The 72089-nt window shown below is 39.3% G+C and overlaps 1 protein-coding gene across 1 annotated transcript; it reads right to left on the bottom strand.

Annotated features, from left to right (window-relative positions):
* Positions 1 to 14307: 14307 nt before the first annotated feature.
* On the bottom strand, positions 14308 to 65438 carry DAP (death associated protein). The gene is made up of 4 exons (XM_017824144.1): positions 65267 to 65438; positions 58763 to 58859; positions 18213 to 18255; positions 14308 to 17151 (listed from the first exon to the last, which is right to left on the bottom strand). The coding sequence occupies exons 1-4, from the start codon at positions 65319 to 65321 to the stop codon at positions 17032 to 17034; spliced, it is 315 nt and encodes a 104-aa protein (XP_017679633.1). The 5' UTR covers positions 65322 to 65438; the 3' UTR covers positions 14308 to 17031.
* Positions 65439 to 72089: the final 6651 nt, after the last annotated feature.

The following is a 72089-nucleotide window of genomic DNA, read 5'->3' as shown; positions in this document are numbered from 1 at the left end:
TCAATTGGAGCTGTAAAGGTTGTCTGATGATCCTGGAGACACTTTCTCTAGAATCTACCCCCAACCCATATGAAAAAAAAACAAAACAAAAGAAACCCTGCTACACATCCCCAGGTATCATGTCCCCCAACCACCTTTTCTGCTTGCAGAAGGTCAAGGTAGGGGTTACTTCCAGGGAAAGACTGTTTGGAAAGTCCACCAAGGAACAATACAGGAAAACTGTATTCCGAAATGTAGTGTTTGAAGTGTTTCTGACCACAGCTCTCAAGTCATCCAAGTAAGAAAAGAAAAAGTATTCATAGACACCTCTAGGAGTATTACAGGCCATCCCAGTATTACAAGGAAGCCTGGAGAATGCCACATGGCAAATGAGAAGGTTCAACTCATCTTGCTTTGGAGAACAGGAATTTTCTTCTTTCTGGAGAATTCCTATGTACAGCTAAATATAGCATTTATGGAAAACTTCATAAACTCTAGACCCTTTTTGCATTGGCTGTGGAGCTGATGATCACTGGGAAGCATAAATGACATCAGCCAGATTCATACTTAGACCAACACGTGTTTTAAAATGCTAAATGCACTAAATAAAGATATCCCAAAGTTGGTAAACTGGATGCTCCAAATCAGATCCTTACCTATAAAATACCTATATAATTAAATGATTTAATGATATTAAATTAAACCTTATCTATAAAACTACCTATTGGCAACATAGTCACACACATTTTTCCTTCATATATAAAGTAATTGTTTTATATATAAGTTTACAAATTTATAAAATATATACATATAAAAATCCTCTTACTTCCCAGTGATAATATGGAGCACTCAAATATGTTAATGATGACCACCTCTAAAAAAGCTAGTATTAAATAATTTTTCTGTGAAAGGAACAAATTCAGGGTACAATATGAAGGCTACAAAGGGAAAACAGACCAGCTGCCTTTTCACTGAACACTGGAGCACTTGCATGTGAAGAGGAAGGGGATTATGTGAAAAATTGTACTTCATCGGATAATTAAAGTTATTATGCATAATCATTTTGCCTAGTCAGGTTTAAATTTGCCACTTGTCTTGGTACATTTGAATTTACAATGGTCATAGGATGCTTTTGTGTCTATAAAACTGTGCACAGGTTTGTGGATAATTAGTGGGCCAAATGCTGCTGTTTCAGTCTGCTCCCAGGAAAACAGGAGGTTGGGAAAATGGGTTCAGGTGGTTCATTTTCCCTTTCCCATTGTAGCAGCTTCCCACTACTTTGCCTAAGCCCTTCCTCCCAAACAGATGAAAAATAAACAGAAACCCTCAAGAGGCAGATGTGCAGAATCCATGCTCACAAGTGCCACCCTGGATGCATTCAGTGATTTCTCATAAGGCCCTGGTCATGCAGTGAGCTCCTTTAAACGTGGATCAAGAAAGGGGCACAGGAATTGCTTCAACATCTCTGCTCCGTGTGTGTGCACGTGCATGTGTGTGCCCATGGTATTTTTACTCCTGGTGCCATAGTAACTGAAGTCAGCTCAGTGCAGCTTTAACTACCAAAGCTGCTTTCTGAATCTCTACACACAGCTTTCTGCTGACAGAGGCGATAAAATATTTACTTTCCAACCACATCCAGCAGCAGGAGTTAAGGTTTACTTGTGTTTGCTGCCATTATACTGAAGCTTCTTGCAGAAGCCAGTAGTGTAGGGATGTTCTGTATTACTAGGACACAAATCAATAAGAAAGTGGGGAATTTAAGTAATGGCCCCACTAAAAGTTCTGTTCCAAAACAAGGTGAAGAAGTGTTTCAAAAGAATATACAAACATAGTTGTACTGAAAGCAGACATGCTGTATGATCAGCTTGGCTGCTTTCCCAGGGAAATGTAGTCGAATAGTTGTCATGCAGCATTTACCCAGCTTCTGTGCAAGGGAAATGTGGCCTTTGACCACCTGGTATCCTTTTCCAAAAGCTGCAGTCACAGCCTCCTGAAGTGTATCCATGTGAGTGAAATAAAACATTTGTTTGGTGAGCAATAGAACCAAACAGACCAGCCATATTACACTAATTTTTCTTTGTTTTCCTCTCAAAAATTTGTTTGGCAAACTCAATTGCAACTAAGGTGCTCAGCTAAAAACATTCTTTGTGGATGTTTTGCATGATCAATTTTTCACTTGTGATTTTTGAAAAACAAGAGTTTTATTCTTTGCATGATTGACTACATTATCCCTTGTTTTTGTTCATAGGCACAGTGAGTGGTGTTTGCCTGTGGTCTCCCAGCCAGTACAAGGCGACCTCCAGCAAGAGCCTATCTAGGCTTATATAGGGTTTCCTATATCTGCCCTGTTCTTTGCTAGAAGAAACTGTCAGCTGCTGAGTGGCTGATCCTCAAAAACCAGTCTTTGCTGTGTGACAGCAGCTGTTTCGGTCATGGTAACTGATGGGCACTAGTTTTGGTTGTATGCTCAAACCGGGCTCTCCACATCCTTGGATAAGCACTTGCCCAACAATTTGCCTGCTTATGAGCCTTAAATATCCTGAACTGTCTTAGAGTTTCCCTGACTGACTAAGCTACTGTGCTTAGTGAGAAAGTCGAGAGAAAAGTGCTGTGTGTCACCTGTCCAAAGAGGAAATAGCCACGTATCATGAAAAGATATATATATTTATATATATATTTATATTTATATTTATATTTATATTTAAAAACAAAACCAAAAAAAACAGTTGAGCTGGTTTAACTGAAAATTAAGCTGAACAAACTGTGCACAAACTCTCTTGGGTTGGTTTTAATCAGGCTAATATTCACTTGACTTAATCAATCAGAACCAGTTTGAGGTTAAAGCAATATAAATTATTTACCCTGAAATCAGCTTCCACACAGTAAGCTGTGTCAGCTTAACTAAATTGTTTCCAGTGAAGAGGGCTGCCTTTCCATATCCTCAACCTGGGGGAAGGCTTTGACCCGGGCTTTCTTCTGACCTGTGCTGGTTTCCTTGCAGCTTTTGTTTTTTCCAATAAGATACTTGTTTCTCTCTACAGCAGGTTACTGATGAGCTCTCTCACAGACAGCAGAGACAGTGGCGTCTCCTGGAGCACTTTAGTGCCTCTTGCTCACCTTTGGCTAATTACCAGTCTCACAACTGCCACGGACCCTTCCCTTCATGCCAGCTCTAGCACCACGCTGCAGCTTTGCTCTGACACTGGGATTTGGGAAGCTCTAAATGCCTGCATGCAGTGTTGGGTAAGAGCTGCATTGTCACCGTCCTCTGCAGAGAACTGCTCTTTCCATCAAGTAAAACACTAGCTTAATCTTTAATTCAAGGCTGTCTTTTGAGGATCACAGCCCAAGCTCAGGAACAAAGTGAGCCTGACAACAGTCACAGGCAGAAGATGAAATATTAATCCATGCTTTCGTGACATCCAGACTGGATTATAGTAATTCCCTGTCTGCAGGTCTCCCAAGGCCGCCTCCTACAAAACACAACTTGTACAGAAGCCAGCCATGGGATTTAACCATGTACTGCAGACAAACAGCTCACCTGCCAGGCTCTAAACTTGGGTCTTGTCTGGAGACCTCTGTTCCTTCTTTATCTCCAGGTATGTTCTTCAAATGCCAGGTTTAGATCCCATTCATAACTGTAGCCATTTTTAGTCATTAAAAAGAAATCCCAGCTTCAGGATGTGTGAAAGAAAAAAAGTGCATAAAATCTATAAATATGGTAGGAAAGTTCTACAAATATGGTAGGCAAACTCCGGCTCTTTCCCTCCTAAGCCCATTATCCCAGGACACAGAACATATGTTATATTGGTCACTCTTCCTCTATTAGAGGATTGAATCACATTTCCTCGGGGCAAGAATTAGTTAACTTGAAAAAGCAACAAAATGAGGCCATGTGAAGAGCTGTGTTGTACACCAGTCAACTCACATATGACTAAAGTAAAGAGAATGTGAGGTTGAATGAGAGAAAGAAAACCACCATCACCACCGGAGGATATGGCTACAGAAAACTCTGAGGGAAGAAAACAAGTTAAATCCATCTGAGTATTTCCAGAAGTATCAAAGCTGCAGCTGTTCCTGTGTTGAATCAAGTGCAGGGCTTGTTCCAGCCAGACTTGCTTACTTCCTGTGTGCCTCAGTTTCGCCCTGAATTAAAGAAAAATATTTTTCTAAATCCCAAGTTAATTCATAAGGTCAGCTCTTTGTTATCACGTAATGAGGGAAAAGGACGGATTGGAAAATCCACAGAAACAAAACCACATAATGAAAACTATGTCAGTCAAGCAAACAGAGCACATGACATCTATTGGCTTTGGAAAACCATGTAAAGCTCTTTACAGATGGCAGAGGCAATTTGGACAGCAGGAGCCAGAGTGGAGCCTGAGGTGGTCCCAGTGGCAGCCTTTAGATGTCAAATGATGGTTAGGCCAGACACACTCAGAAAGTAGATCATGTGCTGCTGCTCATGGCTGGAGAGTGGTTGAACCCATAAAGTTTCTGGAGACAAAGAAGAGCAGGAATGCTCATGCATTCTCTACAGTACAGATATATAACATCAAAGGTATCCTTCTTCAAAAGCCACTGGGAATAAAACTGTATACTTCTCTCTGAATAATAGGAAACTGATAGTATCTTTGGTCTGTTTTTCCCACTAAGTGGGAAAGTGAATATTTTAATAAAATGAATAGGTAAATGAATATTTGCTCTATAGCAAAAAGTACACTGAAAGCTTTGCCTAGAAATGCAAGACTAAAAAAGTTTTGCATTATATACCACCATCATGCCCTACTTTTCTGAAGAGTTAAGAGTTCCAGCCTTTGAAGATTCCAGTGGGCTATTTAACAGATTTATGAAGTTATGAAAGCAAAAGTCAGGTCTGTGCTGTATAAATGCCATTAAATCCCAGTGTTGCCATTTCCCATTAGCTGGGCTCTTCTGAAAGCCTTGTGCCAGCTGAGAAGACACATCAGAGGATGACACTTAAAAGGAATTAAATGAACTCAGGGCAGGGAAAAAGAGGAGGGAGAGGCAGCAGCAGTAACCCAGAAGCACCAGTAAGTCAAACAAAGTCAAGATCTAATTTAACAGTGATCATCCTCCACCAGTTATTTAAAAATCACATTAATGTATGGACATGAGTCTTCTTATAGAATTGTGGACTTAAAATAGTCTTTGGATTCCTAGACCCAGGGAAGAGTGAAGACACCCTTGGGGCCTGAAGGTCTCTCCCCTGTGCCAGAGCAGACATGCTGGTCATGCCACAATTACCAAAACCAACCCAATCCTGTGATAATAAAGCTTATGAAATGAGTGCAAGGTTGCTTAAGTATGCATTAATAAATGTTTCAAGAGAATAGCAGGTATTCTAGTTGGGGCGAGGTTGCTTTTTAAATAGGCTGTGCAGTTTTCAAGCATCAGCTTTTTCTCAGTTCCTTTGTACTTGTCCAGAAATGTAGTTGAGAATGCTGATGTTTGGATGGGATTGTAAAACCTTTCTAGGCACCAAGAGAGAGTCATGAGTGAGCATGAAGCAGGTGGTGATAAACTAGGCACTGGGGATGACCCAGTCAGCTACACCCAAGCACTGTCACAGGCTGGAGGAAACACAGCACTTTCTCATCTGATTTATACAAAGTTATTGAAGTAAATAGAAAAATTAATACTATGGTCAGTACAGGAGTCAGTCATCTTATTTTAATATGAACTTGAATGTGTTTTACCCTGCTTTCAGCTTCAGTTTTAATGATGTTGTCATTTGCTAACCCTGAGTTTCGGAGCCAACAATGCTATTAAGATGCGTGAAGAGTACTTTTTTTTTTTTTAAAGCTAGCTTTAGGCAGTCAGAAAACCTGTACATCACTGCACTGGTTACACTGCAGGAGTTTAAATAGGAATTCTTGAGCATCATACTACATCCACACCTCTACAGCAAGGTCTACATCTGTGAAATTCTTTGGGAGCCACTCATACCTTTCCCAGGATTCCTTGCTAAGTGTTTCTGCTAATTTCAATTATGTGCACATCTTTCCTTTGAGAAAATATCTACTGAGTTGGACAGTGAATGCTGGGATGCTGGTAGAGCGTGTAGCTATTTAAGGGCTTTTTCACATCTGTTTTCACAGGCAAACCCTATTAAATTGTAACAATAAACCACATGGATTTTACTGGTAAGCAATCAATTTCCATGAAACATAACAAAAGCTTTCACTGAAAGGGGCTAGAAATCCAAATCCCTTAAAATCTGAGTCCATATTCTAAACACTATGCTCTAGGCATTGCTGTAAACACTGCTTATTGAGGGACTTAGTGTGTGCTTTTCTTAGGTTACTCATAAGCATCACCAGAAGACGCAGTCACATGCAGTGTGTAACCCCATGTTTTCTGTCTGATACAAACTCAAAACATATCCTGTGGTCCAGAAGAAAACACATTTTTTGGCCCCTCTCCCACCAGCTGCTCATCAGCAAAAGCCTTCCCAGACTCTCCTAAAGAGTAGTGTCTGACAGCTGGATGCCGCTGGTCACCACAAATACCTCATGTGCTGGGGCTCCCTGAGCTGCCTGACCCCCAAAGACTGTGCAAGGCAGTGTCCTGAGAAGTGGCCCTGGCAGTGGCCCTCCGAATTCCTACATCAGTAACACTGGGGTGTGAACCTCAGAGACCCTCACCAAGGAAAGGTACAGAGATCATATTCTGGTCTTCCATGTTCATCATCATCATCATCATCATGGCCAGTCTTCGTGAATGAAGATTTGGGAAAGGTCTTTACCCTTCGAGCCTGCGCAGTGGATTTTTTTTTTTTTTAGGTGAGACACAGTGTGCACTGAACTGAGCCCACCCTTTAATCCTGAGGTTCATCTGCCGGGGCCGAGCAAGCTTGGACAGTGGCAGTGAGGTCCCCAGGACGTAGGTTTGTTTAGAGTGACCTTCTCTTAGATGGATTGCCTTACAGGGCTAACGAGCTCCATCTGCCCGGGGAAGTCCCCTGACCGGGAATCAAACCCAGACCGCGGCGGTGAGAGCGCCGCATCCTAACCACTAGACCACCAGGGCTCCCTGGTCTTCCATGTAGGTCTCTGGCTAAGAGCCAAGGCTGTGCACTGCATCATCCATAGAACTGACTGGGAGAGAACAACACCAGAAGACTCACCTCTAATACAAAAGGATCTTGAGAACACTCAAAACCACTGCTACTTTATAACATCTTTTAGGCTTTGTTGTTGCTCCAAGGCAGCCTTGAAAAGCCTTGTCTTTGAGTAACTAATTGTTTTTTTCCCTGATGTACGATGTCTGTCATGCCTAGACTCTCCCAACTTAGCTGACTCCAGGGGAAATTTCTGAGCAAAGCCGCTTTGGTGTTACGGTTTCTCCCCTTGCCGAGAGGTTCCCATCTGGGATGTCAGCAACAGCAAATGCACAGCTCGGTGCTCATGCGTGTATTTCTCATGCACGTCCCAGTTGTTGTGTCCAAAACATACATGCTCATGATTTGCTTACTCTGAGTGCCTTAGACAAAGTAATCATCCATAATTATGTGAGCTGCATTCATTCCTTTTAAGAATTGCACCTTCCTTAAGAGATCTCATTTCTGCTCCTTCCAGCCCCAGGTTCAACACTTCTAAGGCATTTCTAAGAAGCAGAAATGTAGCATTTCCCTCTCAAAATATCAAGGCTAGAACAGCCCAGCTGCCGCTGCACCACAACATTATTTTTTTGTTAATATCTTCCCCAAATTCTGCTTGTCTTCCAAACCAACACTCAGTGAATCTCCACTGCCTGCCCGACTCTCACATTCAGTGGCAGTTTTAGGGAGTGAAAAGATGCGAGTTCAGCTTGAGGTCTCTCCTCAGGATGCTCTCCCAGCCACTGCTTTGAGTCACCTCCTCACACCTGGATGAGTTTTTACCGCTAAGCAGTCTAGCCTACCACAAAACAGTACCAGTTGCTACACCAAATTTAATCTGTGGCTTTGCGAGGCACATGCAGGAGCCAGGCATGATAGGCTGTCCTTGACAGTGGCAGCACTGGAAAAGTGAGATGCCAATAGATGACACAGGCCTATGTGTTAGATATTGCTGCCTCAGAGTGACTCCAGGTCCAACAAACTTTGCTTACAAGTGAAGTCCCTCCTCCTCCCCCTTAGATGGTGTTTTTGCAGAATCTTTCTCCGTCTCTCTTTCTTTCCTCCCTTGTTGTGGCTGATGGGAAGGGCTGTGAAGCCAGAAAAAGTCTCACCCAAATCTGCATTATGTTGAGTAATGCTCCAGCCAACTCCAGCAGATGCTGTCAGCAAGCTGTAAAGGGATTGAAGATTCCTTCTTAAGAAGCATTTCTGTTAAGTTTGCAGAATAAAAACAAGTTCACCTCTTCCTTTACATTGAAGAGTTTCTGCTGCACAGCTGATGAAAGGCAAAAAGTCTTCAATTCTATTGTTATTAATGTCAGCAAATATGTCTGAAAATACACGGGGCTCATATTCATTTCTTGTAGCTTATACTAGCTATTAGAACTATAATGCTATCAAAGTAATGTTCTCCATTTACATCAGCTCTAGCATTTTACCTTGAGTACAAATGCTAAGCTATCAAAATGCAGTGCTCATAATGAACACAAAGGTGCCATCTTTATTTAGACACCTTTCAGAGTAGTAGTGCTGGGTCACTAATGCTGTTTAGAATTGCTTCTCAGGGTAATTGGTGTATCTCTTCTCCCTGAAGAGCTGTGCTTTAATCTTTTCACTCAATAATCTTAGCCACAGAAATTTTTGTATTTTCAGAACATAAAGGACTATAAATCAAGAGTGAAGTTCCTGCTTGAATCTGACTATTCAAAGCATTTCAATAGCACCTGCAGGCTGAGCAGACATCTTACCAATTGCTTTGCAGTCTTGCTTTATTATAGGCAAAGCAACACATAAGTAAAGGAGAAACTGCAGACCAGTAACCCTGGGACCGCTTTTGTAAATAAATAAAATAGATATATATTTTTAAAAATATATGTTTATTTATAATGTTTATATCATACCTCAAGAAAGGGCTGTCATAGGGCTTATGTTTGTTTCTGCTGAATAAGGAGCACTTGTTTATTAGGAACGGCAAAATTAGCATATATTTCCCCTAGTTATTAAAATCAAGTTTACAATTATACAACATGTACATGTACACCTGTATGTTACAATAGTTATTTCCCTCCCCCTTCCTATCTAGTAAGCTAATTTACTCTGAAGAATTTTTTTCTACTGTTTTCAAAAGAACTCAAGTTTTCACTCATATCATCTTTTCTTCTAAACTTGCTGTTCCAGAAAGGAGCACTGCACAGACAGATGCTCCATTTTTCAAGGAGCGTTGTTGAATTCCAGTCTCCTATTTTGGAAATCATGGGACCTACACAACAACAGGCTGGGGTCATATTTTGCATGACAAATTTCATTTCACTCTCTGAAGCCAGGGCTTTATAAGCCATTTGTCAGCAAAAAGCCCATAAATCAATGGTAAAAAAAGTGACTTAGCAGCAACCAAGCTGCATAACTGAAGATGGGACACAACTATCTAACACCAGCATTTCTCTGCAAAGCTCCACAAACACAACTCACATAAAGGAAAGGATTTGCCTGCAAGTGTACTCCTCCACCACTTTTCAGGTTGACAGGCTTTACAGTGTTTGAGAAGAGAGACATCTGGAGGTCCCTACCTATCTCATGGTTTGACACCCCAATCCTGCAAAATAAATCTGAATTTACCTCAATTCCTTGGAGAGTATCATTGAAGTTAATAGGACTCTAAACACAAAGTAGCAATCATTTGAAAGATTGGTGGCCTGCAGGGGATGGAAAATAAGCTGCCTTGAAGGAACCTACAGTTGTAGGAATCCTAAATCTCCCAGAAAAGATCTGCTTAGATGATACTGGTAAAATTTTCCATACTATTTAATGTATAGATTTTGCCTTTTAAGATTCTGTCTTTTAATCTGCACCCACTGAACAAAGTCATTCCTGTTGTGAAGGACCATCCATTACAGAGTGACACAGCCTGCACACCATGACAGCCAGGTACCAAACTGGGTGTGTAAACAAACTAAAGGTGTGACCCTGGGGGGAAGGGATAAGTCATTATAACAGTCCAATCACACTCTATACTTTCTATAAATATTTACCTTAGCAACAACTGGCTGAGGGTGAACCAACTATCAGAATGCAAAGCAGAGCTCCTGTACTATGAAGTTTCCAGAGTGTATGTTGTAGGAGCTCTTTGGTGCAGTGGAAAGCGAGGCCGAGCGTTTAAGCAACATCCTCATAATAAGCTCAGTTGAAACACTTACTTAAGGCTTCAGCCTTTCATTCCAAAACCCTCCAGCTGTCACAACTGTCACATCAGCAGCGGGCTAATATTTATTATGTTCTGGGTAATAAATCAGACCCTAAAAGAGAATTCTTGAATTTGCTATTCATTATCTTTTATCCAGAGGGAAGGAATTAGGTAAGGAATTAGCTTCTAATGTGAGCCTTTTTATTAGCAACTCAGATGTAACACAGTGAAAAGGTAGCTGCAAAAAGGATAAGTGTTCACCCAAACTCTGTGTTCCAAAGTATCTGATCTGCCATTGCTTAGAATCTCTGGAGTAAATAAAATCTTACATCTTAGTTTTTGAAATTGACTGTTCTCTCTCTTTGTAGGTATTCATGCACATGAATAATAATTAGGCCTCAGTTCCACTAGAATATGTCTCAGTTCCACATCCTACACACACATATACCTAGGGCTGCCTTTTGCAGCAAAGAGAGATAATACATATTTCTTTTTGCTAACCCTTGTAGGTTAGAAGAACCAGAAGTTTATTAAAGTTTGCATTTGCAGAGTTTACTCATTCAAAGGCCTCTCCCAAGCAAAAAGATTCAAAGACATGCAGATTTACAAATGGTTGTCCTTTCAGTGTGTAATTAGGCAGTGGAAATTGAGGTCACTGAGCAGCATAAGAAATGGTCAGTATACAGTTCTAAAATGATATGATAGCTCTGTTTCTTTGCTCTCATCATGTTCTAACAAGTTTTACAGAGCACAACTAAATCTACTTCTATGCTGGTCCATTTACTATTCTATTTTTAATACTTAAGGGTTACTGCTCTAGTCACAGCTCCTGTTCACTACAGATTTAAATAGATCAAAAATTAAAACAAAGTGTGCAACATTCCACCAGCATGTGCCCCCACTGCAGAGTGAGATACATCACTTGAAAAATTAAATAAAGCTTAAGACGAGGTGGACATGACTTTGGAAATAAGGCTGTTTTCATTACTTCTTTAAATACCAAGCAAAGTTTTCAGTTAAATACAGTAGGCTCATAAGTAAGAATAAAACAAGGAGAAAGGTGATGCCTCTCTTCCTTCTGACCCAGACACTGGCTTGATGCTGCAATTTTACTCAGAAAGGCATTGAACATACCCATGGTTTCAGTCATGACTGAAACATAGCAAGGTATTTGTTATTTCAGCTGCTACAAGCATGCAGAGATGCAGAGATTAGTAGCTAGCTTTTGCTTTTCATTTTAACTAAATCCACTGTTCTGTATTCCAAGAGCCCCTTCTGCTTTAAGAGGGAAGCCAAGTTAGTTGTTGAGCTCCCCAGTGAACTCACTCCACTGTGCAAGAAAGCAATGTCATTATCCATCTTAACGAGGTATCAGATACCTACTGACACCTGACACAGCCTACTACAAGCGGCTTGTAAGAAGTCATTTTGCACACCTTCATAACCTGATGCTTATTTCTGAGCCAGAAAGGATAAAAAAATTTTTGCTGAACCAGCTTTAGTCATGTCAGTGTGAGAATACACCAAAGATAATGTGACGTGTCCTTGCTGACGCTGACAGCGACCAATAAACTGCTGATCAATTTTTATAATCCTTAAAATCACTGTGGATTACTAATGTTTTTCTTTTTCTAAAGCTACGAGTGACCTACGGAATGCCAGACACTCAAGTTTTCTAAAAATACCTCCAATGTAAGCTGGACAGCAGAGATTATATTACAGGGCTTCTTTCAAGGTCACTTGCAAGATCTATGCTTACCATGGCTTTCGTAACTGCATTTCAGCTTTGTCGCTGGCAGCATTGGCAGTGTGTTTTACAAAAAATCAACAGCATCCATGCATGCCCATCAGCTCCAAATAGTAATAAATTACATTCTCAGAAAAATGTATCATATTCTCACCTCGGATCAGCATTCTGAAGCAAAGGGAAACAGTCGTTGCAACAGAAATTACTTTGTTCATGGGGAGTTTTGTCAAATAAAATGCATTCCACCTCTCCTCTTAGGCTTTCTATCTAAATACTAGTGCTTCCATTTTATGAAAAGATTCAAAAAATGGTATACAATAGATGCAATCTCTTTTCTGATGGGAGATGAGGAAAATCAATAAATGCACGTCTTGAAGGAGACCCAAGAATGCAGCAACAAGCAAAATACAAACCTCCACCTTCCTAAGAAATCACCTTTACTATTTTATATAATACAATCTTGTACAGCACTTACCAAGGGTTACAGCTACAATGCAGATTTACTTTACCCATCTGTTGAAGAAATCTGAAGATTTACTGCTGTAGACTTGACTCAGTTTCTTCTCATCGAGGCTCCTCCAGTCACTATGATCTACATCCCTCTGCATCCTTACAGAGCAGATGTTAGCTGTAACCAACTATATTTGCATCTTTATCTTATGAGGGAAGTGTGCAAAGAATTTAAACTAAAACAGAGATTTGTCTTAATTCTTTACATCATCGCAGCATTTGACCAGCAACATCTCGTTCTGTTGTAAAAGTAACTGTACCCATTCTGACATACCCCATTTTCTAAAATGCAATTATGTGTATTAATCCAATATATAAGGTATTAGCCTAGACTTAAATCTCTTTTTAAACTTAATATACCCAAATCTGAAGGGGACATAAGAAATAGCTTATAAAGCCCACACCTCCCTCCTCCATGAAAATAGAGAGTATTCAAAATAAAGTTATTCCAAAGGGATAAAAATGTATGTCCACTCATTCCCTTCAGCTTTGAATGAAAGACTGCTGTGAGTATTTTCATTAAACAGCCAAGAGCATATAACGATCACGATACCGCAGATAAAAGTACAAGACTTCTGCTTCAAGAGACCTGGTGACAAAAGAGTAAACCATACCACTGACATTACAAGTAAATTCAATTTCTAATTACTAATAACATTTGTAACACAGCTGAAAGCAAGGTCATGGAATTTCAAATAACTACGGACAACTCAATCAACAGCATGCCAGACACCATGCACATGTATTTTCCCAAAATTTTAATCAAAGAAGACGTCTTTTGAAAAATCTAGAATGAAAAGGAGGCTCAGAGGAGACCCTATTGCTCTCTACAACTACCTGAAAGGAGGTTGTAGCCAGGTGGGAGTCGGTCTCTTCTCCTTAAGTAACAAGTGACAGGATAAGAAGAAATGGCCTCAAGTTGTGCCAGGGGAGGTTTAGATTGGATATGAAGAAAAATTTCTTCACCAAAAGGGTTGTCAAGCATTGAAACAGGCTGCCCAGGGAAGTGGTGGGATCACCAACCCTGGAAATATTTAAAAGACATATGGATGTGACACTTGGGGACATGGTTTAGTGGTGGACTTTGTAGTACTGGGTTAATGGTTAGACTCGATTACCTTAAGGGTCTTTTCCAACCCAAACAATTCTATGATTATGTGATTGCAGTCTAAGGATGTAACATTGCAATAGTCCTGAAACAGTAAATCTATCATATCTCCACTGTATCAATAAATTTGTTGTATTATATACAACTACGCATACACTAAATACAGGATGCCCAAAGTATCAGAAAGCTTCCAGACACACTGCAGCACTTTCTCTGAATTCTTCTGTGAATCACTTGTGTCATGGCATGCGTTAAGTAATGTTGAGTGCAGCCTTATGAAAAGCTTGCCACCTCTTCTGATTACAATACCTTCTTTTTCTGAAAGAAGATTAGGTCTTGAAAAAGCAATGGAAAATGTTAGATTTCCTTTACCATACTGATTTATTACCAGGCTTAGATTCTATACTTCGCAAAGACTGAGCTACCATCTCCAATTTCATAGTGGAAAACATCTCTCATTCTAGCTGGTGGCATCTACTTTTTATTTTACATGAAACTGGACTATTCAAAACAGCTCATCCACTGTGCCATAAAATTTCATAATAAATTTCACTATCTATAAAATGTTATTAGTCATGCAGCAGTCTGTAATAAAAACTCATAAATCCCCAAAAGCTGTACCCTGCTGATTTACATTGTACTTAGAGGAAAAAAAGAGCTCAATACACAACTTCATGCTTTATTGTTGCATTATTGCCACATTGACAATTACAGAAAATTTATTTTGCAGTCATTTCAAGATAACATCTGAACATCTCCTGTGCTTATCTGTCATTGTAACATATTTTAAAAGCATCAATAATCATCAGTAGGAAATCCAGTTCACCAGTTATGATTCTTTATTTCGAGCAAGGTAATGCTTTGGTAAAGACACTGATGTATAAACATGGAAACCTCCCAACAATATATAAAAGGCTTTCATACAGATACATTTTCTAACCATATAGGAATTCCTGCACTCTAAAAGCCACTAAAGCTATCTTAAGAGCCATACTCCACTGTACAAACTTACTTATCTATCTAAGTAATCAAAGACAAAATTCATGTATTGTCTATGTATACTGTATATATTGCATTAACAACCAGGAGCAGTAGTTTGTAATTCAAACACGTCCATGTTCCCAACTTTTAGTATTGCAACGGAAATGTGTTGTTGCTCTTAGAAGCAATTCTACCACTCATTACAAGACATGAAGCAGAGGTACCCAGTCCCACCTAATCCTGTGCTTCTACACCTGGGTTTAGTTTTCCACTGCAGTCAGTGGAGCCAAGAGTGATCCAGCTCAACTTAAAAGACGCTTCCCTTTGGTCAACAATGCCATACCTAAACTCTAGTGACTGTTTGATTGCATCACCACTGACTACAGCTGAGGTCTAGACACTACTGCAGATGTAGGCACAACACAAAGGAGAGCTGAACCCCATCCAGCTCCCTCCCAAGGCAGCAGGTACCAGCATCAAGTGACTGCGATGATCAGCTTCACTGCTGATGCAGGTCACTGACAGCTCCTGGTTGCACCATCAACCACTTCCTGTCCTGAATCTGCAAATATTCCTGCCAGCAAATTATCTCGTGTAGATATTCCACGAGGCTTAACAAATGCTACCCTTATGAATGAGTTACTCATGTGTGAATCACTTGTACACTCATAAGCAGCTACAACCAAGGCCTCTGCTGCACCAACATCAGAAACAGAAAGCATATTTTAAAAATTATGCATATTTTAATACAGAATTATTCTTATAAACTACATTCGTTCCTTAAGGCAAGTACGGTTATCTAATTAAAATGAAATTCAGGACTGCATATACAGATTGTACATCCTTCCTCGGGTGTCGAATAAATATATCCACACATAGGATTTGCAAAACATCATTTCCATTTCAAGCTTATGAAGAGATGGGAATGTCAGGTCCCTCTCACCCACATAAGTGAGTTATTCCACTTGTGAAATGGGTCATATTTCCCATTATTTCACTGCTGTTGTTTTAAATCAGCTTCTCGGGAAATAATGATTTAATCTGCAGAAATTCTTAAAAATAATGTTTTTTTAAAACTCTCCTCATTGCTTTTATACACTATTTGATTTTAAACATAAATGAATTAGTAAAGCCCAAAGTGATGCCAAACTTTCACTGATTTGCCAGGTCAATGGTTGCAGTGCTAGCTCCCATGTTTTTAACATCATTAGAAATTTCATAAACCTGAGAGGTACCAAAGACCGTATGGTATTTGTAGTCAACTAAAAACAGAAGGACACTTTAAAAACATAGGCAGGATGTAAAAAAATAATTTTCCTGTTTTTTACAGAGATAAGTTACAGAAGGAAAATGATGGACCTAAGTGATTTTGAGCTGAGCAATCAAGAGATTTAATTATGTGGCCAAAACTAAAACAATTGCTCTATTTGAAAAATAGCTTTTTTTTAATCCCTCATATCACAACTGTCCTTCATAATAAGACAATTAGGAAAAAATACAATGTGCAACAGAGATTGTGTCATAAACATATTTGCTAATGGTACCTCTTAATTTCATATGGTTATACCAAATTCTAACTTAAAAAAGTAAACAGATATTTCACCAATTTACTTTTAAGTTCAACTCCAGAGGGTCCTGAGCTCCTTCAACTTGTTACTGGGATTGAGAAATCATCACCTCAAAAATACAGCCCCTTAGTGAAACCCATGAGATCAGAGATTGGTTGCCTACAGCAGCAGTGTTCTTGTAACTCTGGTTTCTCTCTCCTCTTCATACCCACAGACCTCCAAAGGGAAAAACCTCAGCCAGACTGTGCAAGTGCAAAGGGGTGTAAAAAAGATTCAGCTGGATCTCTGTCCACTTGAGAAGGTTTTGGGGCCCTTTTATCATCTTTCTAGTTGAATTCAGAGGGCACAGTCACTGGGGTGTAACACTGTAGGATACTGAACACTACAACAGTCCTACATAATCCAGACAACCACCGATTTCTGTCTCAACACACACAACAAATGGTACAGGTACCAGCACCAAAGGGCCATTCTTCCCTACTGGCTTAGAATAAAACTACATTAACTATCTGCTATTGCGATGCCACAACTAAAAGTAAAAGTTATAAGCTCATTAATCATATTATTCATACTAAAGTTTTTATCTTGACAATAAGAAAATATTATTAAAAAGCACCCCTGATCATCAAATATTTAATAGAGAATTTTCCATCTGGGATAACAACTGAACAATGTCTTCATTCTTATTAACCCTTGGCAATTAAAGAAAAAGAAACAGCATGTTATTTTAGAGGTCAATTTTACTGATTTGACAGTGTGAATCCTAAAGGGTTTTTGTCTTCTCTTGAAAACTTATTCACTGACAGTAGTTTGGCTGAGATCTTGATGGACAGATCATTTGCGGGGCTGATGGATGTGCTGTTTGACATGTTGAGGGTGAGGAAGCTTTTCCACAGAAGGATGTGGTTTCTGATGAGCCACCTGAGCTGCAGCTGGAGGGAAGTCCTTATCACCCTGTTCAAAGAACAACCAGGAAAAATTTAAGAAATCATAAAAGTGTGCTTTCCAGTTCAAATGGATCTAAGATTTTAAAAATGTGAAAAGCAGATGGAAAACAGTCCTGCATGTTACTCTGAAGTCCCCCGTACACATCCTACTACTCCAATCTTTTAGTCAATCTCAAAATTTCTCTTTCACAAGTCTCACTTGTTCCAGTTACGCACACCATCCAAGAATATAGTATCTTGATGTGACCTAAAGGAAAAAAACCCCAAGCACTCCTCTCTTCAGACCTGTTTGGTTTTCACAAAGCCACTAAAAAGAGGAGACTATTTTAAAAATAAGTTAAGGCAGCATGAAAAACTACCTGCACAAGAAAACCTACTATAGGAATCACAGAATCATAGAATGGCCTGGGTTGGAAGGGACTTTAAAGATCATCTAGTTCCAACCCCCTTGCCATGGGCAGGGACATCTTCCACTAGACTAGGTTGCTCCAATCTGGCCTCGAACATTTACAGAAATGGGGCATCCACATGATCATATGATTAATGGCTACTTAATATTTATTTATTTATTTATTTATTTATTTATTTATTTATCTTATGGATTTCTAGGTCTAGCCTAGTGTTAAAATCTAGGGAATAACACCTTGAATCCCCAAGTACCTCAAGACACAAAGGGCAGCTGAAACACATCTTCAAACATGTATCCTTACAGAGAGCAGTGTTGCTCCTCATCACAGATCAAGCTATAGCAGCACATTTAACATGCAACTGCTTCCAAAGGAAATGAATGCAGTAATAACTAGCTTAGATATAAAAAGATGATCCAATAAACTTAAAGTGCTAAAATTCAAAGTAAAATGGTGGAAGTAATTTCAATAAATAATTTCAATTTCACACAAACCCAGAAAGAATGCTTAAAGGGCCTTAAACGAATATAAAAAACATAAAGCCTCTTCACACAGAAGAGGAAGGGGTATGAAAAAGATCAATTTTGCTCTGATCAGTGATAATTCTCAAAAGCCTACAGTAGTTTTTCTATGACTGAGAGAAATGTAATGATAATCTTACCCTAGCAATGACACCAGAGATGAACACCGCTGGTTTAGGTGGGCTGAAAAAAATAAGAGGGATTATTTTTACCAGTTATTTAGAACATAAAAATGAAAAGTACATCACACATGTAATGAGAAAAAAAGTGGCATTTCTGGCAACTAAGGAATGTTTCAAATAGACAAGACAAATTGCCTCTTCAAATGACTACTGCCTTACTAGTACTTACTCCAATCAAAAACAAACCTGTAGATTTTGGCTGCTATTACTTCACATTGGTTGTGACAGCAGTAAAAGGCTAGTCCAACAACACTGTTTCTTACTTAAAGCTGAGAGTCTTTGTTTGCATTGGTTTCTTAATGCTCAAATTTTTTATATACGCTGCCAGCAGTACTTTAGGCTTAGCGTATTTGTATTGCACAATGGAAACTGTAGCTGGACTAAACTCACTGCTGTGTTAGAGAATGAAATAAATTTCAAGTTTACATCTGTCAATCAAATGAATTAGGAACCTGAGTCTCAGAAAAAACAACACTCAGTACTTCAAATCACAGATTTTCAAGCAGATAGTTATCTACTCTGTTACAAGAAGAAGAATCGTGCCTGCAATAAAACAAATATTAAAAAACATACAGCAAAGTATATCCTGCTTTTTCATTTGCAGACCCTCCATCCATGCCAATAGGAACAGACTTTTCATAGGTAGAACTTGACTCTGAAGCTTGGTCAGCATGAGCGATTGGTTTCCCTGGGTCACTGATCTACTGAAGTGCCCACCTCTACCTGGAGGCCACAGCACAGCCACCAGCTGTTCACCCTGGTGGCATTGCCAGCACGTGAATTACAGATACTCTGCAACTTAGTGGTCTCCAGGACAAGTAAAACCATACATCTGCACAGTCTACAGAAGGAGTGAGACCTGGAGCTCCAGAAAATCTCCACAATACAGGTAATTCTTCTTTAAGAAAACCATGTAACCTGAGGCATTGCAAAGGGAAGGAGAGTGAGGAGGTAAAGGCATCCCTCCCTCTGAGCATGTCTGTCACTGAGGACTCACAGCAGGTGGTTCATTAACCTGGACCATGAGAAGGGTTTCTGCCCTGTGATGTTATGTCTCACAAGGTTGGAACAACACAAAGCAAACACAAAGCAAATGATTTATTAGAGGAATGATAGTGATTACTATGATGGACTTTACAAGTACACAGCTTGTAAAAATTTATTAATGTGAAGTTAAGATAACAAGCAGCACAGTATTACACCTTGATATAATGAACTCATAAATACTGCCTGAGCCTCATTTAAGTCATGGTATTGCTACACAGTCTCTGAGCACTCTGGTTATTTAACAAGGTTCAGAATCCCTTCTAGAAATTTTTAAAAAGTCAGAAAGGCAGGATTAGGAAAAAGGAAGGGAGTTCTGCTCTAAAATACTTCCATTAAAGAGCAACACTGATATTTCCTGCAATAAGAAATAATATTTTGATAGCTGTATTAGACTTTTTCAATCTAATTTTCCGTCAGTACAAATTAATAACAAGCAAAGACAGCAAACACCTTCATTTCATCCTAATTGTACTGAGCCAATTAGTATGTTACAGTCTGCATGAGACTTCCTGGATGCTGAGTAACAAAGAAATAACTCACTGAGAAAACACAGATGTACATACAGCAGTGGCTCAAGGTACAGTTCACAAACTAACACCATGACATTATAAAGAAAATGCACAATAAATGGGGAAAAAAAAATGTGGCGAGTTATTCTTCAACTATACATGGAATCTGGCTTTAGTCACTCAGAGACACAATTTTTTGCTTGACATTGCATTATTAACAATATTGGATAGTGAGAAAGTCAAGTCAGATGGATTTTTTTCTTATATTCTTACCATGACCTTTCAGTGTTCATTATGCTTGGATGATGCATGAAATTCAAATCAACATTTCCCCAAAAGTGCCTGTATTTGCTGAATGCACCATGATTTGTTTGCTGACTACCACACTGTATCTGCTGTGTGTTTCATACTTCTTGCTTTAAAAACAAGTGCAATGCTCCATGGCTCTGGCCAACAGTGACGACCAGAAGTAATCTCTTGCATAATGGCTATTACAAACAGAGCTTTCACCACTTCAAATTGCAAAAATACTCTCAGAAACCCTGGTCTCCTGTTGAAATGTCATGCATTCAAAGGACCCAAGCTTGCCAGTGTTCCCTGAGTACATAATAGAGATGGACACAGTTAGAATATTTGGTACATTTCTGTACTTATTTTAAGTTACTTGTATGTTCTTTTGTCTCAAGAACTAGGCTGAAGATCCTACAAAGATCATTTTCAATTAATCTAAAAGCCAATTTGATTATGTTTCAGATAGTATTACAGAAGCACCTATGTACATCTTTATAAAGAAGACAAAAATCAGCAATACTATTTTCCTGGTAAAGACAATATTCTTCAGATATAAAGCACTTATCTTAAACTCTATCATGAAATAACATATTTAGCCTTGCTTGTATGCAATTGGTTCTGTGACCATCTTTAGTTACACTGCCTTACAAACAGGCTACTGATTAGGGCTATCCCATGGGTGTGTGGTAGGCACCAAAACACCTCACACTGACTCACCTAGCGTTTGTGTGGGACATTTTAGGATAGTGCTGATACACAGTGAACAAACTAATAGGAAATCAGAGTTGCAAAAACGTGTCTCCTCCCAGATGCAGCTGGAACAGATTTCTCCTTGACTTTCCCCCTATTTTGTCCTCTTCGTGGATTTTTGACTGTATTCTTCTTGCTTTATGCTAGATTTACAGCTTTTAAAAGGAAGAACTAATGGGAAGGCTGTCCTGACCTCCAGCTCAAGTGCCTCTACCCTCCATCTACAAAGATGGATTTCTACAGAAATCCTGGCACTTGTTTCTGGCTGACTTGAGTTTCCACAATCGGCTGTGGGTACACACTTTAATGACACTTCTTCACCTCTGTACTTAAGTCATTACACATGCAAAATGCTTCACTCCTATGGAAGACACAGCAGTCTAATAGGAAGCTCATTTCCATGCATTAATTATTCTCTAGCAGGGAAAAAGACAGAAAGCTGGCCAAAAATGCAAATGATTGAGTGTGTCAGTATTTATGTTCTATGTCAAAGCCACTGCCTTTCCTCCCATTTTTACCAGATTACATTGTTCCATAAAAAAAATCTTTAAAAATTTAATATTATTCATTATCTTTGATGATCTATAGAACCAGAATCAGGCCAGAGCATATATAATTGCACATCTATACTAATGAAGAATTCAACGGATCAGAGAAAGGCCTGGATAATCAGTCACTGATTCATGCTTTAATTTCATTCTTAATGAGAGAAATCTTTCCACAGATGAACTTCGTCACAATAAATTCAATCTCTACTGCCAGACACCCAAACCACTGGCTTTTGTGGACCCAGATAAGCTGCCAGGACCATAACTCCGCAATTGCACTCTGGGACATCTACTGGGACCGCAGTTTTGCAACATCACTCGTTATCTTCCCAAGAACCTCCTGAAAATAGAAGCAAATATGGAGAACAGGCACAGCCTATCATTGCTATATTTGTAAAACACTTTCAGGTGCTTTAAATTCTATTGGTGTTTTATGCAAAGCACAACCTACATTTCCAGTATTTTGTAAGCTGTGATGGTTGCTCTGAGGATATACTTAATCTGATGAAAATCAGTTTGACAGATGTTGCTTTGAAGATGCAGCATTCCTTTGTCTAGGCATCAGTAAACAAGAAAGCAAAAAAACCATTATTACTTTCTGACAAAAACTGATTTTGTTTATACATATATGTGCTTTACAGCTACTTAATGCACACATTTATTTAAAGTTAATTAATAGCCACAGCTGATACTGTGTAAGGAACAAAACAGCATGTTTGCCAAGACTGGTTAGTGTTTGTGTCAATACTTTCAGAGCAAATCCTTATTTTATTGTAACATATGGAGAAAAAGAACACATCTGTTAAGATCTGAGCATTCAGAGAACTTACCCTGATTTTACATGTGCAGTGCTGCACCTGCCTAACATCAGATCCTCTACTGGATTCATTTATCCAGACTGTATTCAAATAAAATAAAGACTTTTATTATTTCATAATACTTAGCTTAAACAAGATCTTTATCTGACATGGCAACTAAATCATAAAGAAGATGAAATATTTGAAAATATCATTAACTAGATGAAATGAAGCATTAATAATATTAAAATCTTATTCCTTCACCTTAAGGGGATTAGTTGAACAGACATACTGTAAAGACAAACACAGTGGCATTGGAATTACTGTGAAATCTCCTACAGGCCACAGAACGTACATAGGGCAGCTGAGTATTCATCCAACTCCATTGAAATAGAGCAACTGAATAAATTAGTTTTCTAATTTAACAGGGAATTTTATAGTTAACTGTATCTATCTCTAAATGCAGTGAATGTGCACACAACATGTGCAGAGGCTGTGCATGTATACGTACACAGATTCACTGCTATGTCAGAGTGGTCCCAAATGCAGAACAAAGCGGAGCATATTCCCATAGCCATGGGGGGATGAACACCTGCAGCCACTCTGCCACTTGCAGCACCTAAATTGCCTACTGCATCATTACTGGATGGGACGGATCAGATCTGATGCTAGTTTCCAGCAGCAGTTGGAACAGCAGATCCAGTCTGGAGGAAGGACTATGAGCATTGTTCACAGTGCAATCCAGAATAAAAGACTACGTTTAGAGTTGACAAACCAGGCAACAGACCCATGCATATGCACAGTTTCTTTCCACATGAACTATAAGAGCTTCTGAAATGGGAAATGGGTCTTACTGCAGCCAGACAGTGTAGAAGGCAAATGTTCCATGTACACTGGTGATCAGAAAAATCACAATAACATGGCAGGACAAATAAAGAATGAGAAAAAGCAATGAGGTATACTTCACAGTATACCTCAATCACAATACTTCGTTCAGGCCAGGAACATTCTAAGTGAAGAACTAGAGCAGAAATAAAGACAGAAAAAATAGCTGAGAGCATGGAGAACCTTCTACATAAGGAGAGAGCTAGAACTATTTACATACAGTATACAAAGGAGTGGATAATACTGCTCTCATTTATCTTCTTTACCATATAAGTAGAGTGACACTTGTAGAAGACATACATTTAAAACTAGTAATTGCAGATATCTTTAAATACCATAGAATTAAGTGCAGAACCCCCTGCAAATAAGGCATCGATACCAAAATTTCCATTACGTCAACACTGAAAACATGTTAACCTACTCTAAAAAGGACAGAACTGTACAGATGCAAGGCTTTTGTTAAGCTAGAAGACTTTTTTGTCAAAGTAGGTTAAAAAAAAAGTTAAATAATTAAAACTGCATTAAACTAATCTTCTAAATGGGAATGATTCATATTTATCTTTTCATACTCGTAGGGATTAATGATATGTTTTATCCCTGGCAATCACCTTTTGCTGTATTAAGTAAGCCTGGCAAACAGACATATGGAATATATAAATAATAGCATGACCTGTTTTTTGAAGACTTCAGAACCACAAATCATGTCATCATTTTTAAATATCAAAGAGTATCACTGGAGTTTGTAACCTGGTGTTTCCTTGTTTTAATCAAATCACTGAGTGGTATGTACTGCAACTTGTAGTTGGCCTCTTGCTGTGGAAAGCAAATGAGAAATTCCCATGACAGCCATAAAGAAAGCAAAGGAGAAATTCCTGCAAACCATAGAGAAACAATGCAGAACCTGGTGCTGCGCTCAACTCCCTGATCCACAGGTAAAGGCAGCACACAGCCAGCACACCTCTTGCCCATTCAGCACCCTAAAACAGCAGCGACTTGAAAAATGAGCACTACCTTCCACTCAGCAGCTTGCCCTTTATTTCTCTGCTCATTTCCAAATAAACATCATTCACTTTCCTTACAATTTGCTTAGGCAAGCAAAATGAAAATCATATATGAAATAGTGTGATCTGCAGTTACTCAATGATCCCCCAACTGTTCCCTTAAGAGAGCAAGTTTTTTGGTTTTCTACCTTGCCCTGGCATAAACAGAAAGTTCCCCAAGTATTCCGAACAGATTTTCATCTTCAGTCAACAAAACTTCAGACTTTAATCTTGCCCCTCTATTTCTGGAATTAAAAGTTTTGTGGCCAGTTGTTCAAACCACCCAGCTTAATCTCCAAGGTTGTTTGGGAATTCATATTTTCTGGTTATGAAACATGAAAGTTAATTAGACTTAGTTTCACTCTAATGCCTCTTTAAAGATGTCCAGATACTTCTTTATAGGGGTGCCTATTTGAATTTACATAGTTGCCTTTGATTTTGGCATTGTCTGCAAAAATAAATTTCAAGATGATTAAAACCACACTGAGATGATTAAAAACACATTTCTCAGCAAGAGAATAAAACTAACAAGCACACTGCTCATCAGCTTGCCTGAAATACTTTTCCATTGGTTGTAATTGGTTTAGGTTATTAATTTTCTGGACAGAAAAGTAATAATTAGTCTGACTGACTACCATAGGGAAATATTTTAGCTGATTGCGTGGGGACAGACAGTATCTGATATTCTATGATAATTTATCCTGTTGAGGTCATTTATTTATCTGCCAGCAGCTTTCAGACCTTTAAGATCATCCACAGGATGGCACTGTTGAACCTCTGAGTCTCGTGTGTACAGTGAGTAGGGAACCACCTCAAAGGAATCCAGATGCTGCAGCAAATATTAAAAGCAGTAAAAAGCATAACTTCCCTTTGATGGCAAATCTTGATAAAATGCAATACGTATACACACACACACAAAATCCATACACATACCTATAGACACTACTTTTGGAAAACAATTTTCTTGTCCCCATGTACTAGGCTGTGCTCTGATACACCCCATGAAATAGTTTCCACTCTGCTAAATTGTTCCTCTTCCGATGGAGGCAAAATTAATGGAAGTTTAGAACAAGAACTCAGTGCCCTTCAGGAAATTTCAATTATTATTTGTTTTGCTATTCATATATAAGTGAATTGGGTGTCCCAATCTTTTAATGAGGTGGTAAATCACTGGCCATTACATTTAATAGCAACTGATTGACATTCATTGTTCTTAAATTCAACCCATGTTCTTACTATCAACCCATTGCAGCATATGGCCTGATTAATCTCACTAGCTTCCCATTCATCTTTGGTTTTAGTGCACGTATTAGCCATAAAAGAAAATTATTTAAGAAAGATATCCACCATCTCTTATCTATATTGTTGTACATGATAGTGCTATCAGAGAATAAATTTCTCTTTCATGTCTTCTGATCACAAAATGAAGATTTAAGTATTTCACCTTTTCTGTAGACTCAGAGGATTTAGAAATAGTCTGCAATTCTCCAACTGCTGGTTGAGTTATTGAGGTTCAACCCGGTTATTGCAGTAGCTACAGTAGCTCCTAGTGAACACCAATGACAAACTTCTCACAGGCAGTGACTGCAGCATTAGCCCACTTAATAATCTGTAAGCACTTAACTGTGGAAAAAAATAGAGGTATGAAAACTGACATAAAGCAAGTAGTGCTTAAATGGTGACACTACTCAAAGGAAACTCTAAAATAAGGAAAGAAGTAGACTTTAAGAACTTGCAAAATGACCAAAGACCATGGCACAAGGGGAGAAAGGACCGAGTCTCCCATGAATTTGTCAAGTGCTGAAGTGCATCCCTATGCATGTTCCCGTGACAGCAACACAGTTCCATGCTGAGAATATCATGACCATGGGCCTGTACTGCAGTGTCTTGGCTACAGAAACACATGAGCCAGTTGTGGCACTGCTGTAGCTCCTCCATTTCCCAGCAGATGATAGATGGCATGGAACTGGAGAAACAGTATGTCACTCACTGTACTAGGATGTCAGTGCAGTGAGCAAAACACAAGAAGGTAGAAGTTAACGAGAGGGAGAAAATCTTATCACTCCTGCCCAGGTGAATCTGTGTTTGTCTCAGACACACAGCAGTGGCCTGGAATTTCCCAACCTTGCCTGTTAAGAGTTCATAACCTGAATTTTGCTTTCCAGTGTTTCACGGTATTAATCTTTCAGTAGATGTGCACTTTGCACTCTCCTACTGCTTTGAGCATTGCAATACCATTTGTTATTACCCCAAATGGCACCGCAGACACAAAGTCTAACGTGCATACATGTGTCTGCACGTGCATAAATACTACATCATCTTCCAAAAAGACACAATTGGTGTGAGGAGCCTTCTCAACCCAAATTTACACCATGCATTCTGCATGGTTTCCATTCTGCAATTGCAAATGACTCTGCCTGCAGCAAAACAGACCTTGATGAAGTTCTCCCCCATTTCAACAGGCCACTCCTGGGAAAGCTCTGAGCACAATAAAGGGTGTTGTGGAAGGTCATGAAGATACTCTGGTAGTATAAGATCCCATGCTGAAGCTTAAGTGAGCTGGCTGTTACTGGCCAGGAATTTGCTTTAGTTACAACCCTGCTGAAGTTATTGACACAATTCTCCCTATTCTCCAGGAGCAAGTAGAGGTATAAATCTTGTCATAGGAATAAGAGACCAGTAAACCCTGGAACCTGGAATTCCTCTTAATTCAGACATAGAAAACAGAAAAAACATTTTTTAAGTATGCAGTCCTACATTCAGAGCTCATAAAGAAGCAACAGAAGACAGAATTAAAAAATGTTTTAAACTCAAACAGCTTATTTTCAATAGCAAGAAAACCTCTAACCCCTAATACACTTAGCCCAGGTAGGTTTTTAATGTGACACAAGACAAAGAACAAAGTTCTCTCAAAGGGGTTCAGACACAGGTGCGTCTTTGTTTAAATGAACTTGGAGAAATATAATTTCTCCACAAAGAAACTGACCTCCCTTGACCCAAGAGGAAGCAAACCCTTCATTCTTCTACTACCATTACTACTCATGTGCTGAGCTGTAGTGGTCAGAAAGGCAGCATCTTCATTTTTCATCTCTAAACATCCAGTCACCTGAACACAATTAGAACAAGCTGTTTTTTCCTTCCATATTTATCTTAAGGGTTTAATCTAGAAGGTCAATATCAGATATAACTATAATCATCTGCAAAACTTCCAGTGTCAGTGGGACTGGAACTTGGTACCAAGCAAACACAGAGAAAATGACCTTGAGGAGATCAATAGCAATGGGATTCAAAGCATTATAATCCGAAGGATGTCAAGAGAAGTTCTTAGATGGTAAGCTTTCACTCAGTGTGAAATAAATGTCTATCTCTGTAAAGTGGTAATAGAAGCCATGACAATGCAAATGGGTAACAGATCAATGTGCTGTTAAATCTGAACATAGTCCTAAAGTAGTACCCATTCACTTCAATGGGACATAGAAATCTTAAAGCAACTACAAACTCCTGAATGTCAATACCACTAGTGATTTTTCTGTTAATCTAACAAGCATGACTACTAATTTTCTAGTTCAATCTGTTAGATCTGTCATGTCCTGGTGTTCCATTTGTTTGAATGCCTTTTAATTGTTTTAATAACAGTGAAAGCAGTTCATTTCCTTAGAGAAGTACTATAGCACCTGCAGCATGGCAGCTGACCACCTGGCAACATTACCTTCTACCATACAGAGCACAATTAGATTGCATTTTTTCTGTTTGTGATGCACACATAGCTTTGCTTCTTCACTTTGCTTCTACAGGACAAACAGATTCCTCTCTGCGGAATGAAAATAAAATAAGCATGCACAGTCTCAGCTGAATTTACATTTACTAAATAGCAGCAGTACTCTTGGTACTTCATACTGGTAGTTTGTACTAGTATTTTATACAACACATTTCCATACACAGCACAACAGAAAAGAAAAAAGACACACTAAGAATTACTCATTTTATTTCATCCACTACCCGGTGGGACAATTCTGGCTGGAGAACTGTCTGAAGTTACGTGTCTGTAGTACTAGCTGAAGGGTGTCCACAGCAAGAACACAACTTTTCCAAAACAACTGCTTGGGAGTAGTACCTCTGGCCACTGTCTGGATCTTATAACAAAGGAGCTCACTTAAGAAATCAGTAGCCTACTCACCTTTGAAAAGTTTACCTATCTAAATATCAACTTAGGTTATATTAGCAAAAAAGATTTCTAAAGATTCCTTGATTCATCTGTATGTTTCAAAACCCTATTTCTCTCATCCTGCGTGTATTTGGACATAGAAACATTTTAATTAATGGTTTTTTTATTTATTAATTAAGCAGGATACACCTGTTGCAGGAGCCCATTAACAGGCAAATGCAGAGATCTCTCCTGATTCAAAAGATAATTTTTACTCTGTGTAGTTCAGTATGTCAGTGCGAAGATTAATGAAAACAACACCACAATCAGATTTTCAAACAATTAAAAAGTGAAAATAGCTATCATCACAATCACTACACCTTCTATCATACACACAACCAGGTGTATAGCTTGTAAATGCTACATTAACATAACTTTTCATAACGTGGTGTGACTTACTCATAGCTTAATTCTTTTCAAATTTTCACATTTTGAAGAAACATTTTGTCACTATGAGACATTTCCACTACAAAAGTGTATTTTCCATTATTTATCTCTCGGTTCCATTTTCTTATTTCCTTTCCATTAAGACTCCTCCATCTCCCGGAACACAGAGCTAAACATCTGTGTAATGCTTTCTATTTTAAGAGTTCAGTATAAAAAATATCCCTGTTTAGTTTTCGTTACAAAAGGAAGAGGTTAGAGGGAGCTCAAGATCTGCAGGAGCAAGAACCAGAGGAAATTTTTTAATGGTACTTTTTGGCAGAGGGTACAGGGGAGCTAAGGATGCTGTTCTTCTCCCCATCTCTAGCTACCTCTAACAGCCTCTAAGCCCCCACGGACTAGTTCCCAAACCAATACTTTTTTGGGTTGTTTTTAATAACAACACAGTAACTGTGCAGAAGGGTTAATCACCAAACAATTTAATCATCAAACTGTTGATTTTCTAAGAACTGATGACTTTGGATAACATACGTCGATGTTTCCTGAGAAAACATATCTGTAACTTACTGTATAATCACTTCACATGTAAATAGAGAAGATCAGGAATTTGGAACTTGTAGCAGCTAAATTTTGCTGCAGGCTGGAGTGCAAGATGATGCACTGCCTGATTCAGCTGAACTCTTCTGAATTCACATGATCTTAGACACAGCTGAAAACCTCTGCAACAAGAAGTCTTAAAAATACTTTAGAGGAACTGCACCAATTTGGATCTTAACTGTCTTCCTTTTTTTAATCAAAGAAAATTAAAGATATACTGTCCTAAGATTGATAAGTCAAAGAATACCAAGAAAGGATTCAAATGGTTGTCCATCTCACATCAGAAAAACATACCATGAAAGAGTGTAAATGATAAGAGACAAAAACAGGAGAAATCATACTGACAGAAATGCATGTATTTGAAAAAGATCTCAGACTCAATTAAGGCTCTAAATTCTGGTTTGGTAACTTACAATACAGATAATCTTTAAAAACTGGGCACAAAAAAAAAATCCAAGCATTCATTTAACTGAAAATGAAAGATATTATTTGAATTTTTAATTAGGAGAAAACTGCAAAATGTAAAATAGCAAAGGTCAATGGAATCCCACAAAGCTAAAAGTAACAATACTGTATTTTGGGAAATGGTATCTATCTGTGGTCACTTCTCAGTCTCATAGTGATTCCCAGAGCACCTACCATGGTAGGTGCAAATAAGTGGTGAGGCTACAATTCAGGCTGCTCCCAGACATATAAAGCTGTGGTTCAATGAATATACAGTATGTGACAGGGGCTGAAAAAATGCCAATCATGTGTACTACGACAGGTTTTTGGTCACAGCAAGATAGTTCTGCTTAAAAACTCAAAATAAGAACGCAAGAAGCCAAATTAATGTCTGATACATTTACTGCTTGTCCTCCTTTCACATTATTTCCTGAGATCACATTTTATAAACTGGTATGCGTAAATTTTTGACCAACAACCACTTTGCACGCTTTCTTTTATTTCAAATACCTACCCATTCATTCTGAGTTTATCACCAGCAGGAAAAAAGCAAAAAGAGCAGGTGTAAATAGAACATCTTTAATTTATCAAAAGGCCAAATAATTTTCTAATTTTCATCCTCTATATTTATGGCAAAACTTTGTATTAACCAATGTGGCATTCCTATTATTAACCTGCACTGTCAAGAGAGGAGACAGACCTCTTGTGTATACTTGCTCTGAGTACTCGCTGCTATGACATTAAAATTGACAGAAGGGTATTAGGCTCCTGTCATATTTATTTAAAATCTTCATGCAGAAGAAGCCCATGGAGATATACCCTAGTCACCCAGATGACAGCAATACTATTGCTGCTACATAATGGCCAGCTGCAAACTGAAGTTTAATTTCATTTTTGCCTATCAGAGGGATCTCTTCTAGCTACTTCCAGTTATAAAGAAATTTTCATGAATTTTACAGCAGCAATCCTCATTCATAACTGTAACACATCAAAAGAAGTAGAAAGTAAAAAAAGTGTACAGGAGCTTGAAGCGAGAAATGCAAGTTTTGTTGTGAAGCTCCGCTGTGGAGAACAGTAGCACTTCCTGATGTAACACAGAGAGGATAACAGAACAGTCCACAGCTCAGAAAAAACAGGGTGCAATCATGCTACTTGATCTGTGAGTGGAAGTAAGAAGAGAAGGGACCACTCTTTCCAAGGACAGTTCAAGACTTTTGTGAGTACTGGGCAAAAGTACAGTAGGAGAGGAAACTGAAAGGAGAGGAAAAGGAAAGGGAAAGGGGAAGAAAAAAAAAGGAAGGAAAAACAGGCATCCTCTACTTTGGCAGTACTGCTGAATAAGCATCAGGAAAAATTTCCAAAAACAGAGTCAGTGTGTGAGCTCCTGTGACAGGCCCAGATAACAGGGCAGAAGAGATACCCAGGGACACGCTTCATGTTACAAGTAAAAGCGATCTTGTTTTGTAGACAACAGTAACGCTAGAGAAAGCACATGAAAAGACAATGCAAAGATGCCATTGATTTGCCTATGATGTGCTTTGATGTAGATACTGCAGGATATCAGTAACAGGCATGTTGCCATGGGCTTACCACCTCACACAGACAAAGAGCTCGGCTATGACCTTGTTAAGCAGGCAAAGGGAGACAACACTGGTACACAAATATTCTATCTTCTCCCCGTTTTCCGTGTGGGTGGACTAATTACAGTCTCATGTATGCAATTACCCCCCCCCCCATTTTTTTGATGCCACGTGGAGAAACGATCCAAGTGTTTTGTAGCCTGTGCAGGGTAAAGGAGCACTGTCATTCTTCTGAAAGATCATCAAAAGACAGATCTGAAACTCCTGTGGAAAGCACTGATAAGCTACTAGCAGTAATCAATCACCAGGCATCTATGGATGAGTTTTGGTACTTCTGCTATTTCCAGAAGCCTAGTTTCCATATAGTCCACTGGAGATCCTCAGTCTTCTATGAATCAAAAGGTTATGATTTGAGCATTTGAAATAGCAAGCCCACACCATCCTTTCATGGCTGGGCTTCACAAACGAAGATTTGGGAAAGGTCTCTACCTACGTTTGTCACAAGCGCGCTGGTGGCTAAAAAGACCAATACGAGACAGGCACGTCCAGTTGCAAAAGGCACAGCAGAAAGACTCCTTAGGTGGTAAATTCTGCAAGGCACGATTCTTTCTGCGTTCCACGATTCTTTCTGCGATCCACAGCACAAGAAAAATGCATGAGAAATTGCTCATTCTCTGTATTTGTCTGTGTTGGCATGACACAACCACAACGTGTGACAAAAAGCATATACCCAGCATTGTGTCAAAGGGAGAGCTATGATCATTCATGGAAGTAGCAGAAGTCATGCTGATTTTAGTCTGCATTTGCTTTGCAGAGCTTCAAGTAACAGTAGGGTGTTGAATGGAAACACTCCAGAAAACACAACCTAAGCCAATTCATTATTATGAAAGTCCACCTTGAAGTAATTTCTGTCTGTCTCTCTCTAGGTCTCACAGACTGGCAAGCAGCCTCTCATAACTTTCTCATCAACCACTCGATGTTCAGAAAGTCTCATTTTTATTTCATCAAATGTTATCTCACTGTCACTCTTGCCATATGAAGTAATTTTATCAGCTGTTACCATTTCTTTTAGGTATGGTAATCTTGAGGAACAAATTAAATAAAAACTTAAACCAGACTGACAGGTGAGACTTCAGTAGCGGGGTTTTAACAGAAATGCATATTTAGAACTTCAGGAAGGCTTGTAATTATATCAGGTAGGTCAGGGTTTAGATCGGATCAAAATATTAACATACCAATGGGAAGGTATAATTTGGTGGTGTTTGTGTCCTTGGAAAATCTAAGGAAATCTATTCAGTATCATCAGCTATTCTGCACCTAATGCAACAATTTGAAAAGCAGTTTGTAAACTTGAACTCTGGGTATTTTCATTAATATACCCTGCTGTGATTTCCAAAGGGGTTAGGCATTAATAATTTCTACTGATTTAAACAGAAACACTGTACCACAAAAACTGGGTGAAGAGTGTCAAATAGGGTACCTGCACCTGAGAAACTATTTCTGAATTTTCAGTAATGCGTGACTTAGCCTGCAGCATCACTGTCAGAGAAGCATGACAAAAGGAAAACATCTGACATAATTCTTGGTGGAAACTTGAAAATAATTTGAGAACAAATGAACACATAAACAGGACAGAACGAAAGAGGTAGTTGTTCACCATCTCACACATGCTTTTTTCTCTCTAAACAGTTTGATTTTAATGATAAAGAAATACAGTATTGTGCAAAATGTGGACTCGGACAGTTCAGAAGATCATAGGCCAGGAAATGCAAGCAGAGGCCAACTCAAACACTGTTGCTAATGTGACCTTGTCCCTGGACCTGCACTGTAGTATCTTCCCTTGTGGTTTATCTGACTGCAGCTTAGGCTTTGGTAGCAGTGCCCATAAACAGATGCCAGGCCACAGATAATGCTCTCATCCCTGCATTGATGCACTAGGTCAGTGCTCAGGGCAGGCTCTCTCTCTGGAGGTTCAAATGCCCACGGCAGTTGTTTCGCTCTGAAGATCACTGGCTTTTTCTTCCTTCATGGAGAATATCACTGCATGTATTTATTGGTTTTGCACTCATCTGACACTAGCAGTCTATTGATCAGAACTCTGGTCAGATAGCTTGGATCAGTACAGTTATAGAGATAACCAAGGGCTGATTACAGGATGTCCCACCAGCCCAATTTATAACATGTGGGGGATGCCTGCATAAGGTCACAGTCTGAAAAGGTTAGATGTCTCTCCTGGATCATCCAGTCTCTAGTATGAGCTGCTTAGGTGGCTCCTCCTGGACAGTGGCACAAAGGACAAGTGCTTCCCTCTAAGACTCCTCTTACTAAAGGTCTGCCACTACACTTCAGAATGATTTTAAATTTCTGTCTTGGATTATATCACTTCTTCAATTTAAGTCTCTTAAGTCAGATCAGAGTATTGGAAACACTCATTCCTAACATTCTCTGGACATACTATCTACAAATTCATAAACCAAAACTGCCTTCAATGATTTGAGAACTAAAAGAGTCAAGTCTAAAAGACAAACAACACTGAAAAAAACTAATAAAACCAATTACAGAACTGTAATTACAGAGCAGTCTACAACAGAACCACAGAAGGGTTGAGGTTGGCAGGGACCTCCGCAGATCATCTAGTCCAAGCCCCTGTTCAACCTTGGCCACCTGAAACAGGCTGCTCACAACATCCAGGTAGCTTTTTAATATGTCCAAGGATCAAGACTCCACAACCTCTCTGGGAAATCTGTGCCAGTGTACAGTCACTCTCACAGGAAACACTTTTTTAAATTGATGTTCACAGGGAACCTCCTGTATTTCAGTTTGTGCCCGTTGTCTCTGGTCCTGTCACTGGGCACCACCGAAAACTGCATGACTTCCTTTTCCTTGCACCCTCCTTTCAGGTATTTATACATACTGAAAAGCTCTCCCTGAGCCTTCAGGCTGAACAGTCCCAGCTCTTCCAACCTTTCTTCACAGCAGAGGGGCTCCGGTTTCTTCACTATTTTTGTGGCCCTTCAGCAAGTTGACTTTGACCAGTAACTCTAGCTCTCTCTTGTACCAAGGAGGCCAGACCGGGACACAATCCTTTGGCATATCAGGCCCTCCTCCCAGTTTTGTGCCATATGCAAACTTGCTGTGGGCACAGTCTGTCCCATCATCCAAACCATTAATGGAGATGTTGAACAGTACTGAACCAGATCCAGCACTGACCCCAGGGTACACTGCTAATTACTGGCCTCTGACTAGACTTCCTTCCACTGATAACTGCTCTCTGGGCTTGGCTATTCAGCCAGTTTTCAATCAACCTTGCTGTCTGATCATCCAGGCCATCCTTCATCATATCTACTCTATAAAGATCTTAGGGCAAACAGCACTGAAAGCCTTGCTGAAGTCTAGGTAGACAATATCCAAGGGTCTCCCCTTGTCTATCAAGCTGATTATTTTCATTGCAGAAGTTTACCAAGTTTGTCAAGCATGACTTCCCTTTGGTGAATCCATGTTAACTTTCCTATCACTTCTGTGATAGGAAATGGTTTCTAGTGCCTGGAAATGGTTTCCAGGATTAGCTGCTCAGTCAGGAACTGACCAGCCTGTAGTTCTCTGGCTTCTTCTGACTGCCTTTTCTGAAGTGCTTATAAACACTGGGAATTTTTTTCTTATTATTCCAAGAGTTTCTGTTAGGTGCTTCAAGAAAACAAAAAAGCTATTGGAAGAGTGGGACTGAAATATCAAAATTATGAATAAGGTATTTTATTCTTCAAAAGATTTTTTTTTTATTTATCTTTTAACGTAGCTGAATGTTTTGTGTCAAATATAGTTCCATATAAAGCATCCAAAACTTTTTGAGACAGATTATGCAGTGATTATGCTGAAATAAATACAAAAGATAATTACAGAACTATGAACTCATGAAGTAATGAAGATATCCACAGTTACATTTTATGGTTTAGAATTAACTATATGCACGTACATTCCTCTATGAAAAATAGCAGAATAGTGGATTTCAGCAGTATTACATTTTTACGGTCTTAAAAGTTATTATCTACAAAAATAGTTTTTACATAGTGCTATTGCACAGTAGAATTCGATTTCCTCCTTCCTTGCATTTATGAAGTCAACTTCTGCATAAAACAATTCAACCATTCTAATATAATCATCTAACAGATGAGAGACTTCTGGGGTATGGAAACTCCAGAAATTATTATACGGAGACCTATTTGAAATAAGTGGTACATGTAACACAAAAAAGGTATTGTATCACTGATGTAAAGTCTAGACAAATCTTGAGCACCTAAAATGTCTGGGGAAGATTAATCTAAATTCCTGGAAGGTAAACAAACTGGAAAGCAATGGGCCTCTACAGTTGACACTGTTCATCTTCACAGAAACTGTGTGGATTAAGAGACATTAAAAACTTAACAGAAGACCAGTGAACTTGTGACACAGCAGCATTTTAGTCAAATCCCATGAAAATTAACTTGTAAACTGATTTTTTCCCCCCATTAGCCTTTTCACCCTAAAATAAAGCTGTCCAAAGGTTGGCTGGTTGCTGCTTAATCCCGTTCTGTGGGAGACCAGAAACATGATAGAAAAAACAAACTCTGTCAGAGTTACCACACTAAATTACAAACACTTTAAAAATCCAGTTGTGAGAGCAAAGAATAGGGAACCACTGATAAAAGTGACACCACAAAAATAGTTCTACAACTGCAATAAATAAACCATGGCAAACAAATTAAATTAGGGTCTATGAACTGCATGTTTATAGGTTGGTTACAGGAACCTGCAACAAGCCCTTAAAAAGGAAGACATTATACTCTTCACATTAAAGTTTGCTTTGGCTGAGATAATTTCCATAGCCAGGAAGAAATGCACATTTCATAAATAAGGCCAATATCAAAACTTTAAATAACAAGCTTCTCTTACTCTAAGATACAAGGCCAACCTTTTTCTACTGAAAACACAAAGCTCTGAACTAAAATTTCTGTCCATTTACACAACAATACAGATATTTAGACCTTAGGCTTTCTACCATTCTGTGTGCTCAGGTTTATTAAACCAGTTAAAAAAAAAAATCCAGTGCATAGCTGGACAGCTATTCTTGTCCTGTACTTTGGCAGCATTAGTTTATGCACTGCAGATGACTTTATGAGAGCTTCATCCAAGGTAATGTCTGTCTTGATGAGAATGAACCCCTTACCCATGGCAAGAAGTGCTCTCTGAGATGCTAAACTGATTGAAACAGGAAGACGATAATCTTAAATGTCTTATATTACTATCCACTGAATTTCAAAAAATGAAGTAAAATTAGCTCTGTTTCTCCCAGTTACCTTAAGATCAGCAGACTGATTAGCTAAGGGTTGTTTTCTGGGATCAACTGGTTCTTGCAATTCAACTAAGGGAAGATAAATGCAAATAACAAAGATCTTGAAGAGATGTACAGCAGAAATGGGGTAGGACTTGCACAACATTACTTACTTGAACACACTATACATAAGTCAGACCATATTACCTCTTAACTGACTAAAACTTCATCCTGAAACATCTTGAAATATTCATGTGCGACTGAGCAGAACCGGGACAGTTCCAACCAGGATTTGACTTCCTCCATAGAACAAGGCTGTCTAACCTCTGCAAGTAGAAGTATTTACCACAGAAAGTGCTGATCCTCTGAAAAACAGGGATGTAGCTTAACTCTTTGAGTAATTGCCTTCAAAGGCAGGCAAATTGCTCTGCCATACTGAGAGTGGAAGCAACTTTAAGAAGCTGTGACATTCCTGCAGCTTATTGGAGAGTCTCACCTGTAGCTTCTCTGTCAAGAACATTCTCTTTGGCATTTGTGTGTGTGGCAAAAAAAATGAGGTGTTGAGGAGACAGCACTGCTCCCATGATGGCCTAAGGCCTTAAGATGCTGTGATTTGTAAGAAGCTTAAAACTTTAAACCAGGCAATCTGCACCTGGCAATTTGTTCCTAATAGTGACCAACTGCAAACCTTTAGCAAAAGTGCTAATGACTAAATAACATACACAGTGATCACTTCCCTGCTATTCATCTCACCTTCATCTGTTAGCATCCAATTTGGCAATCAACTGAGACATTTCTGAAGTCTCATCATGGCCTTTGGTGTAAAAGTACATCTTAAAACATTTTCAATTAACTTCATTCCCATCTAGCATATACCGAGGTAGAAAACAAAATTGTGCTAATGGTATGTAAATCGTTTAAAATGAAAGAGGCTGAGAAACCTACAGAAGGGAGGGATGAGGGCATGTATGAACCCAACATTACTTAATGGAATTTAGACGATTCTACTCAGTTTGTCTCCAATAAACAAGAGTTCACAAATTGCACTGAATGCTCAACTCATTTGTTTTATATGTTACCCTCATATAACCCTGTCCTTCTTCAGCAAACAGACCTCTGCTGATCAATGATGATTACACAAGAGGTCCCCTTGCTGTAACAGGTGCAAAGGGTTTAGCAAACAAGCTAGGGAATCCTCAAGAAAGAAAATATCTAGGACTAAAGGAGTTTAGTCATTTCCCAGGGAATATGCCAAAGCTATACTTAGCAAATCACATAACCAAACTTTTCACAGATTATACATTTTTTCTTTTTGTTTTATAGTGTCCAACTTGAGATCCTCAATTCAATAAAAGAAGGCCCAATGAAAATAAAGGCAACGGGAGCTACATTTGGAAGATACCAAGTGTTACGTGCAAGCTAAGTATTCCAATATGACTGTGTCTTAGGGTCAAGTTGACCAGCCACTTAACTGTACTCTCTGCACTTTAACATTAAACTCAGCTTCTTCACACCTTAAGAATGTTTTAAAAATAAACTCATACTGAAACCACCACTTATAAGCACTATCAAAAAGCCCATGAGGAAATTATTCAGAAACTGCTGTGAAAAAAGATTTTTAAAGTGTAAGAAATAGGAACTGGAGCCACAGGAAATTCAACGGGGATTATAAGAAGTTAAGCAAGTAGCTGCTTAATGGCATAAATTCTGTGGAATAAACCAAGTTCTGAAGAAAACTTGGAGAGTTGATCATTCAAGTAAAATCTGTCATTGAATATGTAGATACGAACAGATTTAAGCCCAAACCTTAGGTTTGGGGGTTTTAGTTTGTTTGTTTAAAGCCTTACTGTTACTTTAAGAGAACTTTTGCATATATGGATCTTCTTATTGGTATCATTTCAGCATGATGGTCTAATAATTAAGAAAAGTTAAATCTAAAGCAGTTGTTACTGAATTCTCAAGTCTGAAAGAATAGGCACGTTTTCTGCAGCTCCCACTGCTTTTGGAAGAAAACATCAAACTAAAAGTCAATGAAGGTTAATTTGATTTCTGTTTTTTAAGCTTAGCTTGGCCTAGTAATATTATTTAGGCTATCTGAAATCTTTCTTGCAGGAGGGTAAGGAAAAAGGAGAAAGTTTTTTCTGCTCTTCTGAAGCACCTTATCACAATGGGTGCAGGGTTGCACATAGCTCATTAGATGGGATGAAATCTCCAAATTTCCTTTTAACAAGTGAATTGGAAAACAGATTTCATCATACTAACCATCACAGTGATGAAGGTTTGTAGATAATTATATTCACCAGAAGTATTAGTTAATTAAGCCAGAAGTATAAGTGATAGTAGTAATGAGCTATCATCCTCTGCGCTGGCTAGCACTTCATGAGGTAAAGACACTGCTAATACCTTGTGTCTAGTTCCTGGCCACAAAGGAGCAGGAGCAGCAGAATTAGAAGCAAATACATATTTCTGCAATCCCTTCTGTTTCTCAGATTTTATCCCTTCTACCATTTGACTTTGAATATTGATTTTGATCTCCTCCTTCCTCTCCCTCTTTCCATCTAAGTCTTTATTAATTTCAGTAGGCCTATCACTCAGTTTTCTGTCCTATCTAGCACAGTACAGGTCTCTCTCTCTCAGACAATCACCTTCCCGTTATCTTTTCAGACAACTGCAATATTTTCTTCCAAGAGCCTCCTCCTAACTCCTTGAGCATCCTTTCTTCATCCTAGAAAGAAATCCATCCCCTCAGGATCTTTAATTCTTCCCATTATTATCTAGCTCTGATAAATTACTGCTTGGAGACTTTAGTCCCTGCATATTTCTACAGCCAGGATCCTCTGCCGATTTACTTCTTGTTGCAGGATCAAAAAGGAACTTCAGAAAACAGAACATTTCCCTGCTGCTGCTGCTAACCAGTACCCCTCCAGAGATGACAGCAGATTGCAAAGAGAGAGTGAAAAAAGCAATTCCTTAGGAAAGAAACAAATGCTAACATATATTTAAGAGTCAACTTAATTTGAAAGTTTTGCTAAAAATCTTTCTGGTATTGTTGTGAAGTTTTGGCCGCTGTCACAAGGCAAGAGCTGATAAACGTTATGTCACTTCTTCTAAATAACTGCTGGAACAAAGCAAAGAGAAGAAACTGATGGCAGCAGTAAAGACAGTTGCCTACAAAGACAGCACTTAGTCCAGATTCATGCCTGAAGTCTTACCTTCCTGACAAATCACTGCCTTTTCTATTTCAAAGCCAGTCTCACAGCAGCATACAGTAAGCTGCTTTTAATTTTTGAGAGAACTGACTGCATTCTGTGACTGCCCAAAAGGTAATGCCTAATTACACTAGTCTGAAGCGATAACAATAAAACTTTCATGATTCATACAACTGGTTCCAAGTTTATCTGTGCCAGGTGCCAAGCAGTTCTTTTCAGTCTTCACTTTGATCAGAGAAAGTGACCTTGCTGTCCTTTTAATGCCAGCTGTAAAATAAGCTGGCAATTAGTTCTTTAAAGTTCAAGTGATTCTAATGAAATCTCTTATGACCAAAAATGCAAATTAATTCTTTAGTTCTACATCTTGGTAGTTTAGGGAATTGAGATTGCTCTCTGTCCCAGATATGCTAGAGTAGGGAAAAAACCATTAACAGAACCAAGAACACCAGGATAAACACACTAACATGTTGCCAGAGCTAGCAATATTTTTATGCCTATGTTAATTAGCAAAGATTATGAAACAAGAGTACAACAATTTTTAAAAGCATTTGATGAAAAGAGCACAAAACCTTGCGTTATTTCTACATAAGCAAAACTTATAGGCAGCTGTTCCTAAAAACATGCATGTTTCAGCTCTTTCTTTCTCATTAAGTCAAACAACGGTTAGATAATAGAGCTGAAAACGATTTTTGGTACCAATGTATTTATCACATTTCCCAGCACATCAAGCTGTCAGACTAACAATTAGTTTCATTTCAAATCAAACCTGACAGGCAGTCCCTTGGTGAGAGAACACATGTTAATTTAACTAAAACACATACCTCTTCTCTTTCAAAATACCTTTTCCATCAAGAACACAGCTTTTGAGATACTCTCTTCCTATCATTCCACAAATTCTTACTGCCAACACAGTGAACCTCTAACTTACCGTCAAGTAGCAAACAAAACTGAAATCCAGACTTAGATGTTCCCATCACTTACCTAGCAAAGCTGCTACTATTGTATAGAAACAAGATTACTACCTCTACATTAGTCTGTTAAATAAGGATGACAATCCCCTATGAGAACTGACATTCAGTAAGCACAGTACCCTCTACACTTCATTGCTTATCCTCAGACAGATTCTTTGTCTTTCCATGCCCTTACCGTTTTGTAAGTGAGGTCTACAAAGTATCTTCAGGATTCAGGAACAATAACGAAAGTCACACAGTGGGGACACTTGATGTTTAGCTACCAGAAATCAAGGACACTGAAGAACAGCTGTCTTCCCATATCAAATGAAAAGAAACACTCTAAGAAATGCCAGGAAAATAAGCCTTGAAGACTTGGTATTTTTAATTCGGTATCAGCCAGTGTTCCCTCTTATTCACAGCCTCATCTTCCCTCAGGAAGAGGTGTCAGACATAAAACAGCAAGCAAACTATACAAGAATCTGTATCACATGGAGGCTGGTATTTTTTTGAGGAAGATGGTTTATACATAAATGAGACTATAAACATTGCTATTGTAAGTCTGTCTTTTTAAAACACTCCAAATCTCTAGTCTGCAAAGATATCAAGTTTCTAGGTCAAATGTGCTTCAATTAAATACTCTTTTTTGAGGGGGGGCTTTTAAAAATACAGTAACAAGCTATTCAATGGTTTGAAATTTCAGCCCCCAACACAGAAAACAACTTAAGTACTCCCTGTAGACATAGAACCACCAAATGGTTTTGTTTGTGGAGCGTCTACTACTTCTCTGGGCAACCTGTTCCAGTGCCTCACCACCCTCTCAGTAAAGAATTTCTTCCTAATATCTAATTTAAACTTCAGCCTAAACCATTGCCCCTTGTCCTATTAAAAAAAGTCTGTCCCCATTTCTAAGACTCCTTCGTAAGCAAAAAGCCTCAACGAGGAATCCCTGGAGCCTGCTCTTCTACAGGCTTAACAACCACAACTCTCTCAGCTTTTCCTCACAGGAAAGGTGTTCCAGCCCTCTAATCATTTTTGTGGCCCTCCTCTAGACTCATTCCAACAGGTCCATATCCTTCTTGGGGAGGGGGGGGCAGAGCTGGATGCAGTACTCCAGGTAGGGCGCAGCCCAGGATATGATTGGCCTTCTGGGCTGCAAGTGCATGTTCAGCCTCCCATCCACCAGTATCCCCACAAGTCCTTCTCTGCAGGGCTGCTCTCAATCCATTCATCACACAGCCTGCAGCAATACTAGCAATTGTCCCAATCTAGGTGCAGAACCCTGCACTTGGCCATGCTGCACTTTACAATGTTCACACTGGCTCCCATCTCCAGCCTGTGATCAACCTCAACTCAGTCCTTCTGCTCGCTTAGGCAGAAAGTGCCAAATTACCTGGAAAAATTGATTTTTCTCTTTTTAACAGACTTGGAGTTTGTCAGACAGATTTTCACAGCCTCCTCACAGCATTCTTGCAGCATGTTTCATTAAGGAAACTCAAGTTCAGCAGCTGTGTTTACTGCATGCCAGGTAATGAAGAACAAAAACATTCAAGTCTTACACACAAAACCCAAAACTCTGCATTTGATTCATGTACTTCAGTATGAACCAACACAGGTCTCCACAGAGCTACCAGAGCAGTGGCATAGTTTAACTTTAGATACAGAAGTTTACTTCATAAATATGTTATGGAACTGTGCACTAGATGCAGCTTCTCAGTGGGCCCTGATAGAGTATACAACACCAGCAGGACATTTGTACCTCAGTGGTGATATTGCTGCACTAGGGAGCAAAGGTCTTAAGTTTAAAGGCAGACAAAAATGGGGAAAGTGTTTTAAGCTCCCATCTCCACACCTTTGCTTACTGTAAGAGTGTAACAGCAACCCGACTGCCTTGCAGGGCTCCTCAATAATATCTCATCTCATTTGGCCTAAGTAGAAGCCAGCTTGCTGTCCTTAAAATGTGCCTCAGCTCCTGAAGACTTTATTACCCGAGCAGGAGACACTGCAGATACCCATGGATAAAAGCTAAAATGGCCTTTAGGGCAAAAGAATAATTGCCTGCAATTTCTCTTGGATGATCACAGACAGGTGGGAACACAACCCAATAGCATTTCACAACCAATTTTTTTTTCAGAGGCTGCTTATAGAAGTAAACATTTATGCTGCCTTTTTTTTTTTTTTTACTATGACATGATCATAAATTTACAGAGTTTGTAGTTTCTAACTGACAATTAGGCTCACATAAACAGAATCACTCATCTCTACAAAAATGTGAGGGGAGAAAAAGAATTCAACTTCATCCCCTCACAAGGTTCTTAATTCTTTTCTCCTCAAGAAGATATTTCAAGTTGGAGCCAGAGGGTTATCAGTATAGTCTGCAAACCCAAAAGCACTAGAAGCTGGTTCCCAACTAAACTGGAAAGTAGAGCACAGCACTCAAACTCTCTGTCAATAACCTCAGGCAACAGATTCCTCCTAGCTGGTGGAAGTGGGGGAAGGAAGTTATTTCTCACTCTGGCTGCAGCCCAAACTTCAGTTATTTTATCTGTTAACCAGCACAAAAAAGTGTTAGCCCATGGCCAGTGCTTTCAAGAGAGGCAGAGCTCCGGCTGCAGAAGACATTTAGCTGTTTGATCAGCTGCTTGACCCTGCTGATAGCATGCTGTTCCTACCTCCGCCTTTCTTTCTCTCCTCACCAGCAAACCAGAGACAGGAATCTAGTCAAGATACTACTCCACATGAATATTTCAGACAGTAACTCTACTGCCAGCTGCTTGGATGTGTTTCAATCTGCAAGGCAAGGCAGAGACTATAGTGCAACTGAAAGAATTTTCATTGGTTTCTCACGTTGTTGTGGTATTTGATCATAAAAACCCCTCCCTAGCTACAACTCCTGGATTGTTTAAGACTTGGAGAGATAAGCAAAACCAAAATAATGGAGGTTTTTGCTTATCATGAACCTTACAGGAAAGAGCTCCAAAACCAGGGTGGCCCAAGAATGGAATTGAACAGGCAGGTCCTTCCTGAGGTCAGTCCTACCTGCCAGCTTCAAGCTGGGTTTAAACTCTGTGCTTGGTGCTTGTGATCTTCCTTTCAGAACGCAGCACCAGCCACAGCCCAAGCACCAGTGCTGCTCACCAGCCTAGCTGACACCCCCTAAGTTAAATGCCCTGCCACTGGTGAGGAACTCCAGAAGGGCATCACTAAACTCTGCAAAAAAAAAGGTTTGGATTACAAAGGCCCCATGAAAATTAACGGAAAGTAGTTTGTTGAAAGCCACTAAATACAAAGACACAAGAGGGTTCATGCTTTCAGAAGACTCTTCTTGCCTCAGGAAATGCTGCTGCTGCTTTAGCTTAAAGAGATTTACTTTTTAACACTGCTGAAGAAGTGTCTCTGATCCCAGCCACTGCGTGGGCACATGACAGACATCAGTTCTGATAATTTCAGAATTGTCTGTAATTACCAGTTGAGGAGCGCTACCATGGAAGTCAATATTTATGTAGCCAATACCACTTCCACCAAATGCGAACACTTCCAGGACTTTGTATCCAAAAGAACATCACTTTCAAATTATTTCAAGATGCCTAGCAGCAGATGGACCACAGATTTGCATCCTAAATGAAAAGTATCACACCACGGCTGCAGGGGGCATGTGGGTGAAGAGGAGTGCATTACTTAGTATGGAAAGTCATGAACACCAAGTACTACACGCTGAAGTAAAGCAATTCTACTCTGCATAAAGATTTTCCATGCTTCTTTCCATACAGTGATACTTCATCTCTTCCAACAGTTTACTTTAGGGAAGTGAAAGTAAGCGACGGATGTACAGAACCAAATTAAACTTTTACATCAAAACCACCATGCCTTGACATCCATCCAAAGATCGATTAGACTCACTAGAATTTATTTGCAGAGACTGTGCTAGTTAGACTAACATGTGGCACTTAAATTTTTCACCTATATTTATCAGTTTGTTTTCTCAGCTTTCATCTGGAAAAACACAGACATTTCTCCACAAAATCTCTGCCAGGTTTGTGGTAAAATTCTTTTTTTTCAGAGAACTCTTACATTTCCTTCCTTTTCCATATTTCAAAAGCTAAAACACAGTTTCTAGGTGGGTATTTTCCCCCCTCTGTCAGTCAAACTGATTTTGGCAGATCATGAATCACCAACTAACACTGCAGCTCTTATCTTCCTTCATCTTAAGAAAATAAAACTGAAATACGTATAAATTGAGGCTCTTTTCCTCTCTTTGATTTTCATTCTTTTCTTATATCTGCTAGAAAAGCTCGGTGTGTAGTTATGTCCCCAACTATAGTCTGAAGAAATAAGGAAAGAATTAATCATATCCAATTTATGCCACATAGTAAAGATAACAGATACAAACCTAAGGAAAGCCTAGGAGAGTGAAGGGGTTAACTCATACACTGTTAAGCCAAAACCGAATTCCTGGAAGCACTCCTTGGCAATCAAATCTTAAAAAACAAACAAACCTATGTATGCCTTGACTTTACCCTCCTCCAGACTAATTCTCAGAATCTAGCCAGGAGACATTTCCTGAGGTACTGTAAACAGTATCAGTTTTACGCCTGAGCAATTAGATTTACATTTTTTCTAGCCCTTTTTGCCTATGGAATCTTGCATGATTAAAGGTATTATTAATATCATCTGCAACAGTGGTGAATCCAGAGAGGAACACTGTTTTTGAGTCATTCCCTGAATTCGCTATAGAGCCTAAAGGCATGCTACAGACATGGGTGTAGGACACAGAAACCGGATCTTCATCTAAGGCTATGGAGGCAGGCTTGTCGACACCACGTGAGAGTCTAACATACTTATGCTACTTACAACAGGGTTAAGAAAAGCAGCAAATTATTAGAATAATTTAGTATTTAGAAGTTTTAAAATGCCTTCCTAGAAGGTGCTTCTAATTTAAGTCCCTAAACATACACCACAAACGTTCTGCAGCTTAATGTAGCAGTACTACCAGATTGCCTCCACAACCAACTAATGCCACCATGGCTACTAAGAAGCCAAATTCCCAAATACTTTTCTCACTGATTTTCACTACATGAACCTTTGATGAGCTTACCATTTCTTCCCAATACATGTCTTTACTGAAATGGCAACTGATCTTAATGTTAAGTCAGCCTGCAATTACAGTGTTAGACCACATACCCTCCTGCCTCTCAGTGGGTAGCAACGAACATGTGGGGAAGGAAATGAAGATGGAGCTTGCAAAGGAGTGCTTCCGACAGTACTCTCCAGAAATCTGCTGCTCGGGAACTTCCCAAGCCAGAGACTGTGTTCTTGTATTATCCTATAGTACCAACTATATTCCATGAATTTTCCAGTGGCTTTCGTAACCCAAAATCTCTTTTTGCAGAGTTTAGTGATGTCCTTCTGGAGTTCCTCATCCTTGGTAGGGCATTAAACCAAGCAAGACAGCTCTGTATCATCAGCAGACTTAAAGATTTCACTCTTTATTTCCTTACTGAGGTCACTGACAATGATCAATGCTTTTATGGTTGCACACATTAAGTCATAAGCCTACCAATTCCATAAACACAACTTTGCTTTAGTCATTAGGATTTGAATCCTAATGCATGACTATTTGCCCAGAAGCTTGGCTCAACACCGCCTTCCCTACTGAAAGGGGAGACGTGCTATGGAATTTCATGGCAGTAAACACTCACCGAAATTATGGCAGACTAAACATCAGCTGTGAGGATTCAATAACTCCAATGTTAGAAAAGGCTGCGAAAACACAAGATGACTTCTGATGGAAATTTACTGTTAAATTTGCAGACACTTTGTCCCATTGGATAATTTTCATTTTCACCACATTTTGTAGTAACATAATTAAGTTCAAATAAAAACAAATGGATGCCATTTATCTCATAGAAGCTATTTATTTGCCAAGGTTTCTCTCTTAAATATGTATATTAAAATAGCTTAGAAAAGGAAACATTAAAAACAAGCAAATGAAGAGTTTATTTGTTTCAGCAATATGAATGCTGATTTAGATTCAGCAGATGAATCTATTACTTAATTCCTCTGTTTGCATATTTTTGCATTTTTGCATTCCACTTAGTGCATATAACAGTGTTAGAAAACTTTAGCTCAGGATCTTCTAAAGAGAGAATGAGCGGGTTTTCAAGGTAAAGTTACTGTAAAGTTACCCCAAAATAGAGTTTATGTTTGTTGGCTAAATATTTCATATGATTGGTATTAAAATCTGAATGAATGACCAATTGAAGAAAAAAACTTCAGTCTATTTGGTATGCAGAGAAATCCAAAAAATGCAAACAAGGCTCCTCATTAAATAAACTCAGTTACCATGGGATATGGCAGAAGACATTCTCGAGGATCAGAAACTGAAAATAGAGCATAGGAATAAATCAAATATCATGATGATGGAGGTTAACAGTGTGATTCTGCAAGAAACTTGAAAAGAGATCTAAACAGTAAGATGACAATTTATGCTAATGTTAGTGAATTATTCAGAATAAAAAAAGAACCCTGAATATAAACAACCTCAAGGGATCACAGAGGAATGACAGAACAATAAAGAGAAAGAGAAAAGATGGCACCATAATAAACACAGAATACACACACTGAAAAAAACAATCCTAACTGTATCTACATAATGGTGGGCTGTAGCACAATTATTAAACTCAAGACCAAATGTTGGAATCACCAGGAAAAGATTTTTGCAATCAGCCATTTAAGTAAAAGGCAGTTAAAAAGACAATTGGAACTCAAGAGAAAGAAGCAGAAAAATATAACTATGCCAGTGTGTAAGTCTGTGGCATGCTTTTACCCACCACACTGCAATTCTAATTATTCCACCACAAAAACAAACAAAGTTAAATGAGAACTCAAGGAAAAATATACAGTAGAGAGAAGGAGGAGAAGGTGAAACAAATACAGTTGTTTTATATTTTATTTTATATTATTACAAGACTTGAAGGATGTGGCAAAAAGTTACCAGGCTTTCAAAAAGAAAACATTTTTTGCAGCTTACACTACTTGGACTGTGATGCTACCTTCATGGGAAGGTGATTATCAAGGTGAGAAATGTACATATGGTCAAAAGAAGGCTAGAGAAATAGTAACTAGGTGGAGTGGCAGTAATTTGATCAGCAAGTTTCTAAGCAGTAACTTGGATTGCTGGATACTGGGAGAGCTCCTCGGGTTCATTGCACACCAGCTCTTTTTGTACCCTGCCCCGAAAGGAGCGTCTGATGGGGAATGCTGCACAGACAGAGCTTCATGCTGGCCCTCCAGAGACACCACATGCTTTAAAACAGAGGAGGCAGAGATTATAACGAGGTTGTAAGTTCCTCTTTCCTTCACAGTATTACCCTTTCTTTATTTCTTTAGAAGACATGGCAACAGGCACGGAGAAGTATGAATTATACAGTGAAGGATGAACTATACAGTGTCTTAAAAAGCCATTAGGTAATAAACCTACAAAAGTTTTAAAAAAAGTGTGGAAAGGAAGACAAAATCTGGTGCATTAACTGCCAGCACTTATCTTCTCTTTTCTCCTCGTATGACAGGGAAAACCAGTGTACACTAACTCGGCAACTTCCTCTTCCCAGTAAAAGGTATTAAAACCTGAAGGAATTACCAAAGCAAAAAAAAAAATAAAAAAATAAATCTAGCCTACTTGGTATGCAGGAGACACTCTGGAGGATCAGAAACTGGAATAGTCAAACACAGAAACGACACATCATTGGCTTCAAAACATACATTCAAAAATTATATAACTATTCCTATTAGAAATATGCAGGTCCTAAACAGCATATTTTATTTCTCTGTCTGATACATAAAACTTTCACAAAACAGCCGAGTCCTGATCACCACACCAGCTAAGTTATCAATCAGCTCTGCATAAGAGGATGACAGGTACGCAGAGGTCTCTCAGCATTAGAACTCTTCTCAGAAAAAAAGGTGATTTTAGGAAATACAATAGGAAGAGAACAACTGGCAATCACTAACAGAGAAATAGTTTCAAGGGTAGGACACAGCACAAAATAAGAACTTGAACTGGAAAACAAGGTGTCATAAAGGGAGATCCTCCAAAGGGCAGCGGCAGGAATAAATAATACGTTATCAACAGGAATGCAAGTTTTCTGCAATTGTGTTTGCTTACAAGATATAAAAGAAAAACGTAGTATTAAACTTCAAAGCCATATAGAGGTCATCCAAACCATCCTGAAACAGGGAAGGAACCAGAACAACCGGTCTTATTAGCCAGAAGGCCTATGTTTGGAGAAAACACCAGAAAACAAAGCTCTACTCCTCAGAAGTTTGTTTGGTTCTGGCCTTTTTTCCCTATTGTAAACTGGAACAAGAATAAAATCTTTCAAACACACCAACAGAAACAGAATTGTGTAATCTCTGAAAACAGGAAATTAATTCTACAGCAGTTTTCAGAGCAATAAATAAGAATGTTAAATTTCATTTACTCAAAAGCCTTCTAAATAGCCTTATGTGGAAAAATTTGTGGTAATGCTATTAGTGTCGCTGTTGATATAAAACAGCATACACATGGCTAAATACACTCTTCCTCTAGAATCACAAGTTAGTATGATACCAGAAATAAAGGAAGAAACACAGAAGTAAAAAATACTCAGTTCAGTTTACTAAAATTTCATTCCATCACCTCCCATACAAAAGCAACATTTTAACAAACAAGCCAAACAGAGCTGTGCATTAACTGGTTGGTTAATTCACTAATGCTCCACAAATTCAAAAGTCAAATATAACACATGCAAACAAATTGTTTATTAGCAACAATAACATGTTGCACATTAGCACGTTACTATGTTGCATGCAAAACCAAAAGACTGAATCAAAAATAAAAATCTGGGGGCAGTAGCTTTCATAAGTAGAGTAATGCAAAGTACTCTTGATCATCCTAGCAATCACCGAGCAGTAAGCACAGTTTACCAAGGCACGTTCTAAATGCTCACACGAGGTTACAGTCTCAGGAGAGTGACCATCAGCACTGGAGGGCAGTCAAACTTATTAGCAACATGTACAACGATGCACATAGTGAGTAATGAAACTTTGCTTACTGAATTATTTTGAAGATTTTTCAGTAGTTCCATATACTCTCAAAAGAGACACCTCAACTTAGCTGTTCTAGCAAAAAAACAGCCTGTAATACATGGAGCCCCGTATTTATTTATTTATTTAAAATAGAAAAGAAGGCTTTAGAATAGGCTTTGGGAAGCAATGACAAACATTCAGCACTGCAAAGTACCTGGATCTCAAGGACTATCTGATTCAGTAGTGCAGTATGAGGTGCTTGATGAAGTGTGCCATAATTGAGAGCTAGTCTAGTATTTAATTATAGCTCTAACAATCTGAAAAAAAGAAGAAGAAAGATAAATTTCAAGCTTATTAGGGAAAAGAACTAAGCACTTTGGTTGTCACCAGCCTGCAACAAAGCCAGCTCCCCTATGAACAAAACTCTCGTCTGAGCACCAGGCTCACCACCTTACATATATTCTAAGGAATGACTCCCAAGAAAACTGAAATTCATCAGAACTAAGATTTGTCTGAATGTGGCTAAAGTATTCTACTAATTGCCATTTATTTAACAGAATGTCTGTGACCAAGGCACAATCACTGAAATGTTACAAGCTTATTGCAGCGAACACTCCCCCAACAAGTAATGTGCTGCACTGAACAGCTCTATCAGCTTCTACAGTGGCATAAATAAAGCTCTGATGATGACAATACAACAAATGCTTTCAGCATCATTTTTATTTATCTCTCATATATCTCTTGCTTCTAGTACCTGTGTCCTGGGAGTGAAATGAATTTCCTCCTGTCTGGCCCAGTGACAGTTAACAAATGATAATTCCAAGTTTATTTTAATATTAAACTGCTTCAAAGTTTGGTGCCTGATGCAGCTGAGGCAGAAGAAGCTTAAGGGAGAGAAGGTGCTACTTGAAGAACTATATCCCCCTCCTTGGCACACATGGCGTCAATCGCACACACCTCCTACTCATTTTCAGTTCATGGTAACTTCACTTCAAACACAGGTTTTTGATGCTAAATGAGAAGCATCTGGTCCTCTGCAAGCTTTTTCTAGTAAAAATTCATACCTTTAACATTAGAAATACTCTCAGCATTGCCGAACACCTAAATAATAGAGATTCAGGCTTAGTTGGCATAGTGAAATGGATTGGACTATACTTCTGAGTTTGGAAATTTTTGTGCTTTATAATGCCTGTGTAATATCTGTTTCAACACTGTAGGTGCCTTCAGACTGACACAGTGACTTTCATTCCATGCATTCCAATACTTCAGAAAGATACCAAAAGAAAAGAACTAAGCAAAACGCTACCACACAGGCTATTAGTTTAAGATTATTTACTTTTCTGTACCAATGTGAAATGCTGCGCTAACTAAGCCGTGCCACTCGCAAGATACTACTTCCCATCCATTTTTCTCTCACATGACTAAGCTTTTCTCACCTTCCTCATGCCACAGAATACAAATTAAAGACTTTCATTCTTTTAAAATCTTTTTTCTTACACCAGCTTGGCTGACAATTCATCTCAGCTTTCCAGCTAATTTCATAAGGCAGCATATGTTTCTTTTGGGACCGAACTTGGCTCTTGCTGAGCTGGATGGCGTATCTCCTATTCACTTTGAGGGGGAGAAATATCAGATCTTTTTTAGTGCTTTCACACATGCACACAGTACTTCAGGAATATGAAAAGAGCTATCCATATAATGTCATAACTGGCACTTAACACTGATGGATTTATCAACTTACAGCTTCAATCATCAAGAAATATTGGAAGCAAGAAACAGTCTTTCAGAAGACTCTCATATCTTTCTGTATGAGAATGCTTCATTCATAATCTTGCCTAGCTTTTTCTCCATTCCCTACATTCACAATTCTTTTCAGTTCTTAAATGGAGATATTCACAGCCTATTTCCTTACTTTACAGTAGTTCTGCATTTAAAAATCAGTATTACACATTCTTTTCTCTCTTCATACAGTTAAGTCTGTAACTCCATAGGCATTTGATAGGGTTCAATACAGGTCACAGCAATTACTTTGCTACTTCTCCATGTAACTGGTCATCTGCAGAAGGTATTGTCCTGAAAATCACATGAAAATGGCCAATATTGCTTTCGGGTTTTATAACTAAACAAATTGTGCACATATAAACTTCAGCAGAGTTGAGCATCTGCTAATCATAAAAACTCTATGCAAATGATTGAGACACAAAGATGAATAATGAAGTGGAAAAATGCATTGAAGGCAACGCTACTTATGTAAAGAAGAGTGTGACACCATTAAGAAGATACTCCTCTAACTGTTAAGTGAATTCAAATCCAAAATAATAAATATAAGAAGGAGGAAGGGGAAAAAAACAAGCCCTAAGCACGGAATCTTTTTGGAAAATAGAGATGTTTTGGAGAAGGTAGGAGGCTATTTCCCTTACTGCACTATGTTCACTATTCTTCTTAATAACATTATAAAAATATAGTTGCCTTTTTTTTTTTAACAGCCCAATTGCCTCCAAAGCTCCGCATCTGAGTAACAAGAGCTCAAAGGCCAAGGACAGGAATAAAAATCTTTGATTCATATCCATTATATCCACACATATAATCAAGTTACAGTTTTTATATGTCAAGTGTAAAACGACAATACAGTCTGTGAACATAATCTCTGTGCAAAGCCGCATCAGTTCATAGAGGTAACAGAATGAGGCTCCAAAGAGTGGGGGAGTTGGGGGAGGGAAGGTGGTTTAGATATATGGTGGGAGAAATTTTAATTCCATCAAAGAAGAGGATCTGTATATTGATGACAGATGCTTGTACAGAATATCAGTTCACTCTTTCAGAGCTGCCTGAAGCTCTGACACAATAGCGCAAGAGACCTTAGAAGCCAACACTTAAGCAGCTCTGTTGCCAGGGAGACTCAGTTGATCCTCTGTCCACCAAAGTCACACATTTCCTCTCCAAAAACTTAAGCAGAAGATGTAGCAGTCTATCTGCCCTGACCTGTCTCTTCCTTTTAACCTTAAATATTCACCATGCTGAGTCAATGCCAGCTTATGTTTCCAGTAGTTTGGTTTTACAGATGCACGAACAGAGGTAGCGAGGTCTTTTTCAGCTTTATGTTGGTGAACATGGGAGAAACATTAATGGGCTGTTCACTCTGAGTATTTATGGAAGTACAATGCTACCTGTTCGCAGAGGTTTGATTTACATGTTCAGCAAGCTGTAAATTTTTTTTCTTTTTTTACTTAGAACTCTTAAGATTTCCCTCAGTGAAACACCTGTTGACCCTACATCATCAGATTACCTACCATGGTGGAAACTACTTCCTTGAGCGCAAGCAAGCTGAACACTAGACATCATTTCCCAGATCTTAGCTGTGCTGAAGAGCAGTTACTCCCAAGTTAAAGGGTCAGAACTCTGACTCAACAATTTTTGCTCCAGAACAATAGGGTAAAATACAGTGAGTAGAAATAGTTTCAAGCATTTCCATATTCAGGGTGTAAACAAACATACAAATCTTCTCTAATAGCTTAATTATATAATCCACTTTATATTTTTTAAACTCTGACAGAAGTTTGGTCTTACAGACCAAACTGTTTGGTCTGACAGAAGGGTCCTTACGAGGCAAAAAATTAAACGCATTTTAGTGAGAGCAGAATCTGCAGTGGCAAATGAAAAATGGAAATAATGCCTACAGCTTATTTCTTGTCAGTTGCAACAGAGCAAAGTAAGGGAAAGGAAAAACAAATTTACTCTTGAATGAAAGCATTTATCTGCAGACAAATTTGAGATTTCCACTGCACTTCCAAAAGAAAAAAGGAGGTTCAGCTTAACTAGCATATTCAGACTTAACAAGTAACACTGAGCTGAAGGATATCAGGGGCCTTCAGCAACTCCTCTCTCACCATGTAACTAAGTACCAAGAGCGTCTCTTTGACATATGAGCACCCATATGCTTCATTAGCATGATTTTACTTTTGAGTCACCACATTCTAAATTATGCTCTCATTTTTTTTCTTTTTTCTTTCACCCAGTGAATATAACTAAAGCAAATATCCACATTGTAAACTGAATTAAAATCCAGGCTGCATAATTTATTCTTTCTAGAGTTGATGGGTAAGTCAAATATAATTCTGGGTTCATAATCTCCAGGTAAGTTTAAGATACAAATCACATACAATTTACATTTATAGAGAAACCACTCCAGTGAATTTATATTGAGTAGTTAAATCACTGTAATTACCCACTTTGTTTCAGAAATATAACAAAAGAGCATGAAAGTCTTTAAACATAAAAGCCTTTGCAGTTTACCCTGTTTGTTAAAAATAAGCCTGATATTTGCTTTTTTAAAGGGGTTTTTTTTTATATCCTGATGCTGATAAATAATTATAGTTTCTTCTTCTTGAGATCCCAGAATGACAATTAATGAATCTCTTGTGCAAAACTGAACAAGCAGCTCTCACTTCAAATTATCTGTCTTTCAGGAGTATTTATTACGTCAAGAGTCAGACGATGGCTCAGGAATGCACATGATACTGCAAATCTCAGTTAAACATGCATTAATTGGCTTTTAATAGAGCCCAAGACTATGAGTAGCCTAGTTATTCCAAATAATTTCTATGACAACATACGATCCTGAAAAATGATGATTTTGATTCATAACCCTACTTCTAATTATAAGTTTCACCTTCCTCCAGAACCACAAAAAAACTCCTTCCAGCAGCAATCAGTAGGACTTTCAATCAATAAAAACTGCAACCATATAAAAAAATCCAAGTCAACACAAGTGTTAAGCAATTACAAAAACATAAGAAAATCAGTAATGGATCAGTCCAGAAGTTCATCCAGCCAGTATCCTATCTCCAACTGGCTGATCAAAGTCACTCTTGTCTTGAACACATGTGCCAAGAAACCCACCTCACACTCCAGTTTATTACTGACACCTTGATGAAAGGTGTGCCACTGGTTTTTGGAGATGCCACATGTTCACCTAAACCAAACAATGTCTTCTCTATATAATCATATCCAGCCATTCCTCTTTAAGTAAAACTTTATTTATACCAGACACATAAAATTATTTCTACCACTCAAGGCTGAGAACTGCCTCATAGGAAAGGTTTAAATTTGTATAAAATTGTCTTACCACATACTGTTTTAAGGGATCACAAATCACCATTATGACAAGTCTCCCTATCTTCATGAAATGAGCTAAAAGTTGCTAAACAACTGAGAAAAATAAATGTCAAAGAAGATATAACTAGCGAATGTTAAAGTCATCTTTATCACAGCACAGTTAGCTATGTCAGGGGTGTTCACCTGTATCAGCTTTGTTTAAGACTAGAAACATTGACACAACAACTTTTTCTGCAACCAGGCTGCAAAAACAATGCTGTCTCTGAAGCCACAAATACTTCTATGAACCACAGTCAAAAGCCTTCTTGCTGAGCAAGTGCTCGGATTTGTGCCATCATGGAGAGGACATGTGCTCTCAGAATTTCCAGAGAACCCTGGGAGAGACTGAATTCTTCTGCTTCCATTTACTATCAGTTCCACTAATCTGTCCTCAAGTAAACCTGCAATGAGATTAAAATAATGACTTAGTCATTCTACCCTCCCTTTTCACAAACAAATTACTCTTCTGTTTTATTCTTTTCTCCTACATCATTGTCAGCTGGCCATATCACCTGATACAGATTTCCTGAAGGGCTGTTTGCTCTTTTTAACTTTGAATGCAATAGGGAGTAGAAATTGCATCATATCAGCAATACTACCTTAAAATGGCAAAGACTAAAAACATGAGAATAGAAAGTTAAAAACACAGATGTCTCCATATCTGCTTAGCAAAGGGACATAAAATATCAGCTAGCAAAGCCCCACAAGTACGTTGGTGCTGGAGAAAGCAGAACAGAATGCTCACTTCTCCTGACAAACCCATCCCCATCTCCTGATAAACCAGTCTCCACAGGCATCAGAAATCCAAGGATATTCAAAGGGCACCGTGAATCACCAGGAACAGACACAAACTCCGGGGGACTGCACCTTCCAGCACAAAAGCAGTTGACATGCTGTAAACATAATTTAATTTTGACTAACAACAACAACTTTATGTACTGTGGCCTATGAAGTTTGCTTATTCTGTCTTCGGCTAAATACATTCTTGCTCACATCTATAGCTTGTACGAACACCAGAGCAGTGCAAGTATTCCCACAGGAGCGTACAACAGGCACATTAAACCCTTTCCCTTACATACACAAAAGGTTCCTCGTTCTATCAGGAAAACAACTTCTCTCAATTTGTAAACCAACTTACTGTTTTGTATTATAACTGATGTTGGTTCCCACCTAACTATGTTCTTTATGTCCCCCCTCTGCTTTCTTTTTAAAGAGGATTAGATCAAAGAAATAACATAGTTTAGCCCAGTGCTTTCTGTTTTAATATACAGGCTCGAGAAAACTGTATGCACAAGTGCCTAATACAGACCAAGAATGTATCCTCCACATAAAACCAAAGCAAAGAGCACACTCCAAGTACATATTTTGACAATCAACTGATCAAGTAGACAAGGGAATGAATTTTATGATGTGCAACAGCTAACTATTCTCTAGTTAATAAGGTAGCTCTAGAGGTCATTAAACTATCTCCTCTGCCATAAAAGCATAAAATTTGCTCACAGATCTGCTTTACAATACTAATATACAGTGTGTCTTTGCTAGCATCTACAGATCAGGAGCACAGCCCTCTCCCAATCATTCTGTTGCCCAGGCTTTGTTTCACATTGTGGATTGGTCTCAGGCCAGTTCACCCGGATTCTCTGAAGATAATGCTAAAGAGGAACACATAGACCAAGGAGACACCTAACACATGCCAGCTAGGATTGGTCCTTCAGTCCAGAAAACCAAACTAAGTAATCTCCAAAACACACACAGTATGAACATTAAGTCCTCAGCACCCACTGTTTACCCCCACAAATGGGCTTCTATTGTGCCACAGCACCTGCTACAGCAAACACAGCCACAAATATCAAGATTAAATTTTAACTTTTCCCTGCACTATTTGAGTGAGAGAGGGAAACAATCTTTCTCCAAGAAAGGAATAAAGCACGTGCTATATCGTAACAGAGGCTTAGGTCTGTGAACAGATACAAGAAGTCTTCTCATTTGGATCCTAATCAGGTACCCTCACCATGAGGCTGGCATGCCAAGAAAAGATAAGAATAAGAAGGTACATAATGCTGTGCTGGGTCTGGATGAGGTGGTTAATTGTCAACATAGCAGCCTTTTCTGTGTTGTGCTTTGCACTGGTAGCTGGAAAGGTGCTGACAACACACGAGTGTTTTGGCCACTGCTGAGCAGTGCTTCCACAGCACCTAGGCTGTTTCTCCAACACCACCCTCTCACCAGCTGGCTATGGGTGGGCAATATCTTGGGAGGGGATACAGTCAGGACAGTCGACCCTAACTGACCAAAGGGATATTCCATACCATCTGCTCAGCAATAAAAGCTGGAAGAAAGGACGAGGAGGAGACAGGGAGCATTCATTATCACCATGTTTTCTTCCAGAGCAATCACTACATGTACTGAAGCCATGCTACACAGGAAGGGGTGGACATCATCTGCTGAAAGGACATAGTGAATAAATATTTTGTTTTCCTTTGCTTCTGTGCAACATGGGCTTTCTTTTGCTTTATTAAACTGTCTTTGTCTTGACCCATGGGTTTTTTTCCATCTTGTTTTCTCCCTCCTCATCCTGCTGAGTAGGGGAGTAATAGAACAGCTTGGTGGACATCTGTTGTACAGCCAAGGTCAACCCACCACAACCACACCTTAAATAAAATGATGTATCCCCAAGCAAAGTTTAAATTGACCCCAAGAAACAATTTCTTACTTAAGTCAAAACTTGACTGCAGTACAGACTCTTTCAACTTATATGCCACTGAGCAGAATTACAAGATGACCAATTTGATTGATGAAGAAAGGACATAAAGTATAATTTTCCTGCATTGTACTTGAATATATTAATTAAAATTACTTTTCTCTTCTTATAAAGGTGTTTCCTATTCCAGTTGTGATTTAGTAAATAAACACCTTTGTTCTTATTTATACAGACATTTTCACAATGCCATTGTTCTACATGTAAAATAAATATAAGTCAGTCTACTTACCAAAGCACAAGAACAGATCTCAGGGTTTTTTTAAGTTGAGCAAATACCAAGAACAATCCCAGGCAGTAAGTTAGTAGATAAACATTTCAGGTAAATATAGTCCTGGCTACAAAGAAAAACATCTAGCCACAGAAAGCAGCACAAAACTAGGTGGCTTTTGTAGGAACAGAAGTACCGCAACAGTTCGTTGAACCTCCCTGCTTTCTAAACAGCAGTAATCAAATAAATCTACTTAAAACTGCTAAGTAACTGCTGTCTTAGTATTTGCCACCACCAAAACTGATAGATTCCCATCTAAAATAAAAGCAGATAATATTAACACCATTTATTTTTACTTGTCTTTTCAAAAGCACCATATTGTCAAATATCTCACAGAGAAAGCATAGGGACTACAGGGTAAAAGGAATCACCCAGCACACAGCAAGACCATCTCATATGAATTGACAGCGCAATGCTTATGTCCAAATGTGCTTCTCCACAGTCTGAATTCAGACATTTTAGGAAAGCTGAGGTTTTACTTTAACTGTACTTTTTTCTCCAATCTTCTCTTACCTGGCAGGATCATTTAAAAGAGGCTTAGCGATGTGAAAATTCCCAAATTCTCCAATTCTCTTGAAGGAGTGTCTAACTTGCTACTGCTTTATGATACAAACCCAACTATATCTGTGGTTTGCTATTTACAAGGAAAGCAAACTGGTGGTAAGGCTCAAGGTCATGGAAATTCACTGTAGCACATGCACCAAATCAAAAGTGCTCACCTGCTGGTTTCCCAGTCTTGGTCATCCTTATCTTTTTCTTCTTTGGCATCAGAATTGTGTGGGTGTTTCTGCACAATTCGCATCCCACCAGCTTTCACTGGAATGAAAATTAAACAGACAAAACAAACCTCAGTCAAAATACCGTAAGAAGAAAGTTTTAAGCACGACTCTCCCCACTTGGTTCCTGATACTTTACAGAGTAGTTTAATGGTAATTACAGTTTGAAAAAAGGGTCTGAAGTGTAAAAAAGCGGCAAGCCTGAGGAACAGCTACTTCAGGACCACATCTGCCATTCTCTTTTACATCATGCCATCTTTGCTTATCCTGAGAAGCTGCAGGTCATTTTATCATCTGCTTTCAACATCATTTCAGAAAACTCAATGCTGTTTTAACTCCCCCTCCACCTCTTACTAACTTGCAGCAGTCCAAAGAAGAAACTGAGGCAATGACTTGCACAAAAGGCTACAAACATGAATGTTAAATATTCTCATAGAACAAGAAGGGTCAAAGAAACTTACTTGTCATTTCAAGTTAAAAAAGTATATCTATAATAATAGTATTTATACAAAAAGTACTTTAGAAATAGTGTAACAGAAAGCAAAGCTTAGAAGGACTGTTAACTTGCATTTAGAATGGAGCTTTTTGTTTGGTAAAACATATTAGCATTTACAACATTTCAAATGCTTGCATCATTTAGTTTTAGAAATGATGCAAATCTGAAAGCATCCCTTTGAAACACAAAACAAGAAGTGAAAGCAAATCCACTTATGTTCATCACTTATCCACTCCAAATCGCAATACAAAACAGGAACCAAGCCAGGCTTAACACTGCAGCTACAAAGCAGAGCAACAGGCAGGCTGCTCTTGATCTGCTTTCTGTTTCAATACTGTACTTTTTTTTCTTCAACCATTGCTATACACGCTTACAGGACAGCACAGGACAAGATGCTGCATCTCATTAGCTAACTAGATGGGTTACACTGCCATCAGCAACCCCATAAGAAAACCACTGTAGCGGTCAGAAGTCAATAAAACCACCTACAGACCCGCTGGTTTGTGTTTCACATTGCCTTGACACAGCAAGCCTTAGTCAGACTCGGCAGAGATGTCACAGCCAGAGTGAGCAGGATGCCAGAGCAGCCACTGGAAGAAGCTGAAGCACTTGCCAGCATGGCTGGGGGAAGCTGTACTTCTGACAGCCCTCCCGTGTCCAGCCACAGAGGGATTAGGGCACCTCACAGCAGTTCAGCGCTAATCCCTGAAAACTAGACACAGGTCTAGTGTTCAATTCTTAACCAGGACAGCAATGGACAGGACACCACTGTGCATAAATTCTACAGCCTGTGTGAAGGCAATCAGGTAAGAAAACTGACCTGCCCTAGGAGAAAGTGACAGCTCTTTGGCCCTGCTTTTTGAAAACAGATTTTAAACTTTTTATGATATTTGAAAGGCAAACTTCTGATTCAATAAAGGTCATTGACTAAAGTTATGCAATCAACAGACAAACCCAAAGAAATATCTTTCAGAACCTATCAAAATTGTGTCCTCTTACCATGTATTAAAAAAACAACCCAGATCACTAATCATTTTGTGTTCTGTCTCCAGAACTTATAGGTGAGAACAATAGGTGAGAAATGTTTCACATGGGACAAGGAAGGAGAGACAGTTTAAAAGCTATATTTCTTGTTGCCTAAAGTGAAGCAAAATTAAAATTCCAATTAATTTCTCTTGATTCAAGCTCCTCAGGAATTACAGTTTGTTTGCAAAAGCAAACACCAAGAGTTCTGCCAAGTGCTGTCTTCTTTTAATATCTCAGTTAACGAAAGTGATTGGCATGTTTTATTGACCTTAATTTACAAATTAATAATTTGAATTAATGTCTATATTTAACATCATTGCACAATCAGTTATTATTTATTTCAAATTACTTTTTGTGGAAGATGCTGTCTCCACAGCAACATCTGCCAGGGTTACAAACGGCACCTCTGAACAATACACACATCTCCATGTCCTTCACCATCTCGTAGGAAAGCAAAAAATCAGTACCTGAAGATTTAGTGCTAATTTAGGTGGTCTAAAATCTCTCTCTTCTCATATTGTATATCATCAGGCCACCAGCCACTTGTTTTCTCTTTATCTGTCACTGGAAAAGATATGCAGCTAACACAGTCAGATTTGTCTGTATGAAGAATTAACAGGGATTAAAAAGCAAATAACCAGACAACTAAAAGGCATAACAGTGACTGAGTAATGCAGCAACTTAATGTTTTTTTTAATCTGATTTTTTTGAACTAATATCAGCAGGAATAGCATAAACACCTTAAAGTACTTTGGTGCATAATTAATAATACTTAGTAATCTGAGGTTACTGTGCAGACCTGGGAAATCAAAAGAAGAATCCAGCAAACAACTGCCATAATCATGTGCATTTCTGAGACCAAAAGTGAAATAATTAGATCAGCATTCTATACATATAGCTGATGTACATTTCTGCCACCCATGACACAGCATGCTCATACCCAATCTAGTTTCAAGAGATTTATCTTAAGAAGATAAAATACTCTTGCAGCAAAATTCACCTTCCTTTTCAAAAGGTTTCAACTAATCTACACTACATTGGAGAGAGACAGAGAGAAAAAATTATGATTACGTCCACCAAGCTAAAGAAAAACCCACTCCATTTCAGAGATTTTCTTGGGAGTTATGAGGATTCATCTACTTTGTACTTGCCGAGCATTTACCACACAATTTGGCAGATGCTTACCATGGCGATTTGTCATTTAAAAATCACCCTTAAAAGAGCTCAGATTTCCTTGTAATAAATCCTGCAGAGAAAGGACCTAAATAAATGATAAACCACCTTTCAGAACGCTATCAGAAATCAGTGCCCAGAAGTGGATGGTGTCAACAACAATGTGTTGGCATTAGGAAGAAAGCAGCTCCTGTGCTAAAGAGCAAGCAAAGAGCTTAGGAGGGACTTGTGCTAAGGCAAGAGGGGACCGGGAACAGCTCCCTGGGGTGGTGGCAGCCAAGAGACCACCAGTCTCTAAAGTGTGAAATAAAGAGATCATCTGCCAGCATGCTCTTAGAAGAGCAACAAGTCTGTTTTCCTCACTGCTGGATATGAGACAAGTTTTGGATTTTAATTACCATCTGTCATGTTTTTCCCCCCTTGAGAGTCAGACAGGACTACCCTGCCTGTCCTGTGAATGCCAGCCCATGGTCCTCTTAATGGTATGACTACTCCTTCAATCTAGAGTGGGAATGCACTCTACTTTTTCTTCTCCTCCCCCCACTGTTGTGCTTATTTCAGACTCCTCCCAGTCTCTGAGACTGAATTCTGAAATAAACCCCACTGAGCTGGAGCAAGTACCAAGCACCTAGAGAAGCACTATAGATCAGCAATTGCACTGGCCCCAGCTCACTCACAGCACAGGTTTCCCCTTAACAGACTGCTGGTCACACCATCTGGGGAGGAACTTTTAGAAATCCAGATTATAACCAAGAGTTTTAGCAGGTTCCCCTTTTCCTTGAGTATGGTATTCAATATTAACATGAAAATTTATTTCTTATGTACTGTGTAATAACAGATTCCATTACAATGATAAGATGAATGAAAAGAGAAACATAAAATATGCCCTTGTGAAAGATTAAGGGAGCATACCTCAGTGTCCAACAAAGTAAGAACAGAGATAAGAGTTATTATATACCTTAATTTCATAGAAATCTTGGCTCAGAGCTATATTTTTTTTAGTGCAGGAAAAAGCACATAACTACTTTCATGAATCTATTGTAAAGCTTCATAAATAAACTATTAACACAACCACCTTGCTTTGTCCCTCCACAGTATCTACCAGAAGAAATGAACAACTAAAAGCATAATTAAGCACAGCTCTTTAGAGGGACTGTACAAACCTACTCAGAAACATATTACTTGCAGGCGCATTTGATCTCACTGACAGACAGATATTTAATAAAGATTAAGTTAAGGCCCTCTTAAATTTCAGAAAGAAGTCACTTCGTACACCCTGTTAGCAGCCTGAGGTCTTGAGGTTTCTTTCCATTTCATTACCCTTTGTCTTTTCAAGTGCTTTTTCTTCCCCCATATGTGAAAGATCAATGCAGAAAGGGAGCCAACAGACTGCACGCAGCCAGTAAGTGAGCACCAACAGTGCACATGAAAAACAATGGATTTGCTAATTTTGCTTTTAATTTGATGACCCTAATCCTTACTAACTTTTATGTGTCAAAATCATACTCAGTGGGGTAAGACATCTGTAATTACAGGTAGGGCTCTTTATACAACTGTATGCAGCAAGACCTGAGCCTTTAAGCCATTTATCAAACGAGATACCTTATTCACATCTTTGCTAGGAACTTGCTTTGTTATTTATGAACACAATTCCACCTGTATTTATTTTTGTAAAAAATCTTTTATTTTCGTTTTATTAAAACTTGCTTACAGACTGACCTATTGCATTGTTTTAATATTCAAGGATCTAAACCAGCTTGATATAGAGGATTAAAACCTAGCTTCACACACTAAATATAAAACCTGTTGCTAGTTAGCACATTTGTTGTGGTTTTCTAAGTGTTAAAAGCACACAGGGCCACTTTCCTCTGCCAGAAGGCTCAGAACCACCTTCTTGCAGAAGCATCCTGGAATTTAACTTCTTCCTGAAGATACTGTACATAGTGTTAGTTGTTTTTTCTAACCTCAAAGACAGACTTGGTAATCCCCTTCCTTCCAAAGCTCAACTGGTGCATGCTTACACATACAAAAAAAATTACAGAGATGCCAATGATCTTAAAAGGCTGAAAAAGTTCTTCAGTTCATATGTGGGCATGTTTTACACAGAAAAAATAAACTGAAATACTCAGCAAAGGAAGCCTGTACTGTACTCCAGTCGTGCTTTTGCACTGTGCATCGCTAGTGTCTTGTGTAGAGAGGCTCACTTCAGGTCTTTTAAAAATGCCACCTGTTTCAAAAGACAGGTTTTGAAGCAACACTCTCAAACATGCAATGACATCAGAAAATACAGTTGTAAAGCACCTAAATGAAAATATATGCAATCGACAGTGTAGCTGGGAGACAAAGCTAAACCAATGTCAGGTCTTAATGATCCCTTCACTCTGAAGCTGACGTGTACCTCAAGGCAAGCCAGCTCAAGAGCTATGGCAACAAAAGCTGTCAACATTGGGAAAGATTGGGGAACCATTGGGTTTGGTTCCCTGAAGCAGCTCAACAGGAAGTCAGGTCAAAGCTAATGCCATGACAAGGGAGGCTGCAGGACTAGGATGACTCTGCTTGGCCAAGAGATTGGCTTAATTGCTGAACTATATTTGCCATGCAAAGTAAAGCCATTATTTCTCACTTCTAATATCTGTTTAGAGGAATCACAGGTCCTCATTATAAAAAGAGTAGAATTAAATAACGGTTCAACAACCGTTTACAAATTTAGCTTTAAATCTCATCAATTGATGTGAATATAAAACTTACCACCTGTCAATTTAGAATTTCAACAGTTGCTACTGAAACACTTAAAAAAAAAAAAAGCTCGCCAGAGAGGAACTGCCGTCCATGGACGGCGGCAGATGGGTGTCCCACTGAATGTGACACACAGCTCCTACCCTGACCACCTGCTCTCCCACGAGCACGCAGCAGCGGGATGGAACGCGACAGAGCTCCTTTGCTGGGCAGTTCATAAGCAGCTTCACTTGTTTCCTACTCTGCCAGCCTCCAGAATTGCAGCCAGGAGCGCGCAGCCTGCTCTGGCACTCACACCGTGACGCCCACAGGCAAAATGGATGCACAGCGTACTACTACAGTATTACTAGTTTGCAGTGCGTCTGCTCGCACTCAGTTTGCGCTGTTGGAACATCGTCTCCGTGACCCAGACTGCTCCGTTCCCGTTCCTCTTCCCACCATCGCCAGCCCCAGGCGGTGGTTCCGCAGGCCTCCCCCGCCTTTCGAGGGCGGGATGCCCGTGGAAGACAACGTAGTCTGCCGGGTGGGAGCTCGGAGACGCCAAGCTGCACACACCCGATGAGGGTTTGTCCATGACCAGGGAGGTCCTCCGGGAGAAACAGGGCAGGGAGAGTCGCCCCGTCACCGGGAAAGCTGCCGGAGGGCAGGGAGCGCCGATGGCGAGCAGGGCTCAGGATCCCATCCCACCTGGATCCCACAGCACACCTACTGCGGCCAGAGCGCCACCACCACACGTCGCTCCGGGCGGCGGCGCCCGGGCAGCAGGGAGAGAAGGAACCCCCCGGGGCTGTTCGGCACTGCCTGCGGCGGGACCCGCCCGAGGCCAACCTCGCCCTGCTCAGCCCCGGGCGGCACCGGAGTGCACAGAGCGGTGGCTCCGCGGGGAACTGCGCCCGGCCGGGCTCTCCCGGAGGCGCTCGGCCCCGCCGGCCCGCGGCCGCCACGGCCCTCCCCCCCCGGCCCGTCCCCCGGCGTGGGAAGAGAAAGAGCGGAGAGACGGGAACCGGCGGCCGTACCAGCAGGAGGGTGTCCGGCCCGCGTCTCTGCTTTCTCTTTGGGAGGCGAAGACATTTTTACTGTGGCAGCGGCGCCGTTCCCGCACCGCGAACCCGCGCCCCGAAACGGCACAGCGAGCACGGCCAGCGCCCGGCCCGCCCGCAGTGCCCCGCACGGCGCGGCCCCGCTCCCGCTCTGTCAACGTGGCCGCCGCCAGGACGCGCCCCCCGAGGGGCGGTGCCGCCACCGCCCCAGCGCGGCCGCGCCGGGCCCGCCCCAGGCGGGTTCGCTGTGTGCCGTCTTACGGCACCCTCGTTGTTTTAATTGCCGAGGGAAGGTGGCACGGGCGGTCAGCGGCGTGATTCTGAGTCGGCTGCTTGTGGCGCTTCAAATAATACCCGTCATTAGCGAGTAATCGGCTTGTTCACACCTTGCGCTTTGTTGCGTCCTGCCAAACTACATAGGTGTGAAGTGGCCCGTGTGTGAAGAGAGCGCTGTGCTGGTTTTGGCTGGGGTAGAGTCAATTGTCTTGGCAGCGGCCGGTGTGGAGCCGTGTTTTGCGTTTGTGCTGGAAACGGCGTGGATAACACAGGGATGTTTTAGCTATTGCTGAGCAGAGCTCACACAGCGCCAAGGCCTCTTCTGCTCGCCTCACCCCATCAGCGAGGAGAATGGGAGAGGACATAGCCGGGACAGCTGACCCCAACTGACCCAAGGGATATTCCATACCATATGTCATCATGCTCAGCATATTTAGCCAGGGAAAGAAGGAGGAAGGGGTAATGTTTGGAGTTACAGCATTTGTCTTCCCAAATCACTGTTACACGTGATGGAGCCCTGTTTTCCTGGGGATGGCTGAACACCTGTGACTGTGGGAAGCGGCGAATTAATTCCTTGTTTTACTTTGTTTGTGTGCGTGGCTTTGCTTTCCCTATTAAACTGTCTTTATCTCAGTCCACGAGATTTCTCACTTTTCTCATTCTACCTTCTATCCTACCAGGGGAGGGTGAGCGAACAGCTGTGTGATGCTTATTTGCTGGGTGGGGTTAAACCCCTGATAAGTGCCAACCTTGCCTGTGCTTCAGATCTCATTACCTTTGTTTGAAATCACAGTGCTGATTCACATCGTTTTAAGAAAATTTTTCAAATGCTTCAGTTATGTTTTCCAAGTCACATGGAAAGGCATAGAGCATGATATTTGAATAAATTATATTAGCAGCAAAGTGTAAACCATATAGGCCATTCTGATTTTCTTTTTAAGTTGATATAAGAAAGCAAGTCCACCAGAAGATGAGTGTACAATGTTCGGAAGTTGAATGTCCCCCTGCCCCCCCTCCACTGAAGTGGTGTAGAAATATTTCATCACACATTTTTTAGAGGGAAAATAATATAATAATATTTTAATTATTTGCTATCGCTCTTTGTTACAACTGTGTTGTCATTGCCAAAATATATGTGATGAGTAAATACAAGTTTGGGGTATTTTTTTTGCAGCAGTCCAAAATATAATTACATCATAGTATCCTTAACAGCCGGATTTAACAAATGTTGCACAAACATTGTAACTAAGTTCTTACATTTTGCTGCTGGGTCACTTTAATTTCTTACATATGCAGCACTTTAGAGTCTGATGTTATATTTTCAGCTCTGTCACCTTCTGTGTAGCCTAACACAAATTCCCTTTCTAGTCTCTGCCAAAGTCTATCCAGATTAGATTTTTTTCTGGTGTAGAATTACCTCCTAAATTGAGATTTTAATGATTTTTTTGGTCTACTGTCCTCTGAACTCGAATTAAAGTATTACATTTTCAGTTTTTCTTCGTTCTCCCACATATATTTGGGTTGGATTTTGCTGTACTGGTTACCAGAGGTGATAGAAATTTTTGCTGTTGAAGGTTTCATCTAAACCAACTGTTATAGGTATGAAATTAAAGAAAATGTGCTTTATGACATTAAAAGGCCGACAGGTGTATATTTTTTTCTCTAACAATCAGTAATAATTTCATATTTCAGTGCAAAGATTTGGTATGTGAGGATGAACTGGGAGGAAGTATTACATCAAATATGTGTTTTGGCTGCTCTTGTGAAATCCAGCAACATGTCTTAACGTTATGGGACTTCGCATATGGCTGTTAACACAAGCATTTGCATGAAGGCTCACTGTGGCTTCACAGCTAGGATACAATATCCATCCTGAGTATGTCAGAGACACAGGGCTGAAACAGAGCGTTTCCTGAAAATGCAGCTGTGCATTGGGTTTGGAAGCTGGGATCTCAAGGCAAAGCATTCTGGTGCAGAAGGAGCAAGGACTGGAAGAGGGGAAAAGAGATTGAAACAGGAATTGAGGAACAGGAGGACTTGGCCTAAGTGGACAAGGAGATGAGGTCAAAAAGTTGAGTAGAGAGTGATTGAGAGGTGACATGAGAATTGTAAAGCAAGGCAAGTGCTGCAGTAGAAGGAAACAAATATTTTTCCTCAAACAGTGAAGTGGAAGCCAGGACTGATTGGGTGAGATGAGGATGAGGAGCCCAGGGGGAAGGGAGGCAGGGCTGAAGGTAGGTCAGGCAGGAGCAAGCACACAGAGGATCAGGCTTGTGGGAGGGAGAGGGAAGGATCTTCACTGCTTTGCAGACTGACCTCTCTATACTTGTCAGTGCATATAATTACTGCCTTCTTGAAGTGACAGGGGCCTGTGCAAAAGCTAAGTTTCTATGCTTGCAGAAGAATTATATGTGTCAATATGATACCATAGGGTAGAATTTCAATTTCAGATATTTACTCAATTTCTGATTTTAAAATGTTGCAAGAAAAGCAAAAAAAAAAAAAAGGAGACAAAAATCACAAATTTAAAAATAAATAAATAAATTGAGATTTGTAAAATCCAGCACCTCAATGAGATGATGTCATAAAGTTCGTAAAAGAGACTTCAATTTTGTGAAACAGAGTCATGGTTTCTTTGGCAGATGTAAGGCAACATGCATTTTCCTAACTAGTAGTGGTGCCATAATATTAGTAGCAATCATAGAACCATAGAATCGTTAAGGTTGGAAAAGACCCTTAAGATTATCAAGTCAGACCATCAACCTAGCATCACCCCTGAAAGTGTTCAAAAAATGTGTGGATATGGCACTTGAGGACATGGTTTAATGGTGAACATAGTTCACCCTGGGCAATCTGTTCCAATCCTTTACAACCCTCTCCATGAAGACACTTTTCCTACTATCCAATCAAAACCTCTCCAGTCACAACTTGAGGCCGTTTCCTTTTGTCCTGTCACTTGTTAACTGGAAGAAGAGACTGGCACCCACCTCACTACAACCTCTTTTCACAGGTAGTTATAGCAAGCAATAAGGTCTCCTCTGACCCTCCTTTTCTTCAGGCTGAACAACATCCTTCTCAATTATGCCAATGTACAAGAAATACAGAGGCATTCTTAATGACAGGCAGAAAATGCCAGGATTTTTCAGTCACTTAGTCATTTCCAGCAGGCCCGTTGTTTGTAGCAACATGCACAAATGGCAGCAACAGTGGGAAACTTCAGCGGAAAACAGGCAGAGATTTTACAAAAAGTTGGCTGTAGAGTCACTTCCTTTGCCAAATCAGCCCCACCTGGTGCTGACACACTTTCCTCAGAGATTGTAGCAAAGACAAGTCCCTACTGGAAAACGAGTGAATGGCAGCATCACAGGACAGGGCACTCAAATGTAGCAGCACACTGAGGGAAGAATAAGTAAAATCAGGTTGCTTAGAATATTTCATGTTTTAACGTGTTTTGAAGACTGCTGGATGTTTTAGAATATGAGCATTTTTGTGGAGGATTCCACCGCACACCTCTTCAATTCATGGGTAAGAGCTCGTAATAGATGTCTCAAGTGTCTGTGACATTATCCTGCATAGCCAAGAAAGAGTACTCTCCAGCTACTACTAATTTTACCTAAAATAGCAAGCACCATCTTTTGTGGTGATGGTGCAAGCAAAAACTCCTGCATTAAAAAAAAAAAAGCCCAACCAAAACCAGAAAAAAAGTCCTTTACAGATCCTAAAGGCTAAGTTAAGGGAAAAAAAAACCAAAACAAACCGGAACTAACCAACCAACCAAACAAAAAACAGACAAAAAAACCAACAAAAAACCCCCCCCTAAAAACCACAAACTTGAAGTGTTAGTTAGGGAAGTATGTGAAAGCATGCATTGAAGAACTATTTTCAGTGGCAGTCAGGCCTTCACAGCACTTTTGACAATAATACTAGGTTCTTATTTTTTGTTCGCTGTAGCCCCAAGTATGTTCGGTAAGCAGTCTATTTTAAAAATAAACAGTCTGTTGAACTATGATTAGGACACCATTTATGTCTAAGACAGTGCTTAACAGATGACCGTAGTTTTGGTGCTTTCACTCAAGGCCTGCAGCAAAGTTTTGTGTTCTTTCTGAAAATACTGACACATGTAGAAAAGCAATTTCTGGGTTCAAGTCAGTGGGAAATTATAATAGTGCAACCTAGGATCACTCAGCACTTAAAAGGCAGCTAAATGTTCTGCCACATGACTTCTGCTGTCATTTTCAGCACACGTATGCACATGCGTGCTGTAAATCCTGGGAAACATGATAAACTGCTCCATATTTAGGCTGTAGGGTAGGCAATACTGTCTCAGATAATAGGGTGTTGCCAAATTTATGGATAACCATCAAGTCAATGAAAACTATCAGTCAATTTTGGTAATGCATCCAAAAAAGTTTTGCTTAAAAACAATCAGTTGTTTTGAAATGTTGGCTGTTTTATTTCAACAACGTTTTAATATTTTGCTATTTTTAAAGATTAAAAGCCATGGAGAAGCTAAATTATTTTCTCTTTTTTTTTTTTTCCTTTTTTTCCCCCTGCCAGTTAATAAAAATATCAGTTCTCCAAACGGTTCCAATCCTTTGTGACATTTTTAGGGTGGCATGATAATTTCTGAGAAAATATAAAACAAATCAAAGGGTTTACTTGGGAACTTAATCCTTCATTTTGACTTTTTGAGTTTGCAGATTTTTATTTGTATATGTTACTACCCACTCCTTAAAAGAATGGGCTTAGTCTGATGCAGTCACCAGATGGGAAAGTTCCTTGCTTTTCTGCTTATGTGGAAATATGTAAAGCTTTTAGCAAAAGCCAAATAGTGATGTTTCAGTTCTGTCAACTGCTATTCCAGATTGAGGAAAGTGTGCTGGCTTTAAGAACTATGGTTTGCTTGGAAATCTTCAGGGACTGTGTGGGCCACCATCCAAAAAGGTGATTTTCTTATAATGTGCAGACCTGGAAAAACAGTTTTTGTAAGAAAACAAGCAAACAAATCTGGGACAAGGAGTAACATGTGCTTTACTAACAATTTTCCACCCTTCCCTTACTAACTGTTGTTGCAGTCACTCATTAAAGTTGCTTGGGTTGCCAATGTTTGCTGATTCCTCCGTATCTTGATGATTTGATTAATTTCATATTGTTACCTGATCTGCCCTGTTACTCTGTCAAGGAACACATATTTATTTGCTCACTTGATTTACTAATTCAGTTTTCCAGGAAAACCTATATAATTCATTTTTTTCTTTAGAATTAGAGTAAGTTCCCACTGGGGCAAGCTAAATTTGTTGAGTGGTAAAAGTTACTGAATTGAATCACAGTGCATTGTAAAATTCAAATGCTATTTTTTCCTAGTGTTTTATTAGATTTCCTTGGAAGTATTTCTGTTAAAAAGTATACTATAGGTCTATCTTATGAGAAAGGTGGAATGATGATGTTTTCAGAAAGAAACACTGCAACATTACGTTGCCAGTCTTATGCTTTATTGTCATAAAGTTCAGACTTCTGAGCAGTTATCAAATATTGAATCAGCATGAAAAGCAATTTCTCAGTATGATGGATTACTACTGAGATATAAATCAAATTCAGGAGGCTTGTAGAAAATTAAGAAGTTGTTCTGTATGCCCCTTTTCACAAAAGCCTTCTGTTTTTCTGTTAGTAGTTTGCTGCAACGACTACTTTTTACATTTGCTCCTCCCATTTACAATATTAAGTGTTAAGTTTTAGACATGGTGCATGCTAGAGTGACATAATTTGTTGTATATTTCTTTTCTTTCAAGGACAGTCACAGGTTGTTATTGGCCATATAGCTGAAGTAAAAATTTACTTCATGTGAGAATTCTGCCTTTAAGAAAAACCCAAATGGAAACCACCATTGCAATACAGCCTCACATTAAGCTAAAATTTATTACTTTTCATTAAAGTCTTTATAAATGTCATCACCACTATAAACTAAAAGACAAATAAAGCAAAATAAAGGGAATAAACTTCTGTGAGTTTCCAGAGGGTTTGCCTTTCAAAATATCACTGTTCGTTCTTCCTCCAATGCAGTGCAATGCAGTTCTGCCTTAGAACACAACTCACAGTGATAATACTACAGAAGTATTCTGATATGGAAGATTAATAAAGCAATTTATAGATTCAACAGAAGAAACACAGGAAGAAGGGAAGAAGAAAAAGATGGAAAGAGAAAAAAAGAAGGAAAGTAGGAAGGCAGATGGACAGGGAGGGATATACCTGCTGCAACAGGGAAAGTAAAAATTGTCTTTTGTAGGTTTTTATCCAAAGAGCTCAATATTATGCATAAAGGCCATAATTTTCATTATCCACTGCATTATAATGGGTAAATGAAAGTACAGAGACGTAAAAATAAGTTGCCAAAGCCAAATTAGTAGCAGAGATGAAAACAGAAGCCAGGCCCCATGAGGCACAGTTCTCTCTCTGTTGTCTCATTAGTGTGGGACTTAGCAAAGAAACAGTGTATTTTGCCATGATAGGTAATGGGCATATTGCT

This window comes from Lepidothrix coronata, unplaced genomic scaffold, assembly GCF_001604755.1.
Source record: "Lepidothrix coronata isolate B3197 unplaced genomic scaffold, Lepidothrix_coronata-1.0 Scaffold109, whole genome shotgun sequence".
In the NCBI taxonomy this organism is placed as follows: domain Eukaryota; kingdom Metazoa; phylum Chordata; class Aves; order Passeriformes; family Pipridae; genus Lepidothrix; species Lepidothrix coronata.
The sequence above is the reverse complement of the archived record's forward strand: the minus strand, read 5'-3'. Positions and strand labels throughout refer to the sequence as shown.

Bases quoted from the DNA above. Each gene is read 5' to 3' on its own strand.
- DAP (XM_017824144.1), bottom strand. From the start codon at position 65,321: ATGTCTTCGCCTCCCAAAGAGAAAGCAGAGACGCGGGCCGGACACCCT. The intron at 58,860-65,266 runs GTACGGCCGCCG...TTTTCATTCCAG, and splicing joins GGCCGGACACCCTCCTGCTG to TGAAAGCTGGTGGGATGCGA. The intron at 18,256-58,762 runs GTGAGCACTTTT...TATTTTTTTCAG, and splicing joins CAAGACTGGGAAACCAGCAG to CCCACCTAAACCAGCGGTGT.